The 72,089-nt window shown below is 39.4% G+C and overlaps 1 long non-coding RNA gene across 1 annotated transcript; it reads right to left on the reverse strand.

The window, feature by feature from the left end:
• Positions 1–23,916: 23,916 nt before the first annotated feature.
• LOC122458546 lies at positions 23,917–44,045 on the reverse strand. The gene is made up of 3 exons (XR_006278590.1): positions 43,921–44,045; positions 24,804–24,911; positions 23,917–24,238 (listed from the first exon to the last, which is right to left on the reverse strand). It is a non-coding gene; the product is annotated as an uncharacterized LOC122458546 (long non-coding RNA).
• Positions 44,046–72,089: the final 28,044 nt, after the last annotated feature.

A 72,089-nucleotide genomic window follows, 5' to 3' on the forward strand; every position in this document is an offset into this window, starting at 1 on the left:
GAACCATGGCCACTGGGAGCTGTTGGGGGCTGTGCCTGTGGACAATCAACGTCAACAAAATGTCTTGCAGCCCGCAATCAGATTACCCTGATGGGCGCATGTGGCCCGCTGGCCACAGATTGCCCACCACTGCTGTAGAGCATTCTTCAGTATCAGAATGAGCATGTGTGCTTCCCTCCAGATTGGAAATGCACACTTTCTGCCACCATCTTTAATAGCCGACACTCTCAGAAAGCTTTAAAAATCCCAAACCAAATTTTTTCCATCTAAATCTAAGCAATGTGAGTTCAGGGTTTACATTGAAACTGGGGGTTGATGGGAGCCCAGATGATGTCATAATTTCCCCTTTTGTTTAATATGTTTTACTATTATTTTCCGTCATTTTTTGGAACACGTCATTACATTTTATTTGGTTTCTTGTACACTTACTCTTCTGTTGTTCAGAATTAACAGCTGCAGTATCTGCTGGTTAAGGGTTGCTGGCTCTTTAACACAGAATTAGCTCTAAAAAGCAACACTCTACATGTCCACTGGGTGGTTCCTGGCTTGTGCATGCTGGCTGGGTTACTTACAAGAGGGCCAATAATTAGGCAGGATCAGAATTATTGCCGTGCTTTGGATGGGGCAGAATATAGAAATAAGAGCAGCAAAAGTTGAGACTCAGAGGCAGCCTGAACAATAATAATGTAAATTGTAGACAATTCTTGTGGTTGCCAGTTCAATCAATGGCAGCTGAGCACAAAAGAAGCCCAACTCCTCAAGGGTGTATGTAGCTAAAGAAAACTTGGCAGAATGGTTTATCTCAAGTACTCTCCTTCTCTCTTCCCCCCTCCCTCCATTTTTTATTTATTTCCTGGCAGGCATCAGTACCCCTGGGAAAACATTCCTTATGGGTAATAAAAATAAGATTACTTTCATGTAGCCTTTGATTGCAAGTGTTTTTTCCAGCTTTGAAAGAGCCCTGCTTCCACACCCTTTACAAACAGAAGTCTGTTGTTGTAAAGCACTTTGGCTTAACTCACGGATGTGTAATAAATATATTTAGTCTTGTATTTTGTTAAAGGAAACGGATGAATGAGCAGATTTTTAAGAGAATAATATTTCTGAGATTCCAGTAAAATCTATCCATTATTAAAGATACAGTATGTAGGGGGTGTCATGATATTATTCGGTCTGCCATGTTGCTTTTTGGCATCTGGAGGAATATATGAACTCAAGACACTATGTACAAGTTTTGTGTTTGTTTTTGTTTTACTAATAGGACATTCCAGACAGCATAGAGTAGGCTTACTCTTGGAATGGTTTATGTTTATAGTGTTTTGTCTTCTATATTAATAGGAGTTTTTTGAATTAATATGTTTTTATGGCATTTATCAACACTTCAGATTATCTAATTGGCATTATAGAACAGTGGCTTGGATTACAACGAATTATAGAATGCATGACTAGCTTCATGTAGCCCTGCTTTAATGAGCATAACAGAACCTTTGCCTCCTAGAATGAAATATAGTCATGTCACAAGTTTATTACCGATGCATCATATAACATGGCAATAATACTACTGATTGCCACATGTTTATATAACATCTTTCCATGAGTTATGTGAAATAATGCAAGACCACACAACAGGACTGTGATTAAGTAGACTCTCCTGGTCTAACTGAAAAAGTTGGTTTGACTTCTGGTGTTCTGCCTAGTTTAGGTGATGACATTCTTTAGAGAAAAAAATATTAATCATTTTTATTGCGCTGCAACTGTGTATAACATCCACAAGTGTGAATTTCCAAATCCATAAATATGAATCTATAAGTATACAAATATTTTATTTCATGTATCCTATCTACTATAACTGTGGGTATCCTCATTATCTGTAGACTAGTCTCATTCTAAGCTCTGGGCCTCATAATGTGTCTGGAAGTGGACTTCATAGGTTAATTACATGTTGTCTGAAACATATTCTTTTTAAAAGACAACAAATTTTATTTTATTCTTATATTATGAGACAGTAAAATGTTACTTCAGATGTGCTTTCTTCAGATTGTCCATTATGTCTCCACTTATTTATCTCCAGTTTAAGCTAAACAGTCATAGAATCATAGAATATTAGGGTTGAAAGAGACCTCAGAAGGTCACCTAGTCCAACCCCCTGCTCAAAGCAGGACCAACATCAACTAAATCATCCCAGCCAGGGCTTTGTCAAGCTGGGCCTTAAGAACCTCTAAGGATGGAGATTCCACCACCTCCCTAGGTAACCCATTCCAGTGCTTCACCATCCTCCCCGCCCACTGCAACTTGAGACCATTGCTTCTTCCTCTGTCATCTGCCACCACTGAGAACTGCCTAGATCCATCCTCTTTGGAACGCCCTTCAGGTAGGTGAAGGCTGCTATCAAATCTCCCCTCACTCTTCTCTTCTGCAGACTAAATAACCCCAGTTCCTTTAGTCTCTCCTCGTAAGTCATGTGCCCCAATTCCCTAATCATTTACATTGCCCTCTCCTGGACTCTCTCCAATTTGTCCACATCTTTTCTGTAGTGGGGGGACCAAAACTGGACACAATACTCCAGGTGTGGCCTCACCGGTGCTGAATAGAGGGGAATAATCACTTCCCTTGATCTGCTGGGAATGCTCCTGCTAGTACAGCCCAATATACCACTGGCCTTCTTTGCAACAAGGGCACATTGCTGACTCACATCCAGCTTCTCATCCACTGTAATCTCCAGGTCCTTTTCTGCAGAACTGCTGCATAGCCAGTTGGTCACCAGCCTGTAGTGGCACGTGGGATTCTTCCTTCCTAAGTGCAGGACTCTTCACTTGTCCTTGTTGAACCTCATCAGATTTCTTTTGGCCCAATCCTCCCTTGTTTAGGTCACTCACAACCCTATCCCTATCCTCTATCGTATCTACCTCTCCCCACAGCTTAGTGTCATCTGCAAACTTGCTGAGGGTGCAATTCTTCCCATCATCCAGATCATTAATACAGATGTTGAACAAAACCAGCCCCAGGACCGACCCCTGGGCACTCCGCTTGATACAGGCTGCCAACTAGACATGGAGCCATTGATCACTACCCATTTAGCCCAACAATCTCACCAGCTTTTTATCCACTTTATAGTCCATTCATCCAATCCATACTTCTTTAACTTGCTGGCAAGAATACTGTGGGAAACCGTATCAAAAGCTTTGCTAAAGTCAAGATATATCGCATCCACCACTTTCCCCATATCCACAGAGCCAGTTATCTCATCCTTGAAGGCAACCTTGAAGGTTGGTCAGTACCAGTCTTCTAACTTTCAATTCCTCCCTGCATTATCTCTGAATTCCTCTCTCTTGTTAAAATGGTAAGTGATAATATTAGTTTGAACAAAATATGGTCATTAAAATGTGTTCTTGGATTAGGGTTATATTTGCTATTTGTCAGATGGGTTTTAAATCCCTGAAAATACAAGCTTAATTGTAAATGACCCTCTGAATCAAGGATTAACTCCCTTCTCTGTCTTTAGAGCACTCAGCACTATGGTTCCCTGACCCTGATTAGTGCCTTTGGACACTTGCATAATATTAATAATTACTAATAATAAATGGAAAACTTGAGTGAGGTAATATCTTTTATTGGATCAACAGAAGATCCACCTTGTCTCTCTAATATCCTGGGACCAACGTGGGTCAAATAACACTACATACAACAATGGAAACCTTGATAATTTTTTAATGATTCTGTGCAGTCACTTAAATTAAATATAAGACTCTTTGGATCTGATTTTAGTTGGTAAAGTAGAGTAGTAGAGTAGATTTACAGGGTTTCAGTGGCTACAGAACTGGGCAGATGGTTTTATGTTTTGTTATTAAATAAAAGTCTCCAAAATTTAAGAGAAAATTATTCAGAATATTTTGTCTAGTTAATTTCAGCTAAGAAACAACACCTGACAATGAGTTTGAGTTGCAGTGTACAGTTTAAAGGAAGAAGAATTAGAGGCTGCCCAGTTTTTTGTGTGGGGAGAGCTTTTTCAAGATACCTCTATAAATCATCCAACAGCCAGTAAATACTAAATTAGCTTGGTACTGGAATATAAAGGTGATAAATGATTATAAAATAGAAGACAGTGAAGCGTACATCCAGTGATTACACAGTAACACATGTTATAATTAAGAATACTAGCAATGAACATTCCATTCCAATGGGATTTTTTCCTAACAAGCTTGTCTCAGTGGACATTAAAAGTTCACTTCAGAGTTTGACCAGTTCCTCTGTATCCATCACAGGGCATTCAACCACTTTTGTTCCCAGAATATAGCATGAGTTATGAAAGCTGAAAAGAGCTTCAGGTTAGGTGCAAATTAGCTTTGATTCTGGAAGACACGCCTGAGACCTGCTTAAATGGCCAAAATTTTTCTGAAAGCTAATTTCATTTTAAAACACTACTTTGCAGCATAATTTGGGTTTGAAAGAATTGAATTCAGTATCCCCAACTGGGCTAACAATTCAGCTACCCTGAGGGTAATGGTGGTTATCATTTTGAGCAACAAAATAGTTGATTGATAGGAACTGTAGGAAAATTAGCCAGCTTACCAAAGTTGTTAAGAGTAGTTCAGGAGACTTGTGCTACCTTTCTTCCCCAAAGACTTTTTATTCTGACATATAGATTATCCTCTCATTAGATTTTTAAAATCCTTCAGAAAGGATAAAATACCCTTTGCACAGTTACATCAAGATTCTTTTTTACCACTGATTTTCAGAAATTTGGCCATTTCCAATATGTGATACCATGAACAGTTCTTACTTCTTAATTGGGTATCAGTGTTTTAAATTAGGTATGCATATGAAAATCAAGTGCCTTTATTCCATTAAATAAAGGCAAAGGATTTGCCCCTCTTGTTTTCCACAGTATTTTATTTATTTTGTAATAAGAATTCATGTAAATAAGACCCAGGACTTCAACTATTTACAAGACTGGATTATCTGTCACTGTATTTTATTGAACTAGTTTATTTCAGTTAAAAAAGAAATTGCAGTTCTTGATATTTAGTTCAATGGAAGCAGAATTGGTTTTATTGTTATCTATACTAGTGACTTATTTCTGGTGCTCATTAAACTTTTAAGCACTTTTTTCCACTTTTGCTTCAATATTTCAAGCAGCACTTCAGCTTGTGTAGTCAGATTTGGAAAGTGCACAGACTGAGCAGCGGTGTGGGAGGACTAATACAGCTGGAAATCATTCCCCTGAACTGATCCTGGTATTTCAGTTGGCTTCATAATTAAGTTTAGAACTGAGACCCTCACAACAAGGCAAACTGTGGAAGGAGGAAGATGTCCTCAGAATTAGCATGAGGCAAGGGGGATTGTTCTATAAACGGTGGGCCAGATCCTGGAGTCCAGTCAAACTGGGCACAGCACAGAATGGGAGCAGAAGCAAAGATGACCTAAAGCTCACCTTTGCACTCTGCTGATCCTAAAGGTGCTTTGTGCAAGGCAAGTCACCAGGCATAAACTGGAACAATCCACTTCTGTTGTACTGCCCACAAAGAATCTACTTGACATATCCATATATATTTTGTGTCGGTGTTCGTATCTGCATCAAGGGGCAAGTATGCTCTCTCCTATGTTTATATATCCACCTGTGTCAATAAATGCATAAAAATAAAGCCCAGATCCCCAAGGGATCTCAGGCATTGCAATGTTGAGTGCCTAACTTTTAGACACCTAGAAAATCACAGGAACAATGCTGCAATGCGCAAAGCCGAGTTGTGTGCCGAGGCTCCCATAAAATGAGTGGGGAGAGATAGCTGCCTTAGAATAGCATCCACAAAAGCCAGCATGCTAGGCAGGGCACCTCCTAAGCTAGCCAGTGGGAGATACCAATGATAGGGGAATGTGCTAAGCCCTACCTTCTCTCTGAGATAGGCACCTAGGTCCAGGTTGCAGGGAGGCACATATATGACTGCTTAGCGATCCATGAAAAGGAACCCACTTCCTGGAGTCAGGTGGCTTCGGCATCTAAGTAATTTCTTGTAGCAATCAGTTAAGTGCTGGCCTCTCTCATGCCCAGAGGCGGGCACCCAGGGAACTTTTACCCTGAAAACATAGGTGCCGAGTGAGTCTAGGTGCACACAGTGTTCAGTGGGAGTTTTGTGCTTCACGTTGAAGCCAAAACTAGGACTTAGATGCTTAAACCTGAGGCTTAGTGCCTAAATCTCGGGTTTAGGTGCCTAAGTATCTTTGTGGATCTGGGCCCTTCTTTCTAGACAAAACCCATGCTATATAAAGCACCCTAGGGCTGAGGGACACATCTGGTAAAATAATTCTCTTGACAAAACTCCTTTGCTAACTCTCTCTCTCTCTTTCTATTATCGCCCAAAGTCAGGTTTTTTTATAATTGTAGAGAGAGCTTAAACAGACCACTCCTCCCCAATTAGGCTCAACAACACCTGTAAAACTAGACTTAGCTCCTCCATCTATAGGTTTTTTATAATGTAGTTCAAAAGTTGTTACTCTTTTACGGAGGAAATGTATTTAATTATAAATTGAGGAAATAAACTCTGTTCTTGGTTAGATTGTTTTGGGTTTAATTCCCTGCCTTTGCACTGTTTGTGTCACTGCCATTTCTAGAGCAGCACAAGATGTGGCAGCATTTCATGTGAGACCTGGCATATTTTGCAGACTTTACATCAAGCTTGAGCTTGAACTCTGACTGCAAGAAGTATCACAGTTCTAACATGTTCACATTGTTCTGTGTTTAAAGCTAAGCTCTGAAAGCCTTTTTTTTTTTTTGGCCCATAAATGTTTCTTTGTCCTCAGGATCTTTCCACTTGATATCATATTATTGTTCTGTATATTTAATTAGTGCATCAGGAAACAATGTGGAGGATATTTGTGCCAAAATAAAAAAAAAGACAGAAATGTTGTACAGAGATTCAAACTGGAGCAATCTGGTATAAACAACACCTAACATTAGTCATTTTAGTCTCTTCAGTTCTTTGAAGATTTTTTAGCATATAGATGGGGCTGCGCTACAAATTTGCTTCTGTCTTTGGATTTCAAAACCTCCAAATATTGGAGTGTGTGGTGTTATTGTGGCTGTTTGAATACAGATTTTTGTTTCACTTTATTATGGAGTTAGTGGCCAGCACTAAAATTCAAAATCCTATCCAGGGTTAATTTATAAACACTTGCAAAGTTAATAAGTGCTCTAACATCGGGTGTTGATTCAGGACCATTCTTCATTTACTATTTGGCTTTTGGGACCGTGTTGTATCCTTCGTGACAACAAAAAATTTGGAAGGATGTTCAATCTTGTACTTCAGGGCTTAAGACAATATCTAACTATTAGAGATCAGGATGAGATCTAATGTGGAGGGGAGCAAGGGGAGGAAGCAGATTATCCCACATCTGCCAAATATCTACATAAAAGGTGTGAATGAATTGAAAAGTTGAAACCTCTCATCAGCCAAGAAGCTTGAATTCAGGTGCAGAAGGGATGCAGTGCTGACCCCAGCTTTCCTGCAGTTTATGAGGTGGATTCTTATCCCCAACCGCATAAATTTCCCTGTACAATATTGTTTGAAATCAATAGGTGTTAGATGCCTAAATACTTTTAAGGATCTGGGTTATGTCACTTGGACCTAAGTTCCATCTTCCACAGACTTTAAGTCCTATTAACTTTCAGTGGAATTTAGGAACCTAAGTGACTTAAGCACTTTTGAAAATGTTACCACAAATAAATAAAATGTAGTTGTTATTTATTATTATTGATTGTTTACTAAGGAGTCTTCTTAAAAGCAATAGTGATTTAAGCATGGCACCACATTCACTGAAAGTTGTACACTATAAGTTTCCATAAATGCATGCATATCTCTATCGATCTTTCTCCTGTAGGCATATTGTATAGTGCTATATTTTACATAGCAATGAAGTGTTGTTGCGTTGTCCAAGATGTATTCTCTCCTGATTCTTTCTGTTGAGTCTTACATTTTAACACAACATTCAGTCAGTTAAAGCATATAAATGAACATAAGAAGGGTCATACTGGACCACACCAATGGTCCGCCTAGCCCAGTATTCTGTCTTGTGACAGCAGCCAGTGCCACGTGCTTCAGAGGGAATGAAAAAAAACAGGCAATCATTGAGTGATCCATCCCCTATTGTCCACTCCCAGCTTCTGGCAGACATGCAGACATGCCTGTGCAATACTAAAGGAAAAACTTCCCAATCAGTAGATTTGTGAACTTTAATCAAAGGTAAATGAAAGGTGATATTCATATAATTTAATTATAGTCCACAGGACTTCACAAAGATCTATGTGGATAAATGTCACAGAGATATACATGGTCAAAAAACTGTTAAAGAATGTCATGCATATAAGCTGGAAATTACTATTATTGCTACTTCAATTAAGGCTATTTTCTGATAGCAAATGTAAAAATCATGTTACTACTATATACTGTTCCTTTCTTTCTGAAGAAAACCAAAGCTTAAAACTTCATCTTGGAATCATTTCATCCACCACTGAAATGTAGCTTCTGCTAAAATGGAATATGGCAGCTTTTTTAATAGGGCACAAAACGTTAAGATATACAGTGTAAAATAATTCTATGTACCACAAACTGAAACTACTGGGAAAATTTAGGAAAGCAGAATGAGGGGGAAAAATTTGACCAGAGCACTGAGTCCAACACTAATTTGACCAGGACATCGATTGAGAAAGTAAATTGTAGTCATTTACCTCATCTTACAAAAATCTTTTAAGAGCACTTGGCATAATTCTATGCTAAGAAACCCTAAAAAGTTTATTTTTTAAATGGGAGAACATAGGTAGCAGAGAACAAAAGAGCTCTAATGGCAAAATCATCCACAACAAATGGTCATAAACAGCCCTTTAAGTACTCTTTCTGACACATTTCTTTTAGTGTCAAAGGAACATCAGGAAGAACAAATGTTTGTATTCCTGAATTTGGGTGTCATCTAGATCCACCTCCAACCCTGAATCATTCCATCTTGAAAATTATGTAATCCTTACGCAAAAGTTTTTCAGCTGATTCATAGTCTCAGAAGAAATATATAGTACTTTTATGTTTGATCTGCATTTTAGTAGGGAATAATGGAAACATTTGTATTTTTCTTCTTGATCTTGAAACTTCTTCATTTTAATAAATTACTCCTGGGGGAATTCTGAGGTACTGTGCACATGCAGAATTCTTGTCCTCTGCCGACTTTTTTTTCTCAGCAGAAAATACATATTGCCAGAGAGACACTCAAGTTATGCCTTTCACCCACCAGGGGCTGCTGTGCACCAGAACAGAGGGAAGCCGCTCCCAGACAAAAGTAGCCAGCCACAGAGAGGGGAGAGAGAGGAGAAGAGTCTGTGTTTCTCACAGTGTCCTGCCCATGGGCCAGATGAGGAAGCACAGGATATGGCGTGGGACAATATGAGGCACTTGGTTCTGATGAGGGATCATAGACTTGTGTTCAGAAGAGCTAATGGGGGGACAGACTGGGGTGGGGCTCAATGGGACTGGGGGGTGCAGGGCCATAGGCAGAAGGGAGGTGCAAGGACATGTGGGGGTGAGAGAAGAGGGTGGCTGAGTGGGAGTGCAGGGACATATGGGGATGGGGGGGATGCAGAGACACATGGGGATGGGGAGGGGTAGCTGAGTGGGGGCTTAGGGACACATGGGGACACAGGGTGGGGTGTGCAGGGACACATAGGGATGCGGGAGGGGTGGCTGAGTGGGGGTACCGGGACACATGGGGACAGGGGTAGCTGAGCCTGACTGAATAAGAGAGGCTAGGGGTCAGCCAAGGTCTGAGTAGAGGAGGATCTCCCAATCCCTAACAATCCTCCCTGCAAAAACATTGATCCGTACTTCTCCTTCCTATAGCCAATAGCCCTCCAGGCTCCTTCCTAGCAATTACTTTCCTCTTCATCAGCTCCTTCATTATCTCTGACTCTCCCAAGCCTTTGCAATGTTTCTGAAGGGTGCAGGAAATGTTTCTGTATTGTGGTTTAAATGAATTATTATTCAAAGTTCTGTATTAATATGTCTAGTAATAATCTATTTGTCAAAAACATTTCCTGAATCTTTTTTGTTTTCTATATTGTTACACGCATACTTGCTGACAGGTATTTTGAAATAAATTACCAAAATAATTGAAAATGGCATGATTATATTTTATTATTTTGGTAAATAATATATGCAGAATTTTAAAATATTGTGTGCAGATTTTTTATTTTTTTAGTGCAGAATTCTCCCAGGAGTATAAAATGTACTAAATCTGGAAAGAAATAAACCCAGTAGTCTTGACTATAACTTGGCTTTTCTCCCAAACAGCCAGAATATATCCTTATTTGCAATTTACAAAATTCTAAAAGTTCCTGGTAGATGTGCTTTGCTTTTATAGCTATCTCCTACTAGCTTGTGGCTTCTTTTTGGACAAATTGGGTTACCTTTGAATTAAATTACAACAACTTGTTTCCTTTCATTAATACAATGTAGTTAAGATTTGCAAAGTCTCTGAAGGGATTTAGCAGCACATGTCCCCATGAAAACCAATGGAGCTTGTGCTCCTAAATGCCCTTGGCACTATTGAAAATCATTCCGATAATTATTAACATTATTGAGATGAGCCTAAGCCAGAAAATATAACTCTGGGTTTGCATCCTTATTTCCTTCACCCACAAAGTTTGGGGTTGTTCAGATTTTCCTGTTTAGCCCATTATATTCAAAATTAGAACCTAGGTTAGGATTTTGGAGTTGAGATCCAGGTTTGAGTCTAGATTTTTCCCTTACTCTAAATATAAAGTTTGTGGGGTTAGAAATTTAGTTCAAGCCCACATTCTATTAAATTTAAATAGGTTTAGATAAGTTTCAGGCTATAGGATTTGTAACACAGCCCAATGTGTATGTGTGTTTGTGTACATGCTATTCCCAGTGTACGGCCTGAGGTAGCTACTAAATTAGTAGTGCAATTACCCGTTGGATAGCTAAGGAGAAACACCACATGGAATTCTCTGGTTTAAGCTATAAAATTGTAACTCATTTAGGGCTGATGAGAGAAAATAGCCGTACTATTTATATATAGCCCTTTCTAGTAGTCAGCAGTATTCAGGATAGGAGCATAAAAGCCAAAGGAGTTTACATTTGGATTAAAAAAAGAAAAGGAGTACTTGTGGCACCTTAGAGACTAACAAATTTATTAGAGCATATCCGATGAAGTGAGCTGTAGCTCACGAAACCTTATGCTCTAATAAATTTGTTAGTCTCTAAGGTGCCACAAGTACTCTTTTTCTTTTTGCGAATACAGACTAACACGGCTGCTACTCTGAAACCTACATTTGGATTACAGCTGTAAAATTCAGAAAACCCAAACCCCAGAAAGATTGTTCTTGTTGACACACAAATATACTACTCCACCCGCTGTAGAAGATCTTACACTCTGATGAGGATCCATCCTGGACTTTAGGTGGCACAAGCGGGCTGGCTGCATGGGGAAAGAAGCTGGCTCTTCCCATATTTTCAGAACAGACAGGGAACAGTGTTCTTCTTAGCTACCTTTCCGTTGTGTCTGCATTCTCCTGTGACTCGTGCTGGGGGTACAGCAGAAACTCATCTGGGCTGACGTCATGATAGGATGACTTTGGATCTCTGGCATCACCTTCCCTTTCCAACCTCACATATTTAATGGCCTTCCCAACATATTCTTGAATCTTCTGCTGCCAAAGCAAACAGAACACAGTGAAACTTGAGCTCCATCACCTGCATCACTAGACGTACTAAACTGTTCTGCCTTTTGTTGTATCTGAATCCATTTCTAATCCGTACATTGTCTATTCAAGTTGTAAACCCTTTACAGGGGGGACTTTTGTCTTTATACCAGTCTACAAAATACCTATCACATAGTTAGCGCAACATAAACAATAACCGCTATTTATTTGTTTTATTACTATTTAGCATATTTTATTCCAGTGGTCACCATAACAATATTTACAGACGTCATCCTGTGAGCAATTAGGCAAAAGGCACAATTTATAGTGACAGCTACCGTATTGTTATGGTTAATAGCAATGACGTTTTTGTCATGGCATTGCATTACAATACTAATTTCTTCTTATAATACCCTTTTTATCTGATCGCTTCAAACCGGTTTCAGTGGGTTTAAATCCCCATCCAAATCATTTATATCTGTGCGTTCTTTTTTTACAGGCTGCTGGTGGTAGGAAAGCATGCAGCTGATTCGTGAGAGAAAGAGAACATTGTTAAAAAACACTATTCAGGGGTAAGACTACATGTTTATCCTGTTGATCTTGACAGTGTACAGAGAAATAAAATAGTTATGAATCTATGCTGGGATAGTATTTGGGGGCGGTGGAAGGGAGGGAAGTAAGGGAGGTAAATTTATATATAATTAAACACTGTATCATAATAAATACACACGAGATCTGAATTAAGGTTTCACAGGCAACCTTACTTTTGGGATCTTCTAACATTTGAGTGCTTGACTTTACAACCTTAATAATGGTTTCTTAACTTAGTATATATAAAATCACAAAAAGCCCTATGTTAAAAGAACATCATTAAGGTTGCAAAGCCAAGCACTCAGACGTTAGGAGATCCCAGAAGTAAGGTTGCCTGGACAACCTTACTTCGGACCCCCTTGTGTGTATGTGTAATGATACAGTTTTTAATTACATGATCACATCATAATTTTTCCACCAGGTTCCTGCCTTATTCAGTGAACAAGATGGATGGTGCTCACTTCATAAGCAGCTGTTCAATATTTTGCTTTCTCCTCATTGTTCAATGTGTGGCTTCATGCTTTATCTATTACACACTACTCAAAACCTGCTCAGCAGACAGAATTATGAATTTCCTCATGGGAGTTTTCTATGATGTTCATTGCTATAGTATCTGAGTGTTTCACAAACATTAATAGATTTATTTTCTCAACACTCTTGTGAGATGAGGAAGTATTATATTCATTTGACAGATGGGGAACTAAGACACAGAGAAAATAAGGGCAAAAGTATTCATTAATTTTGGTGCCCAACTTGAGACACTTGTGTCCCATTTTTAAAGAGAATTTAGCACTATAAAGCACTTCACATGTTCAAGCCACAGCTTTCATTGACAGTTGCATCTGTGAGTCTTCAGTACTTCTCAAATCAGACTCCAGGGTATTAAGTCAGGCACTCACAAAATGAGGAACACACAATAAGTGACCATCTGTGAAAAGACCATTCAACTATCTTAACCATGAGGCCATACTTTCTCTTTCTGCAGTCCCCTGCCTCCTTCGCTACACTACACATTTTCCAGCTACTGCAAGAAAATGAAGCAGGGGTCCTACAGACAACAGCCTTCACTACTCAACCCTGATTCATCACCAGAGCAAGTCCAATCTGTGCACTGAATGAAACAAGAGTCCTGTGAGAAAAACTAATATGTGATCATGTAATTAAAGACAGTTATAATTGACATGCTCAGGAATTGTATAATATACCTTTAAATAATTGGGAGCACTTTAGTGGACCTCCCTGTCTTCTATGGTAGTATCCATCAGTATTATTCTTATGTATACTACATAAGTAGATAGAACTTGCATATGTGTACACAATAAATATGGTTATCTGGAATCCAACAGTCTTTATGTAGTTTTTCATATTCTTAATGTTGTGTAAAGAGCAAGGTCATACTGGTGATACTGGGATTCTAATCCAGGAGTGCAGTGGAATACAGAGAGACTTCAGAGGTCTAGAGAAAGTGAAACTCAAACTGCAGTCTGCAGCTCTGAGACTGTGAGTATCCTGCTCATTTGGGGGTTAAAAATATGTCTGGCTATTTGGGGCAAAAGGACTGATTTGATAGCTCAGTAGAGGACTGTGTCAACCTATACTAAGACACTGCTAATCATAATGATAAGAAAAAGGAGGCAGTTTTACTGAGTATAATGGGGCTGAACCCCATACTCTGTGGGGCTGCCTAAACCAGCAGAAACATTTGCTATGACTGTGGGATTTCTAAAAAGTTACATTTCCCCAAAGCCACCAGTGTTTGCAGAGTGGTTCTGATTTCATAGATGGAATAAAAAAGAAAATTAAACAATTCCTGAATATGTGACTGGATTAAGGAAATTAACCGAGCGTTGCCAGGCAGGAAAGAGTTTAAATATTGCAGTAAAGGACCCGATAATATGTGCAAAATGAAGCAACCCAAACACAGTTATTGACTGAGGCTGAATTGTCCCTAAAACATGCACTAGATATTGCAGTTTCAAGGGATACAGTTATTAATGCCTGAGAGTTACAACGGCATCATGAAATCTGTGCAACAAATAAACTGGGGGTGAAGCAGAAAGGACAGCATGGAGACCACTCAAAGGTTGTGTGGGAACAATCTCACAGGGCTGATGGTTGTTGGTTCATGGCAAAACCCTAAGGAAACAGCAAGAAATTGAGACACACAGACAACATGCAGATCAGTACAAAAAAACCTCAACCACCTAAGACAAAGACAATACAATGGAACCCAGTTTATCCAATCTAATTGGGACTGGGCCAGATTAGATAATCAAAAATGTGGATAATCAGGAGAATGGGCAAAGAGCTTTCTATCTGCTTTCTATCTCCAGCTGTCAGCTCTGGGCAATGGGGCTTGGAGCTGTCAGCACTGGGGAGTGTGGCTCCGGCTGTCAGCCCAGTGCAGTTAATACGGAGAGCTGGATAATGGCGGCTTGGATAAACGGTGTTCTGCTGTACCAGAGAATTCTGGATTCATCAGCTTGCAGATGACAAGGAGTTCACAGAGAATACTGTAGTATCTCTTTGACAGTTTAAAATACAATAACAATGTGTTATTTGGATTCCTATACAAGTGGAAAGAGTAAGACTTAAATTGGAGCTTGATATGAGGTTTGCTGTTTCTGTAATTTCACAACAGGATTATCAGAGACCATTTAAAAGGATGAAGTTGCAGAAAATATCAGTGCTTCTAAAAACATATAAAGGAGAAATCCTTGTTCACTGGGAATTATTATGATAGTGGTACCATACAACTGTAAACATCTTATACTAAACCTCTGTGTTGAGAAGCGGGAGGCCCATGCATTACTTGGTAGAGAATGGCTGACAGATTCAATTGGATGGATAATGCATAACGTGTGTAAAGGTGTACAACAATCCTGCCCTTAGCTGAAAAAGAAATTAGCTGAATTTTTAGACAAGGCAGCTCATTGAAGTCTTTCAGGATGTTATTAGAACCTGAAAACATCTGAAAGAAAAAAAACTGTGCTTAAAAAGGGAGCAATTCTTAAAGTTTGCAACGTTTGTCCAGGTTTCAGAGTAGCAGCCGTGTTAGTCTGTATTCGCAAAAAGAAAAGGAGTACTTGTGGCACCTTAGAGACTAACAAATTTATTAGAGCATAAGCTTTCGTGAGCTCCGATGAAGTGAGCTGTAGCTCACGAAAGCTTATGCTCTAATAAATTTGTTAGTCTCTAAGGTGCCACAAGTACTCCTTTTCTTTTAACGTTTGTCCAGTATCTTTTGCTATTCAGCCAAAGATAGAGAAATACTTGTAGTACTTACAGGACTCTGGATTTTTATCCAGAGTTAACTGGAATGAATGGAGCATCGCTATAGTGCCAATAATGAAAAAAAATGGATCTGTTTGTATCTGTGGTAATTTCAGGGTTAGAATTAACCCAGTATTACACACAGATCAGTATTCTTTGCTCAGAATACAGCATATATTTGCATCATTAGATGGTGCTAAACATGACTTCATGATTGACCTAGCCCAAGCCTATCTACATATGGAGATTGAAGATTGTGACAAGAAGTACCTCATAATTAACACAGACAAGGGCTTGTCTATATAATAAAGTTCCAAGATTGTCACTCTGTCTGTGGGTCACTCTGAAGCCCAAAATTTCTGTTGAGTCAGTGTGAATCGATGGAAATAGCAACAAGCACAGTTGAGAGCTCCTTGGTTAGAATATCACCAGGTTCAATCATTACTGGGATTTGCAGTCTGTTACCAAACAATTATTAAGCTCTCAGCCTTATGAATTACACTTGTTTTGTGTTCAGCTATAATAAGGCATGTAGCTATGTCATGCTAGGAATCCTAGACTAGTGTGATATCAGAAGTAACTCAACCAAACATCTTCCTTACTCTGCAGCTAATCTTCAGGCAGCAATTTCATTGATTGTATGAGGGAGACTGCACTCATGGTGGATTACTTGGCCCAACTTCCAAATGCTTGTGTCAGCACAGGTTTTCAGCAATAATTTTCAATATAGCAGACTAGTGTTCGGAATAGTAGCCACATCTGCTATTTGGCAGGGAGCCTTGCACCAGAGTATTGCAATGCATTCCTGGTACTCAGTCTTACCTGAATGATATGCTGATCATGGAAGTTCCTGAGAAAAACTACCACAAGAATCTCCAGAAGTTACTTTTGAGACCAGCCATTCCCAGTTCCATTCTCCCCCTCAGTGGCTCTTTGTCTGATGCATCTCCATTCCCCCCATTTTCTCCCCACTGTTCCCACTCTCCTTGTCAACACAGTTCTAGTCTCCCCCTCGACTTCCTGGATCTCAGTCTACCTCCAAGCCATCGGCTCCTAATCCGTCCTCTCTGTTTCCCTTCTCAGTCCCACTACCCCTGGTGACAATCAGGGTCCAGACACCCCAGGGAAAGAACAGGGGGTCTGAACCCAAAGAGTAGGCAATTGAATCAGCTGCATGTATACAATGTTACTGTGTATACAAATGTATTAAGTAAGATCTTTCTTGAAAGCATGTAATGTCCTGAACTTGATGGTCATTATGAGGTATGTATAGGGATGGTGGTTATGAATTTTTCTATTTGAGAATATATAAAACTGTATTCATAATTTGTGCTGCAAACATTCAGCTCCACCTGCAGTCAGGCAGGGAAAGGCAGCCTTCCCAACCAGAGGAGACTAGCTCCCAGCACTTAGCAGTGTACAGCCCAGGAAAAGACAAATGACGGGCCATTACAGTTAATGGGAAGACACTGATATCCAGCTATCAAGCTGAGAGAGAATTTCCCCCTCTCTGAATAACCATAAGTCACCATAGTCTGAGAGAGAGAAAAAAAATACACCTGCAAACCTTTTTAAAAAAGCCTTTTGATGTGAAATCTATCCAGAAACTGAGGCACAGTCACTTGGTGGGTGGTATCCATGAAATGCTGGGGAACCCTGCTATGGCAGGGTTTATGCTGGGAAACTATTCAAAGGCAATAGATAATTTGTATTAGAAAAGGGAATTTATTCGATTTGGAAGTGTAAAGCCTGTGGTTGCATCTTTATGTTTATTTTCTCTGCAACTTGCATACGTTTTCTATTATGATTTTACTTTTCAATCTGTGATTTTTCTAATAAACAAACCTTTTGTTTATTTTTACCCCAGGCAGGTCTCTGTTGTGCAAACTGTGTGGAGTGTGTGAGCCAGAGTGAATTGATAACTGGGGGCTGATTTCCTGCCTTCAACGAACGGCTCAAGTGTCTGGTAGTTAAGAACTTGGAGAGGGTGGATTTGGGGAGACTTGGAACTGGAAGGGCTGTTGGTATCACCCTGCAAGGAGTGACCAGGCTGGTTGAGAGCTAGTGACACCCAAGGTTACAGGGCAGGTGGTGACAGAACTGCTTGCTGATCTGGGTGAGCTCCAAAGTTTCACACTTCTGTAGCTTCCGTTCCCAGTCTCCCCTACTTAAGTATCTTGTCTCAGTCTATTTCCGCATCTCCCCTTGTGTCCAGCCCTTGTCCCATCTGCATTCAAACCAGGAAGCTTCCTCCTCCACACTGCCTGGGTCCTGCTGGTGGGTGGTTGGGGTATTGAGAGCACAGTAGAAAATTCTCATGTTTCATACACATGGAATCTTTGATGAATTTATTTACAAGGATCTAGGAAGTGTCTAGTGAGCATGTGCAAATTAATTTTTCAAAGACTTATAACTTGGCCAAATTTGGACAGATTTCACAGGACGGCAAAAGGCACAATCCTGATGTAAAGTGACATTTTCCACTAGAAGCTTTAGCAGCCCTAGATTTTCAAGCAGGAACTTGAAATTTGGCATTTCCCCCAGCCTCTGTCTTGGAAATGGCTGAACTATTTTGGCAGAAATTTAAAACAAAAACAAAAACGGCAACCCAAAACCAAAATCAAAAACGTCATCATTAGCCAGACACCTGGCATGTAAAATTTCAGCACAAACACTTCAAGTTTGCTGAAGTTATAAGCAACTGAAAACAAGGTACTATAATGTGAAGTATCAGGCATTGCTACCAGCATCATATATAATATATATTTTCATTGATATTAATTGGAGTACATTAGAGAAGACATAATAAAGGTACAAATACTAAAAATTTAACCCACATGTTCAAAAATCATGAGTCTGGACCAATAAATTATTATATTATTTTTTTTAAAAAATAACAACTGTTGGGTTCCTTTTAATTTGCCTTTTGGATTCCAACCCTTTACAGTCAAACTTTTCATGTTTTACTCCACAATGATGAGGGCTAGAAATGTACTTTTTGTTTTAAATGAACACAGAGATTCTCTGGTAACAATGAGACCCCAGGACCTGGGGCTGTAAAATAAAACCAAATATTGTGGGAATCAAGATAAAATCACAAAAGTGTGCAAAACTGCCACCAATATAGCCAAGGACTAAAACACTGTACCACCTGCCAACCAAAAATCCATAACAATGGCTGTCTTTGCAGTTGCGTTTTGTCATACATTATCATCTCTCTTTCCTGTTACATTCTGGGACAGTGTGAGCCTTGTAAATTTCAGTGATTTGAATGCACCAAAAAATCCAGAAGGCAGAAGGAGCTGAGTGATAGGTCTGTGCAAAACAAAACCAAGCCCTTAAATAAAGCTTACATACTGGCCGTTATCTGCGCCTCACCTCCTGAGAGGGCCTGAACTACAATATGTAAGTGAAAAGTAATCTAACCAGGGAGGGTAGAAACAAGAAGATTCAGGATTCCATTCTGCTGATGGGAGCAGGGAATAACAGTTCATTTAGGAGGTGAAGGAGAGAAGGACCATGGAATTTGGTGGATGGAGCTGAAATTGGATGAATTCAGGCACTCTGCATTTAATCCATTTGACACTATTTTCTTATAATAAAACTACTAACAGGGAGACAAACACAAATAATATAATGTTACTAAGCAAAATCACATTTTTTCTGATCGAATGTCAATAGCTGGTTTCCCAGTAGAAAGAGGTTGCTGTATAAGTATTGCACTCTGTGTGAACTGACAAGTAACAAAATATGTGCTGACTTGACAATCAATCTGATTTCTTCAGCTGATTTAACAGTGCCCCATCTGTCTAGTACATTTATACTTTGACTGAAATATTGAAAGATTGAGGAATCAAAGCAATAATAATTACAGAAAGTTCAAAGTGTGTATTATTATATAGTATCTCTCATCAAAGCATGTTACTTACATTAATTAATTAACGTTTCACAACATATTTTCATCTTTGTGAGTAATATTTTATAGATGAATAAACTAAGGTACACAAAACAGTTGTATATAATGCAAAGTCACACTTTCAGTGAGCACCAGATGCCTAGTGGTTTATTTTCATTTCAAGACAACACTGTAGACCATGGGGCCTTAACCAAAGTCCACTGAAGACAATGGAAAGATTCCCATTGATCACTGGACCTAGGATCAGGCCCCATATGAGAAGTCCAGTTTTCAAATGCTGACACTTCATAGTTCAAAAAAATCGTGCAAGTGTCTACAGTCGGTGCACATATAACGTTAATTCCATTGATGACAGTACTCAGAGATAGTCCCGATCTTCAAAATAAGGGTATCACTACCATTAGTGGTAGCTCTAGAAACGTAAAGAACTTTTTAAAAGAACCCACTACATGCTTACTTTACATGCCCCTTGGAGAATCCAGATGTGGGGCGTCAAAGTTCCTTCCCTACTCTGAACTCTAGGGTACAGATGTGGGGACCTGCATGAAAAACCCCCTAAACTTATTTTTTACCAGCTTAGGTTAAAACTTCCCCAAGGTACAAACTATTTTACCTTTTGCCCCTGGACTTTATTGCTGCCACCACCAAGCGTCTAACAAATATATAACAGGGAAAGAGCCTGCTTGGAAACGTCTTTCCCCCCAAAAGCCTCCCCAAACTCTACACCCCCTTTCCTGGGGAAGGCTTGATAAAAATCCTCACCAATTTGCATAGGTGAACACAGACCCAAACCCTTGGATCTTAAGAACAATGAAAAAGCAATCAGGTTCTTAAAAGAAGAATTTTAATTGAAGAAAAAGTAAAAGAATCACCTCTGTAAAATCAGGATGGTAAATACCTTACAGGGTCATCAGATTCAAAACATAGAGAATCCCTCTAGGCAAAACCTTAAGTTACAAAAAGACACAAAACCAGAAATATACATTCCACTCAGCACAACTTATTTTATCAGACTTTTAAACAAAACAGAATCTAACACATATCTAACTTGATTGCTTATTAGCCTTTTACAGGAGTTCTGACCTGAATTCCTGCTCTGGTTCCCCCCCACAGACAGAGGGAGCCTTTGTTTCTCCCCCCATCCCCTCCAGCTTTGAAAGTATCTTGTCTCCTCATTGGTCATTTTGGTCAGGTGCCAGCGAAGTTATCCTAGCTTCTTAACCCTTTACAAGTGAAAGGGTTTTTTCTCTGGCCAGGAGGGATTTAAAGGTGGTTACCCTTCCCTTTATATTTATGACATGGGGTTTTATAAATTCACAGATTTTATGACCAGTTGGAACCATTTGATCTGTGATAGTCAGACTGTGGCTCATGAGCTGCAAATGACTCTTTAATGTGTCCCCTGCAGCTCTTTGCAGCACATGATATTAAAACACTGTGAGATTTAATTATTCACCAATCCAAGTTACTAACCAATTAACCAAGCTTTTTATTTATATACACACACTAAATATTTCCCGTCATACTGTTTAAACATGAATATACAATACTATAATAAATGAAACAATGAATTCACACTACTGTGGTTCTTTGGGTAATGTTTATTGCTAATTTGGCTCCTGAACCACTGAGGTCTGAATATCACTTCATTAGATCATTCAGTCTGATTTTCTGTATACCATAGGCCATAGAATTTCACTGGTTACTCCTGCATTGAGTCCATCCTTACAGGACTCACTCTTGCAAAATTGGGCTAGTTGTGAACTATCCATTCCCTTGAGGCCTTAAAATGCTGGAATATTTTTAGTAATTGCCAACAGAAGCATCAACACTTAAGGTTCCATCATTATAGTTCTCTGTAGTTTGAGAGGTTTGATTTATATGAAAATGCATAGATAGAAACTTCTGATTGCAGAAGTATTTTTGTATTGCCATCTTATATATAGAGAGAGAGAATGTTATGATAGACAGAATTATTCTGCATGCACCTAGCAATGAATAAAAGACCTTCCAAGTACAGCACAAGATGACACATTGATACAGTGCCAACTAGGTCCATCATATGGAAATATTGCTGTCTTTAGTGGCTGTTTCTCCACTGACTCACACGATAAACTGAGGCTTCAGAAATTTGAGGGCGTCTCAACTGCTCATTCACATAATATAGTAGTCTTCAAGGGCTCTTTTGGATGCCATTATGCTCTATCATGTCAGTGATCCATGGATAATAGGGATGCCTTGTGCAAATAATTTGGGGGTATTCTAATGTCTTGAAAGAATCTCACACAATTCCAGTAACAATGTTTTTTTTAATTTCTCTTTTGAGAACAAGAAAATAATTTTTAAATGCCTTTAATGCAACCACTAAAGGAAAATACCTTTTAAAGTTATTTTATATGTACTTAGAAGTGTATCCATAGTACCCTATTCTCAAACACCTCCACAACTAGCTCCCCATTTATTTCAGGATGCTATTCAGAATGCCTTTCGATTGTTTTACCTTTTACAGTTTACTGAAGCTAATCACACAACGGGGTTTCTTTTTTTTGCTACTGCCTCCACTCCCTCCACCCATCTACTTCTGCCTCATCTTTTCCCACAATATTGGCACTGATGGGATCCAGACCAGTCAATGGGGCCCAGATCTTTGGGGTCCATACCAGTCAATGGGGATCAGACCTTTACTTGAAAGGGCTTTTTCCACTGGAATACCTTCCCACTGGAGTAGCCTTCCTGTATCTCTGCCTGACTGGAACTTCATCACCACAGAGGAAAGCTAATTCAGGCTCCACTACAGCTTATGTTGACATAACTTATGTCTCCCAGAGATGTCAATAAACCACTCCCTGAGAGACATAAGTTACATTGACATAAGCACCGGTGTGCACAGAGCTATGTAAGCAGGAGTGTTTCTCCCGCTGATATAGTTTCTACCACTCACGAAGGTGGTTTTATTATGTCAACGGAAGAACTCTCTGCCATTGGCATAGAGTACCCTCACCAGACGTGCTGCAGTGCTTTACATATAGAAAAGCCATCAGTCAGCAGATTGACTCCATCTCATTTCTAGTCTCACCTTTCTCTTTTGCCCATAGTCATGAATTTCTCTCTCCCTCTGCTGGAATGCATTAGTTTTCTGTGTAATGCTATATACTCTGTTAAGGGCTTTTGGACACAGCCTCTATAAACTAAGGTCCACAAATAAAGTTGCTCTGTTACCATATTCCACTTTTCATACACAGGTAGAGCCTCCATTGACATCAATCGGAGTTTTGCACATCAGTGGGATGGCAGGGGAGGGGTGGAGTCCATCTAAAAATGTGTAAAGAGGAATCAAAAGACCTGTTGTGGATCAAAGAGGATAATTTAGCTCTTAATCATGAACATTTGATTGTGCCTACATATTTTTTATTACACCCACAGGCGCACATGCTCCATTTTATGTACATCTGATGGGGTGTCCAGTTAACTTCCCAGGCTGCACCTGGAGGAGAAGCTAGGGAGAAGGGATTGATGAAATGAGGCTCATCTGGACGGGAACAGGAGCTGAGAGCAGAATGGGGCTGCAGGCAAGTAGCCTTTAGTCACTCCCTGGGAGAAGGGAGGTGTGTTTGGGGCTATAGAGAGTAGCCTACAGTTACTCCCTGGGTGGAAGGAGTTTGGACTGGCAAACCTGTGGCAGCCAGAAAGGTAGACAAGGCCCAGGGGAAAAGCAACAAGGGATAGGACAGTGCAGACCTTGGCTGCTGACGAGAGGGCCCCTGAGCTGGAACCCAGAGTAGAGGGAGGGCTAGGATTCCCCTACCAGGCACTGATGAAGTGGCAGAGAGTAGACAGTCTGGGACAGTTCATGCTGGAAGACTTTCTGGAGGACCATGTCATGAACAAGAAACACCTGGAGTTGCAGAGATGGGTGGAGAGACCGCTAGAGGAAGGTGCAATGTCTGGAAAGAGCTCATCCCCAGAGCAGCCCCTAGCAGTGATTGGACCCGGTGACAATACCCCAAATCCATTTGGTGATTGTGGGAATTAGGGTCCTGCTCCAGAGCTAACTAAAATCAACAGGAATCTTTCCATTGACATCAATGGACTTTGGACTGGCTGTCATTTTGAAGAAAACATACTCTATAGCACAGACTGTGTGGAAAATGTCACTTCTCTTACACCACATAATACTTGGGCATCATGAGCTGAGTTTAAATTTCTTTACCAGCTCTCTATTAATTTGTATGATAAAATGTAGACATGTCTAGTAAATGCTTTTGTAAATCTCCCATCAGGATGCTGATTGTATGCACTGGTTGATTCCAGTCAGCAGATTATTAACTGATATTTTTATAAACTAGGGAAAAGTTTTATAGCTTGAGGGCAATTTTCATTTCCAAATAGACCAGAAATTTATTTTTAAAATCATTATATTTTTTAATTGCACATGAAAGAAAATTGACAATGAGATGGAACCTGTTATCTCTATATTGCCATTTAAAATATAGCCTAGATTAGTACTAATGGCCAGAAGTTGTTACCAGCTGAAGCTTCTTTGATAACTTGTGTACAATTAGCAGTTTCAATTTAGGTTCCAATGGAGAGACTTCATATTACAAAACTATCCACATAAATAGCATTAATTGGCCCCCTTGCTGGGAATATTCAGGGAAGTGTAATGGTGTGTCACTTTAAGTAACCAGAGAATCTTTGTGCTGTCTGTAGTCAGTCCAGAGCAAGTGCAGGGTGAAAGAGCTTGACTGGCTGCTGCTGCTCTGAAAATAAAGTAGTGTTAAACTGACACCCATATGTGTGCCTAGATGCACCTTCTACTAGGCAGTATGGTATCAGGGATTAATATGATACCAATATACAAATTAATATTAGAGAGTCTGTCACAACCTGGACCAATCCCACTCTCTGGATGGATCTCAGTCTATTGTGACTGCCTCCCTTCTCTGGACCCCACATGCTTCTAAAACCCCAGGGTCTGAGTAGTGACTGTTCCTGGTTCTGGGTTTCCCAGGAAATCTCCCACATGCAGACTGCATGTCTGACCCTCTTTTGGGGCAGTGGGACCCTTTCATCCATGCCCTTGCATCCTGGAACCAGTGCCTCAGCCCTCCTCCCCCCAGTCCACTAGGTTGTGGGAGCTCTGACTTCCTAGTTACACCATTCAGGGACAATGTGGCGCTAAAGCTAGACACACAGACCTAGCGAATTTCTTATACACCCACACCCACACCCACACGCACTTTACTCTTAGAAAGCACAAGACAATTACAGATCTATGGAAAACAACAGACTCTGAAATGCAATTCCCCCCTGGTTTGATCTCACCAGCTCTGTGAGTGCTGTGTTTGGTCCAAGTCCTTAAGACAGGCATTTCTTCCAGCCTGCATGGTCTAATCTTCTGGCATTGGTCACCCTCCCTTGCTTAGAGAAGTACTTTTTTAAAAAAAACAGATCTGTCCTCTATTTCCCAATGTGCTGCAAGTCCACGCTTCACCTCCTCCCACATCAGCTTCTGTGTAGAGAATCATTCAGTCATCAGCCCTAAGGGCAGAAAACCTATTGACTCATAAACTCATAACACTTTAAGGTCATAAGGTATCATCGTGATCATCTAGCCTGCCCTCCTGCACATTGCAGGCCACAGTTCACCCACCCACTGTTCTAGTAGGGAAGCGTAATTATATATTGATGGCCCTTGATTGCTCTGTTGCAGATTCTCAGATATAGACTGTCCACTAGGTGTCAAGCCTTGCTACAAAATGGATGCACTGATCCACAATGACGGCAACAATCACAAATGGCACTCACAAAACAAAATGGAATTTACAGTTTGACAGAGACATATAACCAAAGTGTCACAATAGCAATATAAAAATCTACAGTAGATCCCCATCATTCATTCATTCATTCATTCATTCATTCATTCAGTGAGGCTAACTTTATTCTTAAAATTAAACATATGCATCAGGGATTTATATTGCAAGCTGCTCATGGCCAAAACTCTCTCTTGCTATGTGGAGATACCATGCCTAGCACAGAGAACCCTAATCTCAACAGGGTTATTTTTTTTTCTTTATCTATGCTCTTTTTATTTTGTCTTTCATAGAATCATAGAATATCAGGGTTGGAAGGGACCCCAGAAGGTCATCTAGTCCAACCCCCTGCTCAAAGCAGGACCAAGTCCCAGTTAAATCATCCCAGCCAGGGCTTTGTCGAGCCTGATCTTAAAAACCTCTAAGGAAGGAGATTCTACCACCTCCCTAGGTAACGCATTCCAGTGTTTCACCACCCTCTTAGTGAAAAAGTTTTTCCTAATATCCAATCTAAACCTCCCCCATTGCAACTTGAGACCATTACTCCTTGTTCTGTCATCTGCTACCATTGAGAACAGTCTAGAGCCATCCTCTTTGAAACCCCCTTTCAGGTAGTTGAAAGCAGCTATCAAATCCCCCCTCATTCTTCTCTTCTGCAGACTAAACAATCCCAGCTCCCTCAGCCTCTCCTCATAAGTCATGTGCTCTAGACCCCTAATCATTTTTGTTGCCCTTCGTTGTACGTCGTTCTTTACATTTATTGGAGACAGTATTATTTGCTGAGAAGAAAGAAAGAAAGAAAGAAAGAAAGAAAGAAAGAAAGAAAGAAAGAAAGAAAGAAAGAAAGAAAGAAAGAAAGAGTCTGTTTCTGCTATGAACAAATATCCTGTTTTCTGAAACTAATCATCTGAAAAATGGTCTAACTGGTAGATAAAAAGAGCCTCCAGCCTTCTTCCTGATTACATATTATTGCACTTCTATAAAACTTTACTGGAGACATCATATAAAATAATTTTATGTAATATGTTTTTGTTATATAGTATATAAATTAAACTTGGTGTGTTACACAGTACATAAAATGATTATTACTGGATTTTTTTGTTTGTAGCAATGTTTAAAAATATAAAATAAAATAAGAATAATTTTATCATCTGTATATAGAAATTTTAGTCATGGATCTGTTACTATTTAAGTTAATGGGCTAGTTGGTCAACAAGAATTCTGTTTCTTGAAACTTGCTGAGGTTTTGAAATGTTTACATTCCACATCAGAACAAATCTGAAACTTTTTGAAAATGTTCATAAAGACTGAACAAGACAGACCCTTCCCCTGGAGGAGCCACTAACCCAGTGGATAACAGAACTTGGGAAGTAGGAGCCTACATTCAAATTCCTACTCTGAAGCAAACAGAGCTGGCTCCTGCACGTAAGACAATGCTGCAACCACCAGGCTACTGAGGTGGGTGGCTGCAGGGGGTCTCTCTTACTCTGGTTTTGACCAGAAACTCCATCCTTGAGCTGAGCTATTTTCATCAAAACTGATATAGTTCCTCAAAATGTTTTGGTTTTGACAAATGGACATTTTCTGATCGAAAACTGTTCCATTAAAAAATTCCAAACCATCTGACCCATAGTGTTTTGTTTAAAAAAAAACACCTCGTATAAACATGTTTCTCACCATGAATACAGTGCAACGAAATTGCAACACTTAGCCAAATGGTGAAACTATTGGTTATCATGGGTGCTCTGCTTATATTTACTATAAGGCAATTGTAATGTTTGAATACACCAGAGGGGACTTCATCAATCCTGTCTACACCAAAATATCTCTGAGTAACATTTTGATCATGAACAGATTGCAAGTGGGAGTGACAGAAGTCTTATTGCCCCATCCCCTCCCCCTGAGATCAGATCCTCAACTGGTAAAAAATCTCTGTGGTTCCATTGACTTCAATGGAACTATTGCTGTTTATACTAGCTGAAGATCTGGCCCAATAGCTATACAATCTTGTCTCAGCAAAACCAGTGTTGCCTCACATATATAAAAATTCCTTTTATTCCAGACTTTGAACGTTTACTTTATAAACAAAATGAAAGCAACAGTATGCAAAATAACCTTTTGATTGGTTCATGAATATATAATCCTGTCACTCTCAGGCTGATGAAAAAGGAGTCAAATCTGTGTTCAAGTGAAGGAGTAACTTGATTTTCAAATCCTCAGCTAACTCAAGACCACCGTTTCTCACCAAAATATAGTTAATCCTGTACTGGAGCTATATTTGCCTTTACAGGCTGACATAAATATACTGGGCTGGCTGTATAGCATTTTCGATGATGCCTTAGAAGGAAACTGGAACCAACAGTTTGTCAAAAATGTTATTGTCTGATGAAGTGGGGATGGGAGTTTAAATGACTGCTAGTAAAACACTGGCTGCTGCTGCTCCCCCCCCTTTAAATTTAATAATACCATTGCTTTAGTGGCCATTAATAATGCCATTGCTTCAGTGGCCATCAATCCTTTTGAGACGCTGACTCCACACTGAACTCCTTGGGGATAATCCCGACTGTCAGATGTAAATTACAACAATTAACATCACTCTGTGTTAAAGTGGAGATCATGCTGATGGTGTGTTAATTCCAAGAGGGAGTTGGACCTGGATTGTTGCAGAGGTGGTAAATGCCATAGCTATTAAGTTTCTTGTTTGTCTTGAAGCCTGGGGTCATTGTGTACACATAATATGTTAGACAACTTCAGCTTTTATTGGGAAGGCATGCTGAATGTTATTAGTTTCCCCCTCCCCCACAAGAATATTGGCCTCTGGGACTAAGAACAACTTTGTATGTTCCCTTTTATTTTATTTTTTCTATAAGTTATGTTATACTCCTCCCATGAAAGTAGTACAGTAGAACCTCAGAGTTAGGAACACCAGACATGAATTGAGCAGTCAACCATATCCTCATTTGGAACTGCAAGTACGCAGTCAGACAGCAGCAGAGACAAAAAAAGAAAAAGAAAGAAAAGAAAATACTGTACAATACTGTGTTAATCGTAAACTACTAAAAATAAAGGGAAAGTTTAAAAAAAATTGATGAAGTAAGGAAACTGTTTCTGTGCTTGTTTCATTTAAATTAAGATGATTAAAAGCAGCCTTTTCTTCTGCATAGTAAAGTTTCAAACTGTGTTAAGTCAATATTCAGTCATAAACTTTTGAAAGAACAACCGTAAAGTTTTGTTCAGAGTTATGAACATTTCAGAGTTACAAAGAACCTCCATTCCTGAGGTGTTCGTAACTCTGAGATTCTACTGTAATAACAATAAAGCTCTAAATAGAGAATATTGTTGTCAAGGACCATGCTATATGGAATCACAGTCTTTCTAAAACAGAAGGTTCTTACCATTATTGGCACGTGAACTGCCAACTAGGGGAGGCTAGGCCCCACCCCACCCCTTCCACCTGAGGCCCCACCCCTTTTGTGCCCCCGCCTGATCCCAGAGCTCCCACCTATCTCAGCAGCCAGCCCCAACCCCAGCCCTAGAGTGCCCCCAGCCTCCACCCCCAGAACGAAGGGAAGCTCTAAAGACATCTAGTGGATGAATAATGTAACAGTAAGAAAATATAATTACAAGAAGATTTTTCTCTTATTATCCATTTCGTAGAATATCAGGATTGGACAGGACCTCAAAGCAGGACCAATCCACAATTTTTGCCCCAGACTGCTAAAATGACCCCAGATGGCACCCTCAAAGATTGAGCTCACAACCTTGGGTTTAGAAAGCTAATGCTCAAACCACTGAGCTATCTGTCCTTTCCACCCATAGGTTGCTAGTATCTAAGGGACCCAGAAACTGCGTAAAGATTGAAGGTTTGTTTCTGAAGTCAGATCTCTCTATAGTACAAAAGTTTGATTGTGCCCCAGGTATTTTAGTTGAAAATAATTTTTGACACTCAGGTTTTTAAACTTTATTTTTGTTAATAATTTTATATGTATAATGTTACCATTGTGACTATCAAACACAATTGATAATGAAGTTACAAGAATAGAGATACAATGAAAACTGCAATAGATATAAACAGACTTACAATAAAAGCTGCAACACAGTCTGCAATCCAGGAAAATAAACCAGAACTCACACAAAAAAATACATGATATGATGAAATAGCTATGTTGGAGAGTCCCCGGAAAGGGAAAAACTTTCAATATCTATGGGAAAGTCAATAATATGGCTTTTCTGTTAAATCTAAAACTGTATTAATGCCCTAAAATAAAATTTCTGTAAATCAGGTAGCACATCACCCTATACAGAGGAGCCAAAACATAAACAAATGAAAACTTAGATCTGCCTCCATTAGGCGCTTCTAACCCATTGCACCGCTAGAACCCGAGACATACTGTTCCTCATCAGGTGTGCACATGACTAAGGGGGACATAACAGATCCTTCAGTCAAATGCCTGACTAATGGCCTTACCGCGATGTATAGTCTCTATTGATACAGCCAAAGTTATCACTAATGCTCATAAGTACATCAAAGGGCTACAAAAATAGCCACATAATTAGTGTTAATGGATAAAACCATAAAATAACTTGGGGTCCCCATGACTGAAAAATGTGAATGAACAGTATCTGATTGCAACTATACCTTAGTGCTTGCTTTTCCAGGTACAAAATGCATGGATGTGGGAGCCTCTTGGAACATGGATTTAAATTAAATATTCATTGTGCTGAATGTTTTATTCAGTTTTTCAGAACTGCCAGCAAAACAATTATTCGCTCAGTTCTGCTGCTGAGCTCTTCTGAAAAACTGTCCACTTCATTTAGGTACCTCACTGGGAGCTGAGCCCTGAGTCTCAAATCCAGTCACTTTAGAAATGATCCAGTTCAGCCTAGGAACTCTGCTGAGATACAGTTTTCATCTATTTGGACATGAGCTGTCTAGCATGCTCCTTTTAAAATTTTTGTTATACATCTGCACAGTGGACAATGAAGCAATTGATTATTCCTCGTCTCCGATCTCTCTCCAAAATGGATCTTTTCCCAGGAATAAGGCAGACTGCTTCTAAAATATAGATGGGGATGGTAACCCAAAATGATATGAAATTTCAAACATCCAATTCTCATGTATGTTCTCCAGCTCTTCTTTGGGTAGTTTAACCTTACATCTTATAATCCTGATGTCCAAATCTTCAAGCAGTTCTCTATTCCCGTACATGGAGTTCCTTTCCTATAAGAATTCTTAAAGTGTTTACATTTGGTATTATATTGCAAGCTTCTACAGATACCTCCTGCAATCCACATGTGGTCTCAAATTCTCTGGTCTGGTGCTGAGATTTTCTTCATGCCTGTCACAGTGTTTGATGGTTCTTATGAACAGCATCAGTTCACCACTTAAAAATGTTAATAGCATTCAGAAGATGGCCACATACACTCCTGACTTGATACCTGATCATGAGTGGTTTAGCACCCTCAGCTCCAAATGACAGGGCCAAATCACATCAGCCACACTATCAGAGGCTCGTTCACCTGCGCATCTACCAATGTGATATATGCCATCATGTGCCAGCAATGCCCCTCTGCCATGTACATTGGCCAAACTGGACAGTCTCTACGTAAAAGAATGAATGGACATAAATCAGACGTCAAGAATTATAACATTCAAAAACCAGTTGGAGAACACTTCAATCTCTCTGGTCACTCGATCACAGACCTTAGAGTGGCTATACTTCAACAAAAAAGCTTCAAAAACAGACTCCAACGAGAGACTGCTGAATTGGAATTAATTTGCAAACTGGATACAATTAACTTAGGCTTGAATAGAGACTGGGAATGGATGAGTCATTACACAAAGTAAAACTATTTCCCCCTGGTATTTCTCCCTCCCACCCCACCCCCCACTGTTCCTCTGATATTCTTGTTAACTGCTGGAATTAGCCTACCTTGCTTGTCACCATGAAAGGTTTTCCTCCTTTCCCCCCCCTGCTGCTGGTGATGGCTTATCTTAAGTGATCACTCTCCTTACAGTGTGTATGATAAACCCATTGTTTCATGTTCTCTGTGTGTGTGTATATAAATCTCTCCTCTGTTTTTTCCACCAAATGCATCCGATGAAGTGAGCTGTAGCTCACGAAAGCTTATGCTCTAATAAATTTGTTAGTCTCTAAGGTGCCACCGGTACTCCTTTTCTTTTTGCGAATACAGACTAACACGGCTGCTACTCTGAAACCTGAAGGAGATTACAGCTCAGTACTTCTCTGGAGATGCCTACCTCATTGGAGATGGTCCATTATACTTGATTTACTCTTAATAGACCAGATAGTCAGTTAGGGTAGATTGGCGTAGCTTCCCTGAAGTCAGTAGATACAGGCCAATTTATGACAGATGCAAAATCTAGTCCTATGCCTTCAGGGGAACTTGAATAAATAACAGCGAAATTTAGCAGGTTGTCTCATTACGAAGCAAAGATAAAACTCACTTTCAGATTGGATCACTGACCTTGCTCCTCCAGGCTTAAAAATAAATCCTTAGCATGAAACTATTTACTCCTGAACATCAGGTTTGTAATCATTCTCAACATGTTATTTTTTCCCCTGGGGTTTTCTTTTTTTCCAAAAGAAATATTAGTACCATGCACCACTCTTAGGATGAGAACAACATTTAAAAAAAAAATAAGATGGGAACAGATATCCAGATTTTTGCCTCCTGCAGTTTAAAACCTCCATAAAGCCATCATACTAGAATAAATTGTAATTATTATGGATATAAATACATAATATCATCTGGTATAAATTGTTAGAGTTCTATGGGACTCAGTGGAGCTATGTCAATTTACATTAGCCACGGATCTGTCCCATAAGATAATGTTGTCTCTTGGTATTGATATTTTCCCATCTTTGAATCCTGAAGACTAAGAATGAGGAAAAAGAGAAAAAGGACAACATTTTATTTTCTTTGTAATCTATTTTAATGTTGTTTTCTATAAATATTTATTAAATTTGTATCCTTTGGATCTGAACAGCAATATGATTGCACTTTTTGCAATATGTGAGCCAAAGAACTGCAATTGTATCATTGATCAATGTGGAACATTTCAATAATATATTATAAATAACTTTCCATTCAAAAGCTATTTTTCTTCTTAATCATGTACCTCATATTTTACCAAGCAAAATCAAATCTGTTATTGTAAGTGTCATCCTGACATCAGCTTGATGCAAAATACAGTGGAAATGTTTAGAAAATCCAAACCTTTAATAAAGAAATATTTCCTGTAGTTAGACATAATGATGTTTGTTAAGAAATGTTCAGCTTCCTTTGTTCCAAGGACAGTATAACTAGAAATTCTGTGACCTTTGGAAACTGCGGGTTGAAGCAGATTTTTTTTTGTCTTTATCAAAGGATTGACATTGGAACTCAACTGTCTTGATAATAATATCATTCAAAACTTCTACTCTAGGTATATCCTTGTTTTCTTAATTCAATCAGTGTAAAGCAATATATTTAATTGTTTCTTTTCGTTCTCATTTTACAACAGTCACAGATTGGGATTGGATTCGGCACTAGTGGTGTTTTTTGCCATTAAAACTGTCACTTTGGAAAGCAGGTTGATAATGGTGTTTGTCTGTTGCCCATGGGAATTATTAGGGGAATGAGTTTGCTTGAAAGGATTCCTTCTCTGCAGATATAAATTGATTTCCAGTATATCACAGTAAGATTTTCAAAATGGACAAAAACGCAGTTTAACCACCAGACATGTTTAATGTCTTTGAATCATGAATGAGATACGAGTTTCATCTATGGAGGAGATGGCTAGGGAACGGTTTAAACTTAAAACCAATCATATTGACCTAGGACAATTCAGCTTGATTTTGTTCCTGATACCAGAAGTGAACTTGTGAAGGACTTGTCCAGCCAGAAGACTGAAAATTCATAACTCACTGTCTAAGCATTGGTGTAGAGGTTGAGATTGAAATTTAAACTATTCCTGAAGAAAGATTGGCATACAAGTTTATACTCTATCTTACAATTGATGGGAGAATTTAACTGGACAGGCTCAGCTGGAGAACTTGAAAAAAATATTTCATATCCTGTGCTCAGATGATTAATAAGTATTTGATTCTTCACTATAAATCATGGGCTTAACAGGGAAAAATAAATACCCTTTGCTGTGATCAATAAAGGATTGTATATATGTTGCAGAAAAAGTGAACACAAAAAGGTGTAAATGTTAGACATATCACTGAATTTGTGAAGGGCTGAATAAAGCTTTCTCTCTTTCCAAATGTGTAGGATATATTTATGCAATAATAACCCTGCATATCTGGACTCTTTATGCAATAAGCTACTTCCTCCTCCTAGTATGGAAGTTAGTGGGAATTCTTGGAAGAAACAATGAAAATGCACAACCAGGCACCCACCTTCACAATTAGATTCTGTTCAAGTTTCATATTTATATTTGCTTATTAATCAAAATCTAGTAATTCTTTAAAGTATGCATTAAACAGATGCATGGTTTGTATCTACCATTTACAGGTGCCTTTGATGCTTATTGCATACTGTAAATAGGTCTGAGGCTAATGAACCTTAGTGGAAAGTGAATATGGACAAATGTTTAAATGGTTGTTCTATTGTGTGAGGAAGAAAGTGAAATTCACACAATCAGTAGTGAATTTGTATTGAGCACTTCTTACTAGAACTGGATGAAATTTTTCTAACATTTTTTCCCCATGAAACATGCAGATTCAGTAACATGGAAACATTTCCCAAATTGTCTCAATTTTGCCAAATGATTTCAGTTAAAAAAAAAAGGACATTCCAAAAAATTCAACACACTCCATTTTGACATTTTCTAAACAAAATGTGAGGTTTTTTAAAAAACTTTGTTTCAATTTTTTTAAAATTTGAGGTCTTAAAAATGCACAAAATATTCTGTTTCAGACTGAATGAAATGTTTTGTTCAACCCCAAATAATTTTTTTTTACTTCTCTCTATTCACTGAAAAATTTTAAAATATTTTCAGTTCAACCTATTTCTTTTTCTTTCTCTTTATTTTTTAAATTTTCAATTAAGTAAAAAAATCTGTTGTTTGCCTAGCTTTACTGCTCATAAAGATCCAGACCCAGCCCTGTGGGTCCAGTTTCCAGTCCATGGAAACACTCCTATTTGAATTCAGTGGAAGTTGGATCAAGTCCTAGCATAATAATTTCCTTTATAGCATTACTTTTTCCCATACAATAATAAGTCTAGGATTTGTGTAACACCTTTGTCCTCTCCTCCATCAAATTCCTCTGCAAGACCCATTTATGCCATAACACTGACAAGAAATCAGTGAGGCAGTGGGAGCCAGGTCAGGAGAGCTCATTTTATTCATTTTTTGTTAAAAACACAAAAAGCAGATTTAGAACATACAAAAGGTGATACTGGGTCCATCTATACTAGTGTCCTGTCTTGCAACAGTGGCTCATGCCAGATGCTTCAGATGGAATGAACAGAACAGGGCAATTATGGAGGGATCCAAACCCTGTTGTCCAGTCCAAGCTTCTGGCACTCACAGGCTTAGGGACACCCAGGGCACAGGGTTGAGTCCATTAACAACTTGGCTCACAGCCATTGATAGAATCTTCCCTCCATGAACTTATCTAGTTATTTTTTTAACCCAGTTATGCTTTTGGCCTTCAAAACTTCCCCTGGCAATGAATTCCACAGCTTGACTGTGCATTGTGTGAAGAAGTACTTCCTTTTATTTGTTTTAAACCTGCTGCCTGTTAATTTCATCAGGTGACCCCTGGAACCATCAAGTTGCCCAATAACTAAAAATGTCACTGTGCGCTCTTATGTCCGATACTTGCATCTGTTTTCAATCATTTTCTTCCTTTGTTTATCACAGGCTATATATACACACATGAGCTAGCACGAATATAAAATGCAGTGTAGCCACTGTAGCATTCGCAGAGGAATGACTGAGTCATGCTGAGTACATGCCTGCATCTTCCAGCTGGGTTTGTTCATGGCTCTCAACAAGAGCTAGCATAAGAATGTTTACATAAGCAGGATAATCAAACCCCTAGCTCAAACTGTAGATGTAGCCACAGGGACAAAATGTGTTTTATTTCAAGTTAGATTGTAAACTGTTCAGAATAGTGACTGTACCTTCCTGCATGTTTGGTAAAGCACCTAGAACAATGAGCTACAATCCTGATTTGAACCTTTGGACACCAGTATAAGAATAATAAATATAAAGCCACTTCTTCCCCTTGTAACTCTTTTCATCATTTCCCTTCTTTCATAATTGCTTTATCCTTAAATATTAATGAGAGAGAAAACTTGCTGGATTTATTTTATTTTATTAATTGTGGCACATACACAATCATTGATATGCAATCAAAACTCCCATTGACCAACTTTAGCTGTGCTTTATATAGACATAATTCTGCTAGAGTCAATAAAGATGTACCCCTCACACCAATGGTGAATTTGCCTCATTGACTTCAGTGGGATTTATACACAGAACTCCATTTCTCTAATTGGGAACACACTTCTGGTGCACCAAGAGGATTTCTGGGTTTTTTTAAATTGAGCATAATGGCAATGGAAAGATGGATTAAAATATCTTTAAAGAAATCGATGATGGCATGAAATCACAGATTTGGGCAAGATTGGTTATTGACAAACCCTCTAGCCCTGGGTTGAGCATAGTCATGCAACAGTGTTACCATTTACAAAGCTACAAAATGAGACATGAATGAACAGACATTTTGTCATGAGACAAAATGAATAGCGCAACTAAGGATAAAGTTTCAACTAAAGAAAAAAAAATAATGAACTTAGAGAACAGTGTTTTCCTTCCATCTTTGCTGGGGTTTTGGAACACACCAGTGTGTAAACTGCATATGCTGTGAATTAAATGCAATTGATGACAGATTGAGATCATACCCCTTGCTGTGAGCCATAGTGATGCCTTTAACTAACAACATCAAGGTTACATAGGTTATGAAGGCCCTTCAGTGGGATGCTTTTGACCATTCTTATTATTAGTTTTCTGTTTCTCCCCACCCCCAGCACTTCTATCCTTATTTATGTTCTTTTACATCATACCCTTGTTTATGTAAGCAGGGTCTGAGTGAGCCCTCTCCTGACATCTAGTGATGAGCTGGGAGAGAAGATTACAGGAATTGACCTTGTTTGCATAGACAAACTCACTCTGCCTAGGTGTGCTGCACGGTGGAGCTGCTTTGCCCAAATGATCACTTATGGCAGGTGTTGGATTGCAAGTTACTTTTTGTTTACGGTGCTGGGGAAATAAAGGGTTGTTATTGTTGTTGTGTGAATCAAAGGCAGCAGAACTGTGCTTTGCATGCCCTGATTGAGGTATTCACACTCAAATGAACTTCGCTTGCTAAGCGGGGGTAGGGGTGCCCAAGCCCAGAGGGCAGGAGAGAGGGTGTGACAGGAGTCTGTATCTGGTGGTATGGGCTACATCTAAGGGTCCTAGGTACCATTTGATTCTCCCTCTCTCCATTGTGTAATAACATAGCTGATAGACTCTCACTTGAATGTCATTTTGTAGCATGCCAATAGAGCTGAAGTCACTGATAACTGGGTCTAAGCATTAGGCTTGCTTTGGGACAGTCTCTGGTGAAAGAGACTGCCCAGCCTGCACTAGATTCATAGATTCATAGATACTAATGTCAGAAGGGACCACTCTGATCATCTAGTCCGACCTCCTGCACAGCGCAGGCCACAGAATGTCACCCACCCACTCCTATGAAAAACCTCACCCATGTCTGAGCTATTGAAGTCCTCAAATCATGGTTCAAAACTTCAAGGAGCAGAGAAGCCTCCCTCCAGTCAACCATGCCCCATGCTACAGAGGAAGGCAAAAAAACCTCCAGGGCCTCTCCAATCTGCCCTGGAGGAAAACTCCCTCCCGACCCCAAACATGGCAATCAGCCAAACCCTGAGCACATGGGCAAGATTCACCAGCCAGATACCCAGGAAAGAGTTTTCTATAGTAAATCAGATCCCATCCATCTAATATCCCATCTCAGGGGATTTGGCCTATTTACCCTGAATATTTAAAGATCAATTACTTACCAAAATCCCATTATCCCATCATACCATCTCCTCCATAAACTTATCGAGTAGAATCTTAAAACCAGATAGATCTTTTGCCCCCACTGCTTCCCTTGGAAGGTTATTCCAAAACTTCACTCCTCTGATGGTTAAAAACCTTCGTCTGATTTCAAGTCTAAACTTCCTGGTGGCCATTTTATACCCATTTGTTCTTGTGTCCACATTGGTGCTGAGCTTAAATAATTCCTCTCCCTCTCCTATATTTATCCCTCTGATATATTTATAGAGAGCAATCATATCTCCCCTCAACCTTCTTTTAGTTAGGCTAAACAAGCCAAGCTCCTTAAGTCTCCTTTCATAAGACAAGTTTTCCATTCCTCGGATCATCCTAGTAGCCCTTCTCTGTACCTGCTCCAGTTTGAATTCATCCTTTTTAAAGCCTAGCTAAGAGGCTCCTCCACAAACAGCTGAAATCACTGAAAGTTGAAATTATTGGAAGCTGTGTTAAGTGGTGGGGCCTCAAGACATCCCAGAGGTTGCAGTGGAGTGAGCAGGAGGTAGAGTGAGGGGAGCAGAGAAGTCAGCAGAGTGGCAGAGTGAGTGGAATGGTGAGCAGAGTGGCTGGTAGAGCAAGCAGCTAGAGGATTGAGCATGGTACCTTCCCTGTTTTCCCCTGTTGGGAGGTGAATTCATGTGAATGTACCTCTGAACACTTCACTAACCAAGGACAACAACTGTGAGTAGAGTGCAGTGGAGGGAAAGGCAGGGGCACATTAAAAGAACTTCTGGTTTTGGAGTTAAGAATCTGAGACAAAAGACATTGCTCAGTGTTTTCTAAGCTGGGTATTTTGCTGATGGTCTTATGCTTATGGCATTTTCCCCCAGTTAATGCCAGATCACTTCCCCCTTTTTATTAAAAATTTTTTCTACCCAAAGACTCAGTGCTTGTGGCAGGGGAAACATTGCCTCTTTGAGGTAACCAAGGGGTGATGTGTAATTTTCCCACATTACTGGGTGGGAGCTTGCATGTGTTCTTGTGGTATTGTTTAAAAGGAACCCCTATATACTGAACCTGGCCTTTGTCACTGCCAGTTCCACCTGAAAGAAGGTTTAAATTTAAATGACAGGCAGACAAATGTAAAACAAGAAACAATAAAAATTATCACAGTTTGCATTAGAACACTCTACATTCAAACTTAGCAATACAAAATATTGATCTTTGGATCTATGCAATATTGTGTATTGCTAAGTTTGAAAATAGGACATTCTTTTATTTTGCTTTTCCATGGTGTTCAGATTTATTTTTATTGTAAATAATAAATGATGATGATGATGATTTTGTTTTGTGGTAGCACCTAGGATCTCCAGTCATGGACCATGACCCCGTTGTTCTAGGTGCTGTACAAACACAGAACAAAAGAGATGGTTACTGGTCCAAAGGAACCTACTCACCAATTAGACAGGTTCACTGAGATATGACATTTCTTTCTGAAATTCTCTCCTGACTCAGAATCAGCTGCTCACAAATTCATCCTTTGAATTTCCCAAGTTTCTCTTGTGATAAAGAAACACAGTGGACTCAATACTGAGACCCAGTTGTGTCCTGTTCCGCAGCAAAAAGGACCACAAAGCAGCAGATCTCCCCAACTACAGATTCCTATTTCCAAATGACTTTTGGCTTCCTCAGGAAATGCCCATGGTAGATGAAGCCAAGCCTTGTTAGTTTGTGACCCATCAGAAGCAGAGTGGAAACTGTTAATATTGGTTGAATTGAGAAACAAGTTGTTTGGGAAAGACATTTTATTTGCCAGAAATAACTTTTGGGGAAAACTCAGTGTTTGATTCTGAATCTTTAAAACTCCTGTTTCTTCCCATACTTTGAATGGGTGAAAGCCACTCCAGCTGAATAAAGCTCTGTGCAGCTGGAGAGAAGAGCAGAGGGGAGGTGAATGTCATACCCTAACCCAGACTGCCACTCTGTGGCTGCCGGACAGCTCCCTGCAGCTGCTATTCCAACAAGAGTGACAGCAGCTCCTCTGAGATATTTGTCTATGTTATTGGGATCACTGGATCTGCATCTGTGGCCCCTCTTATACTCTATCCTCTTTGTGATCTTCTGTGCTGACACATGTGAAACCAACAAGGAGGTGCTTTTTGCAGCACTTATGGTATATGCAGGCATACTTGTCTAGCTACTCTGACAGTGGAAACCTTATGTGGAGTAGTACAGAAGGACTTGAGTTGGTCACTCAATGCCACCCATTTTGTTCTCAGGTTATCAGTATTTTGTCAAAAAGCTCTCAATCCATGGCACTTCATACAGCCATAGAATCATAGAGTTTAAGGCCAGAAGGAATGACCAGATCATCTCATTTGACTGAAGTATATCAGAGACCACTAAACCCCACCCAGTTGCTCCTGTGTTGACCCCAATCACCTGCAATAGACTAAAGCATTACAGCCCACAGGAGATTAAACCATTCTGTGGCACAAGCAGTGAATAGGGAATGAGGTTTAACAATGCCTACAACTGTTACAATGTCAGGGAAATTTGGTGAGCTATACACAGATGAACTGGGCAAGAACCTCCTGCCCCATGATGCAGAAGGCGGCAACTCCTTCCCCCAAAACAAAAACAAATAACCATGGTACCTGATCTGAGGGAAAATTTCTTCCCATCCCTGAAAATGGTGATCAGTTTGACCCTGACCCTTCAGTTGTAGCATTACCAAATCCATGACCCTGTCATTGCAGACAATCATACAATCTCAGTAATACCTTTATCAAACCATCTTAAAACTAGATAGGTTGTTTGCCCCTTTGTTCCCACTGGAGGCTCACTCTTCTGATGGTTATCAACTGTCTAATTGCTAGCCTAATTTTTATTCATGTCCAGTTTATACACATACTTTTGTGCCAACATTTTCCTTTAGCTTGACTCTGCTGCCCTCTCCCACTGTTCAACCTCCTGATATGTTTATTAAAAGCAATCATACTCTTCTCAGCCCTTGTTTTGCTAGGTTAAACAAACCAAGCTCTTTTAGTCTCCTCTTGTAAATTAGGCTGATCATCCAATAGCCTATCTCTGCATTATACCAAATGAGGCTTTACCACCACCTTGTATAATAGCACTAATACTTCCCTATTTCTACTGAAAATACCTCACCAGATATATCCTAGGATCACACAGATGGCTCATAGTCATACTGAGATTTACTAATATACCCAGATTTCTCTCCTCAGCTGTCATTTTCAACTAATGAGCCCTCAGTTTATAGCAGAAATTCCTATTAGTCCACAAGTTCATGACCTTCCACTTTGTATTTTTAAATTTCATCCCACTTTTATTATTCCAATCTGTTAGGTCATCCAATTCTTCCTGTATAATATTCTGATCCTCCTCTGTATTGCCAAAACCTCCCAGCTTTGTGTCATCTGCAAATCCTCTTTTTATTTTTGCCAAGGTCATTATTAAAAATACTATAAAAGATCAGCCCCAGGACTGATCCTTGAGGAATCCTAGAAGTTTCCCTCTAGCTCTTTTCAGAACAACCAGTTCTTTTCTCCTCTTTAACCAGTTCTTAACCTACTTTACAATTCTTTAGTAATGCCTGTCTCCTCCAATTTAGCTAATTTCCCCTGCAAAAAGCATTTTGTAGACATTGATGGATTGTAGGGCTGTCAAGCGCTTAAAAAATTGTGATTAATTGCACGATTAGTCGCACTCTTAAACAATAATAAAATACCATTTATTTAAATATTTTCTAGATTTTCAAATATATTGATTTCAATTACAACACAGAATTCAAAGTGAATAGTGCTCACTTTATATTTTTATTACCTATATTTGCACTGTTAAAAACAAAAAAAGTATTTTTTAATTCACCCAAGTACTGTAGTGCAATCTCTTTATCATGGAAGTTGAACTTACAAATGTAGAATTATGTACAAAAAAAACCTGCACTCAAAAATAAAACAAAGTCCACTAAGTCCTACTCCGTGTTCAGACAAATCACTCAAACAAGTTTGTTTACATTTTCAGGAGATAAATGCTGCCTGCTTCTTGTTTATGATGTCCCCTGAAAGTAAGAACAGGCATTTGCATGGCACAGTTGTAGCTGTTGTCGGAAGGTATTTACATGCCAGATGCACTAAAGATTAATATGTCCCTTCATGCTTCAACCACCATTCCAGAGGACATGCATCCATGCCAATGATGGGTTCTGCTCAATAATGATCCAAAGTGGTGCTGTCCAATGCATGTTCATTTTCATTATTTGAGTCAGATGCCACCAGCAGAAGATTGATTTTCTTTTTTGGTGGTTTGGGTTCTGAAGATTCTGCATTGAGTGTTGCTCTTTTAACTCATCTGAAACCATGTTGCACACCTCCTCCCTTCAGATTTTGAAAGGCACTTCAGATTCTTAAACTTTGGGTCGAATGCTGTAGTTATCTTTAGAAATCTCACATTGGTACCTTTTGTGTTTTGTCAAATCTGAAGTGAAAGTGTTCTTAAAATGAAGAACATGTGCTGGGTCATCATCCGAGACTGCTATAACATGAAATATATGGCAGAATGTGGCTAAAACCATGGAGCAGTAGACGTGCAAGTCTCCCCCAAGAAGTTCAGTGAGAAATTTAACATTTTTTTTAAAAGAGCATCATCAGCATGTAAGCATGTCCATAAGTGGCCAAAGTATGAAGAGGCATAGCAATGTTTATCATATCTGGCATGTAAATACCTTGCAATGCTGGCTATAAAAGTGCCATGAGAATGCATATTCTCATTTTCAGGTGACATTGTAAATAACCGGACAGCATTATCTCCCATAAATGTAAACAAATTTGTTTTTTTCTGAGCGATTGGCTGAACAAAAAGTAGGACTGAGCGGACTTCTAGGCTCTAAAGTTTTAGATTTTGGGTTTGAGTGCAATTATATAACAAAAAAAAATCTACATTTGTCAGTTGCACTTTCAGGGTAAAGAGATTGCACTACAGAACTTGTAGGAGGTGAATTGAAAAATACTATTTCTTTTGTATATCATTTTTACAGTGCAAATATTTGTAATAAAAAATATAAAGTGAGCACTGTAAACTTTGTATACTGTGTTGTAATTGAAATGTAGGAAACCACCACAAATATTTAATACATTTCAATTGTTATTCTATTGTTTAACAGTGTGATTAAAAGAATGATGAATCTCAATTTTTTTGAGTTTATCGTGCGAGTTAGCTGCGATCAATCAACAGCCCTAATGGAATGCAAAATCATTTTTTCTTATGTGGATGCCGATACAGGTGAACTTGAACTCCTACAGAACAAGAATAATAAATTAACTTAGTAGAAGAACTCCTTTTTTAAATACTCAGTTACAATTATGCTGGCACTATACGATCAGAATAGCTTTGTTTTGTTCCATGAAATAATTTGTGCTATGCTGAGAGCTGATTAGTCTGTTTGCCTTTTATTAAGAAAAGCTACTTCAACGCCCCCAAGGTATCCTAAATAAAGATGAAGAGATGTGCTAAGGGGCAACAGAGATGAAAAACATGTCCTGAAATCTGAGTCCAGCATTTGGAATTTGAGTTTCCTCCCCAGTAAACCCTTCCAAATTCCTTGACTCTTGCATAAGACAGTAAATCCTGTCATCTTTTCTGATAGCATCTACTTGTAAGGCTGGAATGAACAGTGTAAACATTCTTGAAATCTCTGTTTGTCATACCATTGGGATTGCAAGTGATCACAACTGCATACTTGTAAGAGAATACATTGTTTTGAATGTTTTCAGTACATCAGTGAAGCCACTAGAAATGCACCAAACCAACTGATCTGGGAAGCGGAGGAAAAAAAGCTTTGTTTATATTCATTAAGATTCCTGTTCCAAATACTTTCCATATTGCACCCCTCTTTTACTCCTGGTAAGTCTGTCCTATTACCCTTGTTTGTACATTTTCATCTTGTGTGACACTGAAATTCCCACCTATATTTAAATAGTTCTAATGCTGCTCCTAAAAATCACTACATGTAACATATGCAAAAGGTCACTAGGGCCTGAATGCATTGTTTGGACATATATTAATTATCACTCTTTACCAGACACATGTTTACCTGTGTAACGACAGCACTTCTCAGCAGAGCTGGTTGGAATTTGTTTTTCCTGCAAAATTTTTTTTTTTAAGAAACTTAAAACTTGTTGTTTTCATCAACATTTTTCTTTAGAAGCTTTCACCAAGCCAAAACCAAAAAACGATTTTTTCCCCCTTCTTTGTCTGGGTTTTGATTCTTCAGTTTTCAAATTTGCCACAGAAAGGTTTATGTTGATGAATAAAATAATTCTCCATTTTACTTGTGCCCATTATTGGGAATTGTTGCTGCTAATAGAGTCTGAATACATTTGGATCTTCTGTCATCTCCTATGTGAGGTAAAAAATGAGTTGTTTTTTTTTTTTGTTTTTTGTTTTTTTAAAGTACAGTGAGCTGAAATAAGGGAACTCGTAAATAAGACTATAGAAATAGGAAAACTACAGGAATCCACTTGACACTGAGGATGAGTCCACTTACTGTTTTCTACTCAGCAGACGTCCTTTTCCATCATTGCTCAGCTGTGTTACTGATGATACTGCAAGCTGAGATGCCTAAGCACCAGAGGCAAGTGAAGTGACAGCTGCAGAGATTCTTTGGAGACCTATGAATGAAACAATAAAACTAAATGACATTCCTGCATATGATATTCCTTTGGTCATTTAGCAGCCAGTTTAATGGGCCAATCACTTTAAGAAAAATACTTCTTGTAAAACCATTATTTCCCCCCATTTTGAACAACTGATTATTAAAATAGACGAAAATATTTCCTAGCTGGTGTACTTTTTACTCGTACACCAGCTAGGAAATATTTCAAGAGATGGTCATCTTTCCACAGGCTTTTTGTGACCCCTACTGACCACTCAATGAATCCCCTCCAACTGCTAGCAGCATCTATCTATAGGGAGGATCACACTCCCGCTGAAGTCAGTGGCAAACTCCCAGTGACTTGAGAGGACTGGTCATTTATCACCAGGGTTAGGGCCAGCATTGGGAGGAGGAGTGTTGTTAGCAGTTGCCTGAAGGCAGCAGATGGTTGCAAACACAAAACACAAATCACTAGTGGGTGAAAAGTAGGAGCAGTTGTGTTCCATAAAGACTCTAGCATCCAAGGTGGGGAACAAGGAGATGTACCTGCCCAAGGAGAAAGAGCCTTGCTATAGACTAGGAGGAGCATATATACCTCTTTCCAGATAACTTGCAGTGGTTGTGGTATAATGACTCACTCTCAAATAAATGGAATGCTAGGCCAAGGGAGACCACATATACAGGAGGACCAACGATGGGGCCTAAGACAGAACATGTATAAGAAGAAAAGGACAAATTCTGTCAAGGGAAGAGAGGAGAACAAGCTGGAAAAAAAGATACTTTTGGAGATGCTAGGGACAGCACTGCTGGAAGAAGCTCAGATCTGAGCTGTGAGCAGAGAATCTGACCAAGAGCCATAAGCTTCACCAGTCTGCCCCTCTGCAGTTGCCCACGTCAGCTTCCCTCTAAATGCTCCATGTTCTGCCTCTTGGAGGAGGGAGTACTACATGGTGAGTCTCCCTATTCACTCCCACAATTTCCCTTATCTCATCATCTGGTGGGGAATGCTGAATCCTCCCACTATGAGACAAGGGACAGTGGGTACAGCAGAGACTCACAGAGTGGGTGCCTTCTTTCTTGGTGACATATCAAAGGGATGCTGGGAAGGAAGCTGAAGTTGATGGCAGGGGGCTTTGCAAAGATAGTTGGCAGGATGGGTGCAGGGACAATGCTACCTTTTGGCTGGCCTTGAGCTGCTTCCATCCAGTCCCCCAGCTCAACTTTCCATTCACAGGTGGAAAGGGCTTGTCACCCTCATAGCCTCCTGCCACCAGATGCCTTGAGGGCCATGGATGATTTCTTCCTTGTCTGTCTTTGGGTGCTTCTCCTTGCCTGCCCCTCCCCTTGACTTCCAGATTACACAGAGGAACCCCAGTACCTTTCTCTCACTGGAAGTTGCTGCTACCTTCCTACTGCTATCCTATTGGCTCCACCTCCTCTGGGTGACTATGCACACCAAATCTTGCTTCCATTGAAGTCTGCTAATGGGAGAAGGCTTGAACTCAGAGACAGCAGCTCCAAGAAAAAGGGAGATTCCAGGAAAAGGAGGCAGATATCTTGGGGAATTTGGGGAGCATAAAAATAATTATTCTTTTTAAACAAATGGGCATTTACCCACCCTGACCCTGACTTTTGTTAAACATGAGATTGGTGGTTGCAGACCATCCTTAAAGGTTTCTATGAAAATTACTTTGAGTTTGTATTAGGTTCATGTTCTGAACCCCAGAGACAAGGTACCAGATTGACACTTTTTTGAGTATTTCATTATTCAAGTTGCTTGATTCCCTACAATTATTTTGACAGCATCTGTAGGTAGAGAGAGGGTGAGGAAGAGCAAAGTTAAATCTGTTTTTCAGAAGCTTTCACTTCTCTGCAAATGACACTAAACATTTTCTATCCCTCCCCCCGACTCTCTGATCCATCTTCGACCCATCCAATTGCATGTCCTGACTATGTCAGCTCCTGGCCACACCGTTAATTTTTATCTTATCAGAATATTTCAAATAGAAGTCTTCTTTCTGGGTCAAAAGCCTTTTTTTTTTTGGTCTCCTCTGGGTCAAATATCAGAGTTTAACTTTGCTTCCTTAGCCAGAAATCTGATATTCAATCTTGAAGCTGAATTGTCTTTTTATGGACCACATTGGTCTCTCATGTAATACTATCAACACTTCCATGGATCATTGCCATAATTTGTCCTTGCCCTGTCCTGATAAAATCTTTGTCACTCATTAATCGCCTCCTGTTTACATTTTCACTTTACGTACAAAACACGTGCATAGTTTCTAGTACACCAAGGTTTGACAAACTGACAGGTGACCTCGATTTATTTTTTATTTGTCTGCCTGCTCTGATACTTTGTACGCATTCAAACAAACACACCAAATGTGTGACTCACATTGCTCAATGCACTACAGGGAAGGTGCTCAGATGCTACGATGATGACGTGGTGTAAGAACATACATGAATGGAATAGAATCAAATTCAGGTACTGTTGTGATGGGAGCCATATTAGTTTACATAGAAAGAGAGATCAATGTTTTCTATTGTAGTTTAAAATATGGGGCTGATTCTTAGCTGATATAAATTGGCATAGCCTCACCTATAATTTACACCAGTACCATATTTTTTGGATCTGTAAGATATTCTTCACATTTTAATGATCCATTTCAAGGATTTGATGGTATTCTTCACAGTCTTCTCAGGTGGGAATGACAGTTGCTGGCTTTGTATTTATTTAGTCATTATTACAATAATAATTTTTCATTATGAGACCAAATACTGATCTCAATTATACCAATGTAAATCTAATGTAGTGTAACTCTATTTATCCATAATTTCTCCCCATATATTTGTTCTTGACTATGCGAAACAGTCCCTGATTACAAAGTAGATCTGACAAAAACAAAGACATCAACAAACCAAACCACCAGTGTTGTCTGCACAAGACATATGCTCCTCTGAAAATAACAAGACCAGTAAAATGCATGATAAAGTCTCTGAGATGCCTGGCAAGAGTCATGCCTTGTATAGATTGTTGAAATGCATAGCATTGTCTCAGCAAAAGCTGCTGATATTTTACAGAGCTCTATGCATTCCTGGAATAAATAAAAGTTAGGGTTCCTAAAAGATATGCTAAAGAGCATTTACATGCCTTATATCTCTGTTCACTATTGATATTACTATGTATCTGCATTTAACAAAAAAGTCACAATCCTAAAACCATCATGTTGACGATGAATTATTATTTCTGTAACTATCCAGTTAGCTCCGTGATACTACATAGGGAAATATTCGTACCATATGGATTGCAATATGTTGATGACACTTAGCTCTATGTCTCCTTCTTATAAAACAGAGGTAGAACTCTTGCCATGCTATTCTAATGTCTGACTGAAATGGGAATCCAACTGAAAAGTAGCTGGTTCACGCACAATCCTAGTAAGAGACAGGAGATGTTTGTTGACAAAAGGAAGGATTCTGATGATTTAGCAGAGGTGGCGTGACCTCACTTTTCAATGAATGGCAAGGTGGAGCTCAGTCTTGGAGCTTTACTGGATTCATCTGTGCTCTTGGACTCTCCCTGCAAGCAACTGTGGCTAGAAATACCTTATTGCAGTCTTCAATTGACCAAGGATCTGTGCCCTTTCTTTTCAGAGGCCATATTTCTCAAATAACAGTTCAAACAGCTCTACTTTTGCCATCTCCATATCATGATGCAAGATGCATCTCATTTTGAAGGCTTTCTTTTAGCAATTAAGTCACAGAATCACCACAAGGAGAGAATGCTTGCTCTAAGAAGCAAATCACCTGGGAGTACTCCCTCCTGAAATCCTTACTCATGCAAAGATTGTCCTCTCAAAGGAAATGCCTGGGGAAAGATTTTCCCCTTTCTACACCATGAAAGAGGCAATAGTTCTGCCCCCCACAACTTATCCCCAAGGGGCCGGGTCTAGCCAATGGCTAGAATAGCCTCCATGGTCCCAATGTGGTCTCCACAGGGCATTAGGGTAACTAGAAAATCCTTGCTTCCCACAGCCAGAGAGCCATGAGCCCTCAGCCCCTTGAGAGGTAGCAGAGGGATTTTCCCCTGAATGTGGGGTTTAAGTGGCACTTAAGTGGTACATATAATACCTTGTGTGAGCCCTCTGCACTGGGGTGAATTTCACTCTATATAAAAATGTGATTTCCAAGACTGAAGGCCATGAACCAGCTTGGAGTAATATCTTCATCTGTGAGTTGTCGGCTCTTGTGGATTTAATTTATATCCATGAAATAACCTTTAGCAAAATTAATTCTGTTACTCACAATTAGCCTAATTTAGTCACATTTCCTCTCTTTAGAAATAATAGCACCTACAATGCACTATTTATAATCTCCCTTGGAGCCACTATTGTGTAAAATATAATTAAAGAGTTTCTAACATGCACAGTACAGTCTAGGTCAGGTAAATACATAATCAGGGAGTTATTAATGGAGCTGCAATTAATTAATATGCCTCCATTGGAGCCATTAAAGCTGATTAATGTTATGGAATGCAAGAGAGTTTGTAGTTAACAAATCAATGATTCAGTAGAGCATACTGTATTCTTTGGAGCCATTATATTGTACCATATCAAAGTCTCATTAGAGAATTTTTAATTTACTGATCATCGTCCCCAGTTGTCATTAGTTGGTCCAGGTTGATGTTGCATGTGCACAGAAGAATTGTTGGTGGGGATACCCACCATTCTCACCTGTATATCAGGATAACTCCATCGGAACCAATGAAGATACATTGTTGTGAAAACCAGTGTGAGAGGAGACTCAGATCAGTTTGGAATAATTTAAATACATTTATTACTCTTGTCCAGTAACCCATTTTTAGAATAGAATAATTGAAATGCTTCTTCTAAAAATAGTACTCATAATTTTGGGGAATAGCTTGGGTGACCTGGTGGTACATTTCCTGGTGGTACATTGACTGTAATAATGGTCATCCCAGGTGTTGTTTGGGATTCAGCTGGACCAATGTCAGTTGGATCTCCCTCTCTCTCTCTCTCTCCCTCTCTCGCCTGTTCTGATCAGGATACTTCTCAGGATCAGAATGAGGAAGGCCGAGGGTTCCAGGAAAAGATGTGAGAGGTAGCCATGATGGTGAAGTTCTCTCTACTAGTCTCTTTGTGTTCTTTCCATTTGTTCCTTGCTCTTTTGTTTGTTTCCCCACAAAATCTTTCTTTTAAAGGCCCAAAAAAGGATTGATGGGTGGAATATCCAATCACCTCATTATTTTGTCCACCGATTGGGCCTAATATTTGACATAATGTTGTCTCATTAGCTTCTGGCTCCATAGCTCCTGTTTTTAACAAACATAATTTCAATACAGTCCTTGAATCATATCAATTTGTCCCTTTTGTTTAGATTAATTCAGTTATCCTGTCTTCCTTTTGTACTTTTCCCCATCAACAGTTGTTATTCTAAGTTTATGTAACATCTTATGAACTTTTACATTCTTTTTACAGCTGAGCTCACAGTTTGCGTAAATTTGTAGGCCCAATTGTCACTACAGAGAAGATGTTGTGTGTGTTTATCTGAGGATTGAAGATACGCTGTCTTTGATCCATATAGACCAGGGGCTAGTTTTCTTGTTCATTTTAAAGTAAGGATTATTATCAAACAGTCTTGCTCAAGAATGTAGGTAGGTGTTCTTTTTATTTACTTTCAACGTAGTATTCCAGGTACTATGTGTATGTTGTTGTGTGGTGAAAAGCTGAGAATTTATTCTCACCATGGATAGAGAAGCAGAAGATTTACAACATACTGCTTTTCTATTGTTATCCAACCCAGACTTTCTGTAGACCAAAGCTTTATCCAGAAGTTTCACTGATGTCGAGAAAATGTGTCATAATTGGTTCTCTTTATGTTTTTATTTTCTTGTTTTAAAGGGGTAAAAATAATGGGCTATCTGAAGCCACTAATTTTTAAACATAACTCCCCAATGAAAGCAATGGGAAGCTTAGCTTAAAAACTGATGATTTAGACCATTGGAGCTCAAACTTGCATTCTTTACTGAGTCAAAATTTCCAGTGAAATGATTGCAAAATCAAGTGTTTCCTTATATTAAAAATATATTTCTGAAAATATTAATGTTAAGGAAGAATATTGCATGCACTTGCGGCTCTGAGGAATGAAACAAATTAAGAAAACTGAATTATAAAGAATATTCATTCTAATCATATTGATCTCCCATCCATAAGTAGCCGATATGTTATGTATTCAAAACCACTAGCAGAACTCTGTCTACCTGTCAAAGGCCCAGGTTCTGCAACACAACAGTAGTTGTGTTGCATCTTCATAAATAGTCCCTTTTCAAATCATGAAGTAATGTGCTACCGGTATAAGTGAGGAAGAATCTAGACCTGAATCATGTATGATTTGTCAAAGGAAGGGATGGAAATTACTCTGAGTTACAATTGTTAAAGGAGCTCTTATTAGAGTTGTGCAAATGTTCTCAGCAAACATCAGACCCACTCCAAATTAGCCTCTGCTATAATGTGTTTGTTAACCTCAACAGAATTTTGCAAACATGGGCTCTGGTTATTCATGTAGACATGAAATGCATGATACTCCCTTCTCCCAACCAGCTTCTCTTGCTTTCTTCCTCCATCTGACCCTCTGCACCCTCTCTTTTCACTAGAGGTTGTGGTTTGTATGTGATTGCTAGCCACCATACTAACTATTATGAGACCGTTCCCTTCTTTGGCTGCTTGAGAGAATTGAAGTGATTTTTCTTCTGTCACTTCAGTATTGGGGTGACATCCTTCCTGACCAAAGAAGATCCAGATTATAAACCTCATCTCTGCCCTCTGAGGCAGACACATAGATCCCATTGGCTTAAATGAACCCATATGGCAGAATTTGACCCTATAATTCTTTGGTTCATTTAGATATTAAAGTTATTTGTGAAGTTCTCAACTGATCATTGGGGCTTTCTCAAAGAATTTGGGTAGTGTTGCCTCCTGGATAAAGTACTAGACTGGGACTCAGGACATATGAGTTCCATTGCTAGCTCTGCCGCTGGCCTTGGGCAAGTCACTTCATCTCTCTGAACCTCATTTTCCCAATCTGAAAATGGGAAAAATGATACTAACTTCCTTTGTGAAGTGCTTTGAAATCTACTGATGAAAAGTGCTACGTAAGGGCTAGATATTTATTATTAATTAGCGACAGAAGTGTACAGTACCATAGTTCTTGCAAGATTCCATCCAGGCCTGAGGTGTTATGTTTAATTTGCATAGCTTGAATAGATGGTATCTGTGGGATGGGCTGATCTTCTTGGGAGGGTTTTTCTTTAGATCCTCCATATGTGAAATTAAAGGTCATTAGGATGGAATATTTTCTGCTTTGTATAGTGTTTCATAAAATGTTTGGGATGTGCTGCTGGTGTGTTTGGCAGAAGTAGTGGGTCACTCCTTAGTGTTTTAGATATTTGTCATGTTTGTGACTCTCCTCGTTCTTAAGCAATACACTGGGAGTATTCCTGTTTCTTACCAGATTCACAACCCTTTTCTTCTTTGAGCTTACATGTTTGTATTCTTGAGTTTATTCATACAAAGAAGAGTTACTTCCATTTCAATATATCATAGCCAATGTTGGGTAATAAAAACTTGATCTAAATGTATGTATACATTAGGGGCAAATTCTCCGCTGGTGTAAATTGAATTCAAAATAGTTGTGCTAGTTCACATCAGCAAAGAAATAACTGTAGGTGAAATAACTAGGTGAAGTCAATGTTGAAAACAGGGTTAGCTGGCTTATTTTGTAGAGCATCATCAAAGAGGCTGGCACTAGCATATCTCAGTCCTTCGGCAGGTGCAGAGGACAGCAATGAATGAAAGCACAAAATGCATAGCAGTGCATCTTATGTTTGCACATGCATGAAAGACCCTCAGGAACCATTCTTCTCAGGACTTAGGCAGTGGCAGGTGCATCTCTGGTTTCCCAGCAGGTTGGGATTCTGTTGGGAAAAAATACAGATTTTGGAATATTTCATTTCTCTGAATATGAGATTATGAACTAATGATGCAAAACACCTGTTCTTTGTGAGCCATTGTATCCCAGACCTGGGCATTTTTTTTTCCAGATAGGCACTAAACTTCAAATGAATTGTGCTGTTTTCTTTTCACTGCTTGGAAAGAAGAATGGTCTTGTGATTCAGGCAGATCTGGATTCAAGATAAAGCTCTGCCACAGATCTCCTCCGTGACCGTAGCCAATCTCTCTGTGCCTCAGTTTACTAACTATAAAATATGGATAACTCCATCGTTGCCTGCTTTGTCTGTCTGGACCGTGAGCTCTTTAAGACAGAGACTGTCTCTTATAGTATGCAATGGGGGGCCTGAGTTCAGTTGGAGTCTCTACGCCCTTCTGTAATACAAAAAAATAATGATGAAAAATCAGAAGGGAGAGAGGAGGACTCAAAATCATCCACCCACATTATTCACAGCTCAGGTAGGCATATCCACCCTACCTCTAATCTAGCTAGCTCACTGAAAATATCACTGAAGATGAAGCACCACACGTTAGGGATGCACATATCCGCCCCAGGTTCTAGGCGGGCTTATTCGGCATGTGCTGAAGCCAGCTCTACCACAGCTTCAATGGGAGCTTTAACTATGTTAGTTGCCAGATTAAAGCTAGCGCAGATATTTCAACCCGTACTGTAATCCCACCTCTGACTGCAGTGTAGACATACAGTTATGGTCAAATTTCCAAGATCCCCTAAGTCCCATTGTCTTTCAATGGGATTTAGGAAACCATATCACTTAGGGCCATATTTTAAAGGTATTTAGGCACCTAACTCCCATGGACTTCAATGTAAGTTAGGTGCCTAACTACTTTTAAAAATCTAGCTCTTAGACACTTATGAAAATGTTATCCTTTATATTTAAGCCTGAAAGTTTGAATAACTCCAGTGTAATCACTATTCCCCACCAAACTGCATTTTGATATCCACTTCTATTTTTTACCATTAGTGAACATCATCTAAAATGCCTGGTAAATTAAGTTATTTAAGATGACTCATATTTTAAAAGTGTCATACATAATTGCACAGTCATAATTATGGTATTCTGACAATATCAGAGCAGCACAGAGTGTGATTTCTCCTAAATAGAAGATGCAAGGTGTTTAATTGTTGCTTTTCCCAGGTCAGAGTGACGAAAGATAATGTGGAGAAGCTCAGACTAGGAATTTCTGAGCTACTGAGTTGTCAAGCCAATGCACTCACACTTTTTTCATTTTTTTATTGTGACAGAATTTCCTAATCTTTTGGGATTTGTCTCTCTTTCAGTAAGGGCAGCACAGCTAAAATGAAATTCTCTGACAGACCTTTTCTGTTTTATTTACTCACAAAAGCTTTGACCATAAGTAGCTTTTGGATTCAAGCGTGTTCCTGCTTTTAACCTACATTTTTTCCAGTTGTGCCAGTTGACGATGAAGGGCATTAAATGACTTGACCTAGGTCAACTCAGCAGGGGTCTCATGGCTTCTAGCTCTTTATTCTTCACTCTAACCAGCAGATGATTGCTAAAACCTTACCACCTTCCTTTACCAATCTTCACTGAGTTTTAATACCATGAAGAAAAAAATAAAACTGGGAGCATTTTAGCATATGTCCATATAAGTTGCAAATGCCTTCAAGATCTGATAGAGCTGAACTGAACTGTGCTGGTTAGTTACTGGAACAGAGACAAAAATACTGTAGGTCCATTGTCTTCTATCTATCTCTGTTCTGTGATTAATATTATGTACGGAGAAAGTGTTTACTTTTCCCACTTGCACTTAATGGTCCATTGCAACATAAATAGTGCTGGCAACAATGAGAAAAATGCCTAGAATTTCAATAATCACAAAGCTATGTTTGTTTTAGAATCAGTAGAGTTTCCTGGCCAGATTCTCAGCTGGTATAAATCTATTGATTTCAATGGATCTCTCCTGATTAACACCAGCTGAAGAACTCCAGGTTCAGGAAGCTTGATTTTTAATAATAAAATTAGTTAATGAAAAATATATACAGAAATTTGTAAACTACATTTTATGAATTCTGCAGCTCTCCTCCAAAAGTACTTTTGGGAAGGTTTACAGAAGAAACATAAGGCACAAGATGGAAAACATTATTCATTATTAATAGCACTTAAAAGCAACAGCCTCAATGTTAATCTTTAAGTAAATAGCAAAGGCTTTCATCATGTACTGTAAGTTATGTAAGCATTTCAAGCAAAGGCAAAGGATATGGTTAACAGTGTAATCTGAGTGAAAATATTAACAGCAGAACATTATGAATCGAAAACAAATTCTTTTTGTATCTCCATTTTACCCAGAGCTGAATATGTTTTCACCAAATATAGAAATTCATCTGGAACAATGTATCAGCCAGCTGGCCTGAGAGTCTTATCTAAGTCAAACTGGTGTAAATCAGGAATGACTCTACTGAGGTCAATGGAATGACACTGTTGTGAGATGAGACTGCAGCCCCAAAAGTGAGATTTTGATCTCAGTTGTGTAAGTGCAAATTAATTACTTGTAACTCCACTGAAGTTAATGGTGCAACTGAAGTCAGAGTACGGCCAAAGCATTTTAAAATGCAAACTGTTAATATAAAACTTCAAGCAGCAAAACCCTGATGATAGCAGTGAAGTGCAATAGATATAGGAGGAGCCTGTGAAGTCAAGAGGTGCTACTATCCCCATCGTACAGACGGGGACTGGAGGCACAGAGACACTAATGCCCAGACCCACAAAGGTACATCACCCAGCATGGCATAATTTTCAGGAACAATATTGTATTAGGCACCTAGGCTCCCAATACAATGAATGAGGAGAGAGAAGAACCTAAGAATACAATCCACAAAAACCAGCATGCTAGGCAGGAGCCACCTAAGCTGGCCAATGGGAGATGGTGATGACAGGGCTGGATCCTCATCCGTGCATCTCTGACCGAGTTAGGCACCTAAGGCTGATCTGCAGTGAGTTGTCTATGTCTACTAGCAGTCCATGACCAGAGTCATGCGGTTTAGGTACCTAAGTAATTTATTCTGAGAATGAGGTTGGCACTTGCCTAACACCAACAAGCTGTCCAGAGAAGGAGGTAGAACCTACCCTATAACTTTGAACATAGTAAATAGTATATTCACCTGGTATGTGGGAGACTCAGGTTCACTTACCCCTCATGCAGATGCAATTTGAAAAGCCAGAGAATGCTCTAAACACTGAACTATGGCAGTCAATGTGAAGTGTGTGTGCCCTCCGTCTCTCCTGCTGAAGCAGTTCTACTGTGGATAAACAATTAAACAGCCTCTGAAGCAGGGAGACTGGATGGGTGCCTGAACTTCTGTGCTACAGAGTCCTTTTGTTTTGCTGTTGCTCTCTGGCCCAACAATTCTTTAAGTACTTATTCAAAGTCTTCCACATCTCAGGAAAATGCTCTAATCACTGGCCTAAAAGTTATAAGGTGGGCCCCTACCTCCTCCTCCTCCCCCAGCCAGATTTTGTATGGGACCCAGTCCAGTAGGTGGCCTCTGAGCATGCCTACCAAAATTGGTAAATTTTGCCTTTGCCTTTGCCTAGCTTCCCTTATAGGTCATTCTGGGGGAGATAGGCATCTGGACACCTAGAATGGAGCAACAGTGTGCATATCCAGAGGCAGAAATCTAGATCGCTAGGGAACTTTTACAGCAAAAGTTTAGGTGTTGATACAATTTAGATGCCTAAGGGATTAGGTGGCAGATGAATTAGGGTTTTGTGGATCACAGTGGTGCCTAAAACTGGGACTTAGACATCTATGTGTCTTATCCACGGTCACACAGGAAGTCTGTGGTTTACATTCAGTGCTCGTGAGTTCTAGGCTAATGCCCTAACCACTTGGCCATCCTTCTTTAAACATTTGACTCCAATGGAGTTCCACTAGGGATAAACAGGGCCTGAATATTCTCAGAGGAATGCTAACATGAATTAATGGTTGAACTCTGAGTTCATATTTCAACCAGAGTAAAAGAGGCAAGACTGGTTTCTTCTCCCATTCAGATGAGAAATCCTCATCAAAAAGACTTTTTAAAAATATTGTGCTTGTGCCTCGTGGTTATAGCTCCCATTTTCTTTCTAACTTGCCCTCTTTGCCACTCTCCCAATTAAAAAGAAAAAAAGGCACACTGAACATACGTATTTATTCTCATGGGGCCTGATTATCATTCACACCTATGTCTCTTTACACTCCTTTGGAACTGTAAAGGGACTTTAATTAGATGATAAATCAGGCCATGAATTTGAGATACTTCACCTTTGTTAATTTAATAAGTTATTCAGCACTGTAATGCATCTGCCCTGGCATTCACCGTAATAAACTGTTTACGGTGGGCCAAATATTAGTCTTTATTCAGTAAGCTCCCACGGGTCTTTGAGAGGTTTTCGAGAGTAAGAACTGCAGGATTTGATCCACTGAAATTATATACTAATAGTGAAAATTTTAATAGTCGTGAAACTATTTAATTCCCAAGCGAGACATTTTTTGCATCAAAAAGGGACCTTATTTCTTATATTTCTAGCTGGAAAAACAATCAAAAGGACAGACCCAGTTTTGTTGTCTGTTAAGAGAAGGTGGCTTTATTTGTTCTCATTGTTTTAGCCATATAAATACAGTGTTGGTTGGAATTTGGTGCATGTACTAGTAGTTTTGAAAATATTACTATGACCATAAGAGTTTCTGGATATATAGACAGCGATGCTTAAACTCTTAAGGCATAATTCTTCTCTGAGTTACACTGTTGCAGTCCATTGTGTCTGAATCTATTTTCATTACTAGCAAAATAAACATTGAATTGAAGATAATTGTGCCTAATTCTGACCTCACTCGCAGTAGTATAAATCTGAATAAATTCTTTGGAGTCAATCAGCATTTCCACAGTGAGTCTGATTGGGTTATTCCTGATTTACCCAGTCCTATGAACAACTTCACATGGATAGGGCCCTGCACTAATTCTTAGTTACATCAGTGTGAAATATCTTTCAGAATTGGGGCCTTAATTAGGGCATCTTGGAGGACTGCTTATCATCCCAGTTTAGCAACTGTACTTATCAAGAGCCAAATTCTTCTTTAAATTACATCAGTATAAATCTGGAACAATTGCAGATATTAGAATGGAGTTATTCTGGATTTACACCCATGTTACTGAAAACATAATTTGATCCTAAGCTCTAAAAGAATAATCTGTTAAAGAAAATTTAAAAAAAGATTAAAATGAAATAAATTGGACTATGTGAAACTGCAAGAATAATAGTTATATTTACTGCTTTTCATTTTTCTCTCTTCTCTTTGAATCTTACTTATGTGGAACTATACCAGAGCTCAGAATCTAACATATGGATTAACACCACTTAACCCCTTGGCACTGGGCAAATGTTTCCCTATTAAATGGAATATTTGCTAATACTATTCCAATTATGCAGCAGCATTGCTTTTCACTGTCATTGGGATAAATTAGTCCCCTGGGAGCTGTTATAAAGATCCTTGTAAAAATCTTTCTTGATTTCATATGTCTTGATTGAATATATTGTAGTAAAATGGTTAACAGATAATAGATAACCTAAGCCATTGGGGGAAAAGGTTTCTTTGTAATTCCCCAATTAGCTTTGTTACTTTCTTTTCTATCCATGTAAACAATGTATGCCCTGAGGTGTAATGAATAGTAGAATGGCTCAAATCTTAGTACCAATTATGAAATTTTTTTGTTACATTGATTTCATACTCTTGTCTTTAACTGCCAAATAATTATGAACCCAACTCTTTTCTCATTTGCTTTCCATATAACTTTTCCTTCATCATGAACAAGAATACTAAGGATAATATTTTCAAAGTTGCTTGGGGGATATGAACAGTCAATGTGTGTTAATTTTAATGGGTATTGGGTCCACTTCTCCTAGGAGGCCTCAGCCTAAAAGTAGCCAGGCATGTATATGTATTGTGACGGGGCAAGGCCAGATGGCTATAGAAAAGTAGTGGGAGATAGATATATTAACTCCAGGCTAAACAAATCCCCAGAAGGAATGGGTTTCTCTCCATTCGAACTACTATATGGGTGCCACCCTCGGGGCATATTGGATATAGCCAGAGAAGTCTGGGAAGAGGAGCCAAATCCTGGAAGGAACATAGTTGAGCATGTACTGCAGATGAGAGATCGGATAGCCCGAGTTACACCCATTGTACGGGAACACTTGGAGAGAGCACAGGAGACCCAACGAACCCATTATAACCACCAAGTGAAGCTTCAACGGTTCCAACCAGGGGATCGGGTGATGGTACTGGTGCCCACAGCAGAAAGTAAACTGTTGGTCCAGTGGCAGGGACTCTATGAAATAATCAAAGCCGTGAGAGAGGTGAACTATAAGGTGCAGCAGCCAGACCGCCGGAAATCAGAGCAAATTTACCACATCAATCTTCTAAAACCTTGGCACGATCGAGAGGCATGCTTAGTCATGCAGGAGACCCTTCCCCAGGGGGATAACTTACATGAGCAAGTGAGGATATCATCCGACTTGATGCCGATCCAAAAGATCAAGGCAGCCGACATGATTAATCACAACAGAGATGTGTTCTCTACAAAACCAGGGCGGACGACTAAGACCTATCACCATATCCGCACAATCCCTGGAGCCAAGGTAATGTTGAGACCCTACCGAATCCCAGCAGCCAAAAGAGAGGAAATCAAGGCCGAAGTAAAGAAAATGTTAGAATTAGGGGTTATAGAAGAATCTTACAGTCAGTGATCCAGTCCAATTGTTCTAGTGCCTAAACCTGATGGTACCATGAGATTCTGTAATGACTTTCGCCAACTGAATGAAATATCCCAGTTTGATGCATACCACATACCATGCATCAATGAACTGGTTGACCAACTGGGTAGTGCCCGATTCTTGACTACACTGGATCTGACAAAAGGGTACTGGCAGATTCCTCTGACCAAAGAAGCTAAAGAAAAGACAGCATTTTCCACCCCGGATGGGCTATTCCAGTACACCGTCCTCCCGTTTGGGCTACATGGGGCCCCAGCCACATTCCAGCGCCTCATGGATAAGCTGCTGCGCCACCATACTAGTTATGCAGATACATACCTAGATCCATACGCGAGACTGGGGAACCCACTTGGAGAAAGTTGAGGCAGTACTGCACACCTTAAGGCGGGCTGGTCTCACTGCTAATCCCGCTAAATGTGCCATAGGGCTAGCAGAGGCTAGGTACCTGGGATATATTGTGGGAAGGGGCATAGTGAAGCCCCAAATGAATAAGCTAGAGGCAATTCAAGATCCCCAAATGAATAAGCTAGAGGCCCTGGCCGACCCAAAAGAAGCAGGTCCATGCGTTCCTAGGCGTGGTAGGCTACTACTGACGGTTTATTCCCCACTTCGCCACTAGGGCAAGTCCCCTAACAGATCTGGTGAAGGCCTGAAGTCCAGACATGGTAAAGTGGACCGATGCAGCAGAGGGGGAATTTACAGATCTTCGGACGGCCCTCTGTAATGACCCCATACTCATAGCCCCAGACTTTAACAGGGAATTTATTTTACAAACAGACGCTTCTGAGGTGGGGTTGGGAGCAGTTCTGTCGCAAATGGTGGGAGAAGAGGAACATCCGATCCTCTACCTAAGCAGAAAACTTCTCCCAAGAGAAGAGAAATACGCAGTAGTTAAGAGAGAATGCCTTGCTGTCAAATGGGCTATGGAGGCACTGCATTATTACCTCTTAGGCCAGCAATTTACTCTTGTGATGGACCATGTACCCTTCCAGTGGATGCAGCGGAATAAGGAAAAGAATGCAAGGGTCACCAGGTGGTTCTTATCCCTCCAACCATTCCAGTTCCGCATACTGAACAGGGCTGGATGCCACCATGGCAACGCTGATGGTCCGTCATGAGCATACTGCCTGGCGTCCCAACTCTATGGTGTTGAGCAGAGTGGGGGGATATGTGACGGGGCAAGGCCAGATGGCTATAGAAAAGTAGTGAGAGATAGATATATTAGCTCCAGGCTAAACAAATCCCTGGTACCAGGTTAAGTGAAATGGAAGCTGCTCCAGGTCAATTAAGACACCTGAGGCCAATTAAGAACTTTCCAGAAGGCAGGGAGAAGGCTATGTTGATTGGGTCACCTGAAGCCAATCAGGAGCTGGCTGAAACTAGTTAAAAGCCTCCCAGTCAGTCAGGTGGGTGTGCATGTCAGGAGCTGTGGGAAGAAGTTGCGCGGCTGGAGAGGCTGAGTAGTACACACCATATCAGGCACAAGGAAAGAGGCCCTGAGGTAAGGGTGAAGTGGAGCTTGAGGAAGTGAGGACTGCTGTGGGGGAAGTAGCCTAGGGAATTGTACATGTCATGTTTCTAAAAGGTCAGCTACCATAGCTGATACTATTAGGGTCCCTGGGCTGGAGCCCAGAGTAGAGGATGGGGCCTAGACTCCCCCCCCCACCTTTGCCCCCCTGATTAATCAGTCTATTAGATTGGGAGACAACAGAGACTGTGCAAGGAAGGATAGCTTCTCCTCACCTCCCTCGCTCGCTTATGATGAAAATGGCTCAGTAGACTGTGACCCTTGTCTCTAGAGAAAGAAGGGTTACATGGAGGGTCACAGTGAGCCTCTGAGGCTAGCGAAATCTGCCAGGAAACGCGGGACCTACGGAGGCAAGGACAGAGCTTTGTCACAGTATATAATTTAGATGCTTGGTGAGCTCTTATTCTGATTTGCTTCAGTAATAAAGGCATATCAAAATCATGTAACTTCTAAAAGGACTCATCCAGTGAATTTTGCATATATAGCATCAACTGTAATTAGCTTCATGGGGGAAAATCTAAAGCCAATAATCAATAGATTATTTTCAATTATTAGTAGATGATTTGCCTATTATCTTTGATAGGCTCTGGCTCAGGATATAGCACTGTTCTTGTGCAAGACAACTTTTGTAAGTTCTAAGAAGGTCAAGTACCTAACACCTTCAAAGAAGTCAGAAATACACAGGATATCTGAAAGTTCAACTGTAACATTCTGTTCCAGTCACTGATGCAGATCTTCCATTGATATTGCCTTTAAACTACAGATAGCTACATACTATTGTCCCCTTATTGGAAATACAACAAGAAAGATAAATAGGGGAGTTATCATCACAGTTAAAATGGAAGCAGATTCTTAAATTTTCTGTAAGATATGGAAGAAATAAAATAATTCCAGAGAGATCAGAAAAAGTTAGCAACAACATTTGAGCTATATTTTAAGAGAAAATCAAACCCACAGTTATTCAGGGTACAGATATAGATTTGTTGGAACAAGAAGATCTTTTAAAAAAAGTAATATAACATTCCATCCTCTTCTACCTCTTGTTATTTTTTGCTAGTGATCAGTTCAAGTATTTATAGTAAAGGAACTTATTAACCAAGATTATCAAGTTTCTTTCCCTTTCTAAATGACATGAGGCTGGAAATAGCAAAAGGTACCTGCCCCATCAAATACCACCAATAATGTCAGCCTTCATTGATCAACTATCCATTTCGTCTGCAAGTACTTTCTTCCATTCCTCCTTCATGCACAGAACACTCTCCCCAAACTTATCCATGAAGCCAGTACACTGCTCTCCAGCACTCATTGCAAATTTTCCATCATTTTTTTCAACAGAAAATTGGGTTTTCAGCAAAACAATTAGTGTGTGTTTGCATGTGGGTGGGTGGGTAAGTATGTTAAGAGTGTCTACTTAATAAAGAAAATTTCATTTTTTTTGTTGAAAAACCAAACACCCAAAAAAGCAAAATATTTTTGATTTTTAGTGTGAAATATTTTAATGATGCCTCACAGGAGTTGTAATTTGGTTGTCTCACATAACTATTTCCTATAAACTGGGATCTCCAATTGGACTATATTTCCCAGAGTGCACTAGGGCTAGGGATTTTCATGATGCGCTGCCTCTCCTAACCAATGAATTTGTTTCCCCAAATCTTTGTGGTTTGTTTTAAGTACATTGTAAAGTCTTGGGGGTGGAACATGTATTCTATGACCCTGATCATACAAAGTCTCCAGGAAAGAATTTTCTGTAGTATCTGGCTGGTGAATCTTGCCCATATGCTCAGGGTTTAGCTGATTGCCATATTTGGGGTCGGGAAGGAATTTTCCTCCAGGGCAGATTGGAGAGGCCCTGGAGGTTTTTCGCCTTCCTCTGTAGCATGGGGCATGGTTGACTGGAGGGAGGCTTCTCTGCTCCTTGAAGTTTTGAACCATGATTTAAGGACTTCAATAGCTCAGACATGGGTGAGGTTTTTCATAGGAGTGGGTGGGTGAGATTCTGTGGCCTGCACTGTGCAGGAGGTCAGACTAGATGATCAGAATGGTCCCTTCTGACCTTAGTATCTATGAATCTATGAATCTATGACTTAGTCACATACTTAACTTTACATACTAAGTACATGAACAAATCTTTGCAGGATTAGACCTTAAATAGTATGGGGCAGATCCTCAGCTGGTATAAAGTGACATGGCTCTGTGGAGTTATGGGAATGTACATCAGCTGAGGATATAGATACTCAATAGATCCTCATTCCCTAGGTAAACATAGGCAACACAATTATCTTCATTATTCTCCAGGAATGCTAACAAGGAGGGTGTTCAGAGAATACAGTATCTGAGCTCAGTATTAGAACTTATATTGAATAGAATAGACTAGACTAGAATAGAATGTACACTGCTTATTCAAGAAAAATATCAGAGAAACAAAATTGACATGGAGTAAATTATTATAATACTTTAACAATGAAGGAAAATAAGTCTATAGAACATTGTCATTCACTTAAAATTAAGTTTATATTGTGTGGTTAAAGAAACCCCCTGACAATAAATAACATTCCACCTTTCAGAGGATTAATAGCAATTAATCTATGTGTGTTTCATCATTGTTTCAAGACAAGAAAGTATTCTAAAAATTGCTATTGTTCAAGAGTTATTCTTGTTTCATCTTTTGAATTATGACTTGTCTGTGATTTAAATTCTACATCAAACAAAAAGTCTGGAAAAATTCATCTCCTTTATCTTCTTTACTCCCAAAGTGATTTTTTTTCCAAAACAGAGGATTTTTGCTTTTCCTGTATTTTATAACTGGGAATGTCCTGTTAAACTTTAGTTAATTTATCAGTATAATATATATGATATTTGTCAGATGTAAGATCAGAGGAAGTCGCTCTACCAATCAAAAGAGTCTCAGAGCTCTGCTTTGACTGCATTTTTCACTTAACGTTTGCCAACTTAAAAGCACTGGATCAGCTTCCTTCTGCATTTGAAAAATTATCTGTGACTTCTACAAAGCAGATACAATTCCAGGAATTTATGAAGATTTTTGCAAATCCCAATTTCCTTTGGAATTAGCTTCTCACTTCATAATTCTGTCTTGATCCTTAGTCTCCAAAATTGGATTTATTTTTGTTTCTGACAAAAGGGAATGGGCTTTTGCATCCAGGATGCCTGTGTAGACCACTGTTGTTTATGCTTGCAACATTTTCTTTCTTTCTTTTCTCTTTATTTTCAAATCTTTTTCTTTCTTTCCCTCCCCGAAAACATTTTTGGGATGTTTCCCCAGATGAATCGCTGAGATTTGTGTCAAATTTTTACTGGTAGAATAAATACAATTAATGTTATGGACCCTTCCTATGCTAGCTGTAGTGAAATGGAAGGGAATGCAAATGTTGCTTTAAGCCATTTTTGAGCTTTCTGAATTCTGACCTAGGCTGGACTCATCAACCCTATACACTTAGAGCAGCCCCGGCCTTAAAGGGGATCGATCAGTCATCTTAAAGGAATAGCAGCAAAGAAAAGACTCTGTCCTTATATCTTGCCACAGATTTATCCCTTTTCCCTTCTCATCTTCATTACCCTTCCATGTATCCCCTATGCACAAACTCTTTTCCTTCCTTGTCTGCAAGCATCTACTCACTCTTCATTCGTATCTTCCTTAAAAGACACTTCTTCTACTCAATCTGCCATGATTCAGCTTCCAATAAAAGTTTTGTTTTACAGGATTTGTTTGAACAGCTATACCACTTTCTTATTAAATCCGTTGTCTGATTACAGTGTACATTATATACATTAATTGTATTGTTTGTTTAGATTGTAAGCTTTTTGGAAGAGAGACTGTGCCATATTTCACATTCAGTACATTTATTATTATCGAGACCTGTTCTTCAGCCTTTATAGGAGTGCTGCTTTTTACCCCTCTGAATGTCCTGGTATATCTACCATACAATAAATATACTGGGTCTAAAAAAGACCCTATTAGCACTTTGGATGGGTTTTCAAAAGGCAGTGGAAGTTTTACCATGACTGTTATGGGAGCAGAGTTAGGCCAATGCTGAGCACTTTAGAAATCTGCAAGCTGAAAAGCACAACCTCAACCTCAGAGGGCCTGTTTATAACCTGGTAGGCCCTTGATATATTTATAATAAGGAGCCATCAAAACCTTGGGGGCCTATACAGGAAATTTGTTCGCAACCATAATAGCATCTTTTGCTTTTGTGAAAGCTATAATCCATTCTTGAAACACCGTGGGTGGAATTGTGGCCTTACTGAACTCAATGGGAACCTTGTCATTGACTTCAGCAGGGCCAGGATTTCACTCTTTATCTCTATTTTCCATTCAGTAGAATCCTAAGTTCTCCAGCCAAGAAGAACTGGCCACAGGCCATTTCCTGGGGAACCAGGGCTAGAAATTGAACTTGGAACTATAGAATGGCAGTGAACAGCATTACTAAGTGACCGTTCCTAAATCCAAATCCTGTGCTTGTAGTACCCGCATTGAAGTCAACAGAAGCCACACAGACATAATCCATTTGTCATGGATGCTTAGATTAGTGTCAGAAATAATGACAGGGTGTACAAACTCCATCCTAATCAGCAAGGGTTTAATGACAGTCTGTGAGCTCAGTCAGCCACATACCGCGCTTCATCTGTGCGAAGTGTCATGCCTGGAGGTAGGGGTTAAAAAGAGAAAAGTCCAGTTCAGTAGGGGCTGACTGAGAGGAGGAGAGAGCCTCTTGGGCTAACCCCTAAAGGAAAAACTGGCTGGGGTCGGGGATAACCAGATGTTGCTAGATGCCAGGGCCTCCATAGGGGCCAGTAGACTTGGCATGGGTTTTTTACATGTGCTTTGTTTGTTGGGGCTATAATGTTTTTTTGGGGGGGGAACATGCTAGGGAAGGAGCTGGTGGAAAGACTTAGAGGCAAGCTGTAGTAGGAAGTAGCCCAGGGAGGAAGTGGTGGATCCAAACAGACAGAGCTTAGAGGTTTATTATTGGGTGCCTGGGCTGGAACTCAGCGTAGAGGGAGGCCCTGGGTTTCCTTACTGGCCCACTGATGACTTGGTGCAGAGGCCCTGGAGCAAAGTCTAGAAAGGATTATTAAGTATGAAGTTAGGCTGAAGACCTGGTGTAAAAATGGTGGACTATCGATGTACAAGACTGTATTTACCCTGAAAGGGCTGGGATTGTACTTGACTTGGACAGATGGCTGAGACACAGGGAGACTGGAAGACTAGTGGCAGTAGGGCATGCCTGTGGAGGAGACCCTGCTATGCCATATTCTGCAATGAGGGGATGCACCAGCCGGTGAGTCCCTTTATCATACCAACACTTTATGCAATCATTTTATAGATACAAGAAGAACCACAGCACTGTTAATAAATTCCAGACTTCAGCCATGTACCTATCTTCTGTAACTGTTAGACATTAGTCTTTAAACTAATAGAAAGTTCCTCTTATGGATTACTGTTTTTAATGCTTTAAAACAAATGTTGATTTCAATCAGATGTAATGGAAATTTTGGAAGCTTAACTGGGAGAAAAGAAAGGAAGCTATGTTTAATGTTTTAGCTAAAGTGCATTGCTTTTTTGTTAGCAAAGTAAGGCTAATGTTGATTGTAAAGTTAATGGGTAAATCAGTCATTAATTATTAGTAATGACCGATTCCCATTAAGAATGATGCTTCCAGCAGTGGAAGTTGCACTTAAAATAGGTAGGTATCAGAGTAGCAGCCGTGTTCAGCTGTATTCGCAAAAAGAAAAGGAGGACTTGTGGCACCTTAGAGACTAACAAATTTATTTGAGCATAAACTTTCATGAGCTACAGATTATTTCCTTAGCTCACGAAAGCTTATGCTCAAATACATTTGTTAGTCTCTAAGGTGCCACAAGTACTCCTTTTCTTTTTAAAATAGGTATTCATCCTGATCATCCCTTTTCGAAATAAGGGAGCTGGGCAGACAACTCATTTTGAACCATTTCTGGGTTAGGTTACCTCTCCCTAATCTTAACTCTGGCATGGGAGGTATAGGTCCCCTTCTACCCTGATGTTTGCACCAGAGCCTCTTGGATTGTGGCTTCCTGTGCCCAGGGGAGTGCAAAAGGCTAGCAATACTTCTCTAGGAGCAAGTGGGAGAGGAGTGAGTGGGTATTGGGAATTGTCATGGATCCACTTCAAGCCCCATTCAGCTGCTAGTGGAGCTGGCTGGACCCATGATGAGTTATATGCTGTACCCCTTAAAAGAGAAATAGAAAATTCCTCCCCCTCCAATATAAGAGGGAGTCCCAGGATTTGTTATGCCTTAGAAGGGTATACTCAGGACTGTGGCCCCAAGACACAATATGACTTGTTGGCAATATTGATAAAAATACTAAAATATGGAAACTAAAGTATTAGAAACTCAGGGTGGAGGTAACCTTGGTAAGTTTGACAGGTTTCAGAGTAGCAGCCGTCCGATGAAGTGAGCTGTAGCTCACGAAAGCTTATGCTCTAATAAATTTGTTAGTCTCTAAGGTGCCACAAGTACTCCTTTTCTTCTTGGTAAGTTTGGGTCAGACAGGCTTTGAATCACAACCAGAAAGTTTTGAAAAAGTTTTGGAAATCAAAACTACTTTGGAACTTCTTATCTGTCCCATGGCAGCCGCAAAACATTCCTGTAAAAAGAAAAGGAGTACTTGTGGCACCTTAGAGACTAACAAATTTATTAGAGCATAAGCTTTCGTGAGCTACAGCTCACTTCATCGGATGCATTTGATGGAAAAAACAGAGGGGAGATTGATATACACACACAGAGAACATGAAACAATGGGTTTATCATACACACTGTAAGGAGAGTGATCACTTAAGATAAGCCATCACCAGCAGCAGGGTGGGGAAAGGAGGAAAACCTTTCATGGTGACAAGCAAGGTAGGCTATTTCCTCCCCCCCCCCCCCCCCCCGCTGCTGGTGATGGCTTATCTTAAGTGATCACTCTCCTTACAGTGTGTATGATAAACCCATTGTTTCATGTTCTCTGTGTGTGTATATCAGTCTCCCCTCTGTTTTTTCCACCAAATGCATCCGATGAAGTGAGCTGTAGCTTAGGAAAGCTTATGCTCTAATAAATTTGTTAGTCTCTAAGGTGCCACAAGTACTCCTTTTCTTTTTGCGAATACAGACTAACACGGCTGCTACTCTGAAACCTAAGCAACAAGTGACCTTATCAAAAGGATTTATTTTCAAAATTAATATGTGGAAAAATCATCAGCTCACAGAGTTCACTTGAATTTGAAAATGTAACCCTTGTAGGAAACAGGGATTACACTGACAAGGTTCTATGAAATGAGCTGCAGACAGAGTGATTTTTAAACACAACACAAAATGCTTCATTGCTTCACTCATGATAGACATTTCCAAACACCTTTGTCCTGCAACTGCAGGATGGTGTGATGAACAAATTGTGTGTGTGAATGAATGAGGAACAAATTGCAGGCAGATGAAGGACCAGATTAATGGCAACAGCAGCAGGTGTAATATTGAAAAGCAACCAGATTCCTATAATAATTAAATGCCAAAAAAACCCAAAGCAAAACACTGAAACATTTTCAGAGGTCTGGATCTTTAAAGTGGTTATATAACAATAAAAAAGCCAATGGTTGAGAATTTGTAGATAATAGGAGTGCCCCATAAAAGGTCCCTTTCACACTAGGATTGAATTCATATACACATATGTAGAGAGAAAAAGATGGTGAAATCCTAGCCCTATTGAAGTCAATGGGAGTTTTGTCATTGACTACAATGGAGCCAGGATTTCACTCAGATGATGATGATGATGTGTGTGTGTGTGTGTGATACAAACCCAGATCCTCTGCTGATTTAAATAGCTGTAGCTTCATTGACTTCTGGCCTTTAACCTTTAAGGTTTTGGAGACACCTTCTTAAATCCTTTCCTCCTTACCTAATATAGTGTGAGAGACACAGGATGCATCCGATGAAGTGAGCTGTAGCTCACGAAAGCTTATGCTCTAATAAATTTGTTAGTCTCTAAGGTGCCACAAGTACTCCTTTACTTGTCGCTTAATTGGTGATTGCTCTGTTCATAGTAGCATAATGCTTGCTTATGTTTACTGTAAAGTACAGGGGTAGGGAGAAAAACAGGGGCCAGACTTTCAGAACAGCTGAGCATCCTGTAGGATTCTAAAACTCCTACTTTAGGTACCTAAACAAATTTCAGATTCTCGAAAGAGCCCGATTCTCATTTATTGCTCAGATTTTCAAACATGGTTAGCCCCCAGCAGCTCCTGTAGAGAAAAATGGGTTCTGCCTGGTGTTTAGCTCTTTAGAAAATCTGGCCATTTTATTTGGGTGACATAAATGGAAACTCTGTTCTCATGAAAATCTGTCCTTAAATCATATATTAGCAAGAGAAAATAGAAATAGTTTCTATTTATCTATTCCATTCTATAGAAATTGTTAAGAACAATCAGGGACAATATTACAGAAAAAAACAATTAGCAGAACTACTCATCCCGAGTAGATAATTAGCCTACTTCTAAAAAAACATAGACTGAGAGCTTGTTGCTCAAATGTAGTACCCTTGTACTAGAAAATCTTGTAACTGCAGGATCTAGTTACAGAGTTCCTCTCTGTGGAAAAGAATAAAACAAAAACAAACCACTGCTCGGTCACATCTTATATGTATATGTATTTTGTATCTACTACAAAAACTGTGTGAAAATGAAATGACACATATATCATGACATTAAATGGTTTAGATTGTAGCACTACATGTGATTACTGAATAATTGTGTCATAAATTAAAATGTAGAGGCAATTTTGCAATTCATTTGAAAGGAATTTTGCATGGCAAGTGAAAACTACCCTAGATAGAAATTTTGCATATCAGGAGACTTTCAAAACAGGAATCCCAACTTAATCTTAAGCTAGGTGCTCTGTAAATGAGTCTGTTAGCAGTCAGACACATAGCAGATTTGGGATGTGGGAAATGCCTAACTTGGGGATGAGATAAACCCACAGAAAAATTGAAGCTGCAACTGACAGCTTTTGGCAAATTAGAGAGTCTTCCTTTATGTTAAGATGTGAGCGAGGGCAGGAGAAAAGCCCATTGCATATTTGATTCACTCCCCCCCCACCCCATAATGTTAATCCAGCTTTCTGAAGAATATATAGCATTTCTAAGGAATAAGTGATTAACAAAATCTGGATTTGCTCATGATGCAGTATAAAACCCCTCAACCTTGCTGCATTGATATAAAGTACTATATTTTTCATTTGTATAAGCATGTTGACCAGATGTCCTTGAATTTAATTTATTAAAGCTCACACTCTTGAGATTGTTCAATAATTTATATAGCCTTCACTGTAGAATTTTGCATTTGGTGATCTATTGAATCATTGTTTATTAATACAGAACTTTTAATTCAATATTAAAATCTTTGCTACAGTATACAACTGCTTTATGTAAGAATATCATATAATCAATAAGTTGGGTACATGTAATTAATAACCATGACATAGAAAGCTACTAATTAATGTAATATTTGCTAAGGTTTCTGACATATTTCAATAAAATTGAACTCATGTATAGAGGTTATTAAAACCAGAACAGATACAAAGTAGACAACATTGGCTTTCCTAATTTACAATATACAGTAGTTGAAAAAAAGACACCATATACTAGTAATACTATTTTAAGAGTACAGTATCTAAAAATGTTTACAGGTATATACAAGAACAGAAATCCCTTAGAAATAACCTGGAATGCCTTGCTAAAGCAAAAATATAAATACAAAGTAGCAGTATACAGAGTAAGGCAGAATTGCTGAAAGTTAACATCGAACTCATATATGCACTTTTGTCCTATGTAAAACTGCCCCCATTTTATGCTAGATTGTGGATACACATGAAGCCCTGAGATTGATCTCTTTGAAACCCCAAATCTGAAAATGTTTGGATTTAAAGTTTTGGTCCAGGCCCATGTTTCCTATTTGTAAAACTGGAACAAAAATCACCCACTTCTTCCACAGTACCTATTATCCTGAATAACCTCTTTCTTTTCCCAGTTACTACTGATGGATTTCCAACATATATCGTAACAAGGAACACATAGCATTAAAACCTGCCCTCAAATACACTAAAAGCAAGCATATTGATGTTGACATGATTACATGACATAAATCAGGGCTTTTCTACAGGTTGTTTTGGCATGTAGTACTGCTTGAAATGGGTTTACTGTGTTTCAGAGGGTCCACATGGCCCAGTTAGTACATGACACACTAGTGCAGACTAAAATTTACAGCCCTCTGGTGGGGACTAATGCAACATGTATACAAGCCTTAGAGTGAATTTGCCACATTATACATAAGACAGAATATAAGATTGCTATGAAGCAGATTTGAATCAATGTTTAGGCTTAAAAATGCCAAAATTCTCATTTCTAAACTAGGCTGCAAGTAACCCTGGAGGTTTCATATTATAGACTATCAACCACCATGTTGGGTAGCGAGGGTGCATATTATAATGCTACAAGTGTGGTATTTGTTGTTAGTTTTGTTTTTTGTTTTTGTTTTTGTTTTTTGTCAAGGAAGCTTAGCAACAAGATGGCAATAACATCAGTGTTTTTTTGTAGAAAGAATTGCTTAGACAGTAGTTTCCATGGAAACTCCTGAAAATAGCAATTTGACTCCACCCTTTAAAAAGCTGACGAGCCTCTTTATTCTAAATTATTTTGTGTTCATAATAAATGTCTAAAATCAGTTTTTATATAACAAATCTTAAATTACTTACATGCAGATTGGTAATAGCTTATTTAAAATAATCTATTTAGTTTTAGACTGAAGCAGAAAATAGTTCTGCTACTGGCCCTCTGTTGCCAAAGAATATGTAGCAGCACAAAAGGTCACTGAAAGGAACATTGTTTAAATTAACTGTCACTATAAACAGCCTGGACTGCAAAAGTTTTGTACTGCACTGTAGCTCTTTATTTGATAGGATATGAGTCACAGGAAAAAAATTATATACCTAGCTTTTAGAGCTTGTTAAAATAGCTGCAGCTGGGAGGTGTAACTCTCTCATGAATGAATAAGATAGTAAATATATATATATATATCCTCTACAGGGAAGCTTCTCAATGAAAAAGCTGGTAAACAAGCCTGAGAAAAAAGGAAACAGATGCTGAGTGATAAGAAAGTGCCTGTTCTGACAGGGGAACACCAGTTTGTGTGAGCAGTGGATTGAAAAAGGGGACAGAGGGGGGCTTATTCAGCTGTTTCCTCATTGCACTCCATAGTGATTTAGTAAAAAATAATTTTGTGCCTGAACAAGGAAATGACTTTTGCCTCTGTGTTATAAAGGAAGTGTTCCTTTTGTTCTCTTGCGTAGAGGCCACTTCAGGAATTCAAGATGGCTGGGGCACAGCCAGGATTCGGAGAAAATATTTAGAATGCACAAAATGTGCACATAGTTACAAAAATAACCAAGAGGCCAAAGGCAAGGGACAGGGTTGACAACTGGTAACAGGCCACACATGGAACCTCAGCCAGCAGCCATGAAACACCTCTGAGGTCCAAGTTGCCTAGACCACTCCCACAAGTGGGGCTGCGGGGAGTCGAATTTCTGGAAAACCCATGACAGACAAAATTCATACTGGGGAAACATAGATTTTAATGTTTGTTTTTGCAAATACAGACCTCCTTTGTGACCTTGGAAACTGGAGATAATA

The sequence above is a fragment of the Dermochelys coriacea genome, chromosome 2, assembly GCF_009764565.3.
Source record: "Dermochelys coriacea isolate rDerCor1 chromosome 2, rDerCor1.pri.v4, whole genome shotgun sequence".
NCBI lineage: Eukaryota > Metazoa > Chordata > Testudines > Dermochelyidae > Dermochelys > Dermochelys coriacea.